The sequence below is a fragment of the Zalophus californianus genome, chromosome 2, assembly GCF_009762305.2.
Source record: "Zalophus californianus isolate mZalCal1 chromosome 2, mZalCal1.pri.v2, whole genome shotgun sequence".
Classification (NCBI taxonomy): domain Eukaryota; kingdom Metazoa; phylum Chordata; class Mammalia; order Carnivora; family Otariidae; genus Zalophus; species Zalophus californianus.
In genome coordinates this window covers 91,350,218-91,422,306 of record NC_045596.1, presented here as the reverse complement: position 1 = coordinate 91,422,306, position 72,089 = coordinate 91,350,218, and the positions used below count along the sequence as shown (strand labels likewise).

The 72,089-nt window shown below is 36.3% G+C and overlaps 1 pseudogene; it reads left to right on the top strand.

Annotated features, from left to right (window-relative positions):
- The first annotated feature begins 30,673 nt into the window (after positions 1–30,673).
- Positions 30,674–48,735, top strand: LOC113925518 (annotated as a pseudogene).
- Positions 48,736–72,089: the final 23,354 nt, after the last annotated feature.

The window sequence follows — 72,089 nt, the reverse complement described above, 5'->3', positions numbered from 1 at the left end:
GGTAAATACCCAGTAGTGCAATTGCTGGATCGTATGGTAGCTCTATTTTCAACTGTTTGAAGAACCTCCATACTGTTTTCCAGAGGGGTTGCACCAGCTTGCATTCCCACCAACAGTGTAGGAAGGTTCCCCTTTCTCCGCATCCCCGCCAACATCTGTCGTTTCCTGACTTGTTATTTTTAGCCATTCTGACTGGTGTAAGGAGGCATCTCATTGAGGTTTTGATTTGGATTTCCCTGATACCGAGCGATGTTGAGGACTTTTTCATGTGTCTGTTGGCCATTTGGATGTCTTCTCTGGAAAAATGTCTGTTCATGTCTTCTGCCCATTTCTTGATTGGATTATTTGTTCTTTGGGTGTTGAGTTTGATAAGTTCTTTATAGATTTTGGATACTAGCCCTTTCTCTGATATGTCATTTGCAAATATTTTCTCCCATTCTGTCGGTTGTCTTTTGGTTTTTGTGGACTCTTTCTTTTGTTGTGCAAAAGCTTTTTATCTTGATGAAATCCCAATAGTTCATTTTTCCCCTTGCTTCCCTTGCCTTTGGTGATGTTTCTAGGAAGAAGTTGCTGTGGCTGAGGTCGAAGAGGTTGCTACCTGTGTTCTCCTTTAGGATTTTGATGGACTCCTGTCTCACGTTTAGGTCTTTCAACCATTTGGAGTCTATTTCTGTGTGTGGTGTAAGGAAATGGTCCAGTTTCATTCTTCTGCATGTGGCTGTCCAATTTTCCCAACACCATTTGTTGAAGAGACTGTCTTTTTTCCACTGGACATTCTTTCCTGCTTTGTCAAAGATGAGTTGACCATAGAGTTGAGGGTCCATTTCTGGGCTCTCGATTCTATTCCATTGAGCCATGTGTCTGTTTTTGTGCCAGTACCATACTGTCTTGATGATGACGGCTTTGTAATAGAGCTGGAAGTCTGGAATTGTGATGCCGCCAGCTTTGCTTTTCTCTTTCAACATTCCTCTGGCTATTCAGGGTCTCTTCTGGTTCCATACAAATTTTAGGATTATTTGTTCCATTTCTTTAAAAAAAGCGGTTGGTATTTTGATGGGGATTGCATTGAATGTGTAGATTGCTCTAGGTAGCATTGACACCTTCACAATGTTTGTTCTTCCAATCCATGAGCATGGAACGTTTTTCCATTTCTTTGTGTCTTCCTCAATTTCTTTCATGAGTATTTTATAATTTTCTGAGTACAGATCCTTTGCCTCTTTGGTTAGATTTATTCCTAGGTATCTTATGGTTTTGTGTGCAATTGTAAACGGGATCGACTCCTTGATTTGTCTCTCTTCTGTCTTGTTGTTGGTGTATAGGAATGCCACTGATTTCTATGCATTGATTTTATATACTGCCACTTTACTGAAATCCTGTATGAGTTCTAGCAGTTTTGGGGTGGAGTCTTTTGGGGTTACCACATACAGTATCATATCATCTGCAAAGAGTGAGAGTTTGACTTCCTCTTTGCCGATTTGGATGCCTTTGATTTCTTTTTGTTGTCTGATTGCTGTGGTTAGGCCTTCTAATACTACGTTGAATAGCAGTGGTGATAGTCGACATCCCTGCCGCGTTTCTGACCGTAGGGGAAAAGCCCTCAGCTTTTCCCCATTGAGAATGATATTCGCTGTAGGTTTTTCATAGATGGCTTTAATGATATTGAGGTATGTACCCTCTATCCCTATACTCTGAAGAGTTTTAATCAAGAAAGGATGCTGTACTTTGTCAAATGCTTTTTCTGCCTCTATTGAGAGGATCATATGATTCTTGTTCTTTCTTTTGTTAATGAATTGTATCACGTTGATTAATTTGTGGTTGTTGAAACAACCTTGCAGCCCAGGGATAAATCCCACTTGGTCGGGGTGAATAATCCTTTTAATGTACTGTTGGATCCTATTGGCTAGTATTTTGGTGAGAATTTTGCATCTGTGTTCATCAAGGATATTGGTCTGTAATTCTCCCTTTTGATGGGGTCTTTGTCTGGTTTGGGGCAAAGGTAATGCTGGCCTCATAAAATGAGTTTGGAAGTTTTCCTTCCATTTCTATTTTTTGGAACAGTTTCAGGAGAATAGGTATTAATTCTTCTTTGAATGTCTGATAGAATTCCCCTGGGAACCCATCTGGCCCTGGGCTTTTGTTTGTTGGGAGATTTTTGATGCCTGCTTCAATTTCCTTAGTGGTTATAGGTCTGTTCAGGTTTTCTATTTCTTCCTGGTTCAATTTTGGTTGTTGATACATCTCTAGGAATGCACCCATTTCTTCCAGGTTATCTAATTTGCTGGCATAGAGGTGCTCATAACATGTTCTTATAATTGTTTGTATTTCTTTGGTATTGGTTGTGATCTCTCCTCTTTCATTCATGATTTTGTTGATTTGGGTCATTTCTCTTTTCTGTTTGATAAGTCTGGCCAGGGGTTTATCAAACTTGTTAATTCTTTCAAAGAACCAGTTCCTAGTTTCGTTGATCTGTTCTACTGTTCTTTTGGTTTCTAGTTCATTGATTTCTGCTCTGATCTTTATGATTTCTCTTCTCCTGCTGGGTTTAGGCTTTATTTGCTGTTCTTTCTCCAGCTCCTTTAGGTGTAGGGTTAGGTTGTGTATTTGAGACCTTTCTTGTTTCTTGAGAAAGGCTGGTATTGCTTTATACTTTCCTCTCAGGACTGCCTTTGCTGTATCCCAAAGATTTTGAATGGTTGTGTTTTCATTTTCATTTCATTTAATTGGTAGTTGATACCAATGAATGGACATCACTGAATTTTTTAAATTCTTCTTTAATTTCCTGGTTGACCCCCTCATTCTTTAGTAGGATGCTCTTTAGCTTCCATGTATTTGAGTTCTTTCCGACTTTCCTCTTGTGATTGAGTTCTAGTTTCAAAGCATGTGGTCTAAAAATATGCAGGGAATGATCCCAATCTTTTGGTACCGGTTGAGACCTGATTTGTGACCTAGGATGTGATCAATTCTGGAGAATGTTCCACGGACACTAGAGAAGAATGTGTATTCCGTTGCTTTGGGATGGAATGTTCTGAATATGTCTGTGAAGTCCATTTGGTCCAGTGTGTCATTTAAAGTCTTTATTTCCTTGTTGATCTTTTGCTTAGATGATCTGTCCATTTCAGCCAGGGGGGTGTCTTTCAATCTGGGGGTGTCTTTGGGTCTAAAATGAGTCTCTTGCAGACAGCATATTGATGGGTCTTATTTTTTAATCCAATCTGATAGCCTGTGTCTTTTGATTGGGGCATTTAGACCATTTACATTCAGGGTAACTATTGAAAGGTATGAATTTAGTGCCATTGTATTGCCTGTAAGGTGACTGTTACTGTATATTGTCTGTGTTCCTTTCTGGTCTATGCTGCTTTTAGGCTCTCTCTTTGCTTAGAGGACCCCTTTCAATATTTCTTGGAGGGCTGGTTTCGTGTTTGCAAATTCCTTTAGTTTTTGTTTGTCCTGGAAGCTTTTTATCTCTCCTTCTATTTTCAGTGACAGCCTAGCTGGATATAGTATTCTTGGCTGCATATTTTTCTCGTTTAGTGCTCTGAAGATATCTTGCCAGTCCTTTCTGGCCCACCAGGTCTCTGTGGATAGGTCTGTTGCCAATCTAATATTTCTACCATTGTAGGTTACATATCTCTTCTCCCAAGCTGCTTTCAGGATTTTCTCTTTGTCTCTGAGACTCGTAAGTTTTACTATTAGATGTCGGGGTGTTGACCTATTATTATTGATTTTGAGAGGGGTTCTCTGTGCCTCCTGGATTTTGATGACTGTTTCCTTCCTCACATTAGGGAAGTTCTCTGCTATTATTTGCTCCAATATACCTTCTGCCCCTCTCTCTTTTTTCTTCTTCTTCTGGGATCCCAATTATTTTAATGTTGTTTCATCTTATCTTATCACTTATCTCTCGAATTCTGCCCTTGTGATCCTGTAGTTGTTTATCTCTCTTTTGCTCAGCCTCTTTATTTTCCATCATTTGGTCTTGTATATCGCTGATTCTCTCTTCTGCCTCATTTATCCTAGCAGTTAGTGCCCCCATTTTTGATTGCACCTCATTAATAGACCTTTTGATTTCCACTTGGTTAGATTTTAGTTCTTTTATTTCCCCAGAAAGTGTTTCTCTAATAACTTCCACGCTTTTTTCAAGCCCAGCTAGTATCTTTAAAGTCATGATTCTGAACTCTAGGTCCGACATCGTACTAATGTCCGTATTGAGTAGGTCCCTGGCTGACGGTACTACCTCTTGTTCTTTTTGCTGAGGTGATTTCTTTCGTCTTGTCATTTTGTCCAGAGGACAATAGATGAATGAGAGAACAAAATGCTAACAGGGTAACAACGTCCCCAGCAAATATACTCTATACAAATCGGAAAAGACCTGAAACCAGGGGAAAAGAAAGGGAAAGAAAGAAAAAAGAAAGAGGAAAAAAAAAAGAAAAACATAAAAACAGAAACAGAACAATACAAAAGAAGCAAGATATGATCAAATATGATCAGGCTAGCGCATAGATCAGTGCCACACACTAGATTTTGGGTGTATTTTGGTCTGTTAGAAAAAAGTGCCTCCTAAAATTTTAAAGAAGGAAAGACATATATGTACAAAATAAGGGTTGATACAATGAAGGGATGGAAGATGATTGTAAAGATGAAAATTATAAAAGATTTTATAAAAGGAATTGATAAGAAGTTATTTGAAAAAAGAAAGAAGAAGATTTAAAAAAAGAAAGAAAGAAAAAAAAAGGAGTGAATGTAATCAGGCAGGAGACTAGAACAAAGCCATACACTTGTGATTTAGGGTATATTTTGATCTGTTAGAAGAAACTGTATCTCAAAATTTTAAAGAGAGAACAACTTATATATATATATATATGCCAAAAATAAGGGTAACTACTATGAAGGGATAAAATATGACTCTAAAAATGAAAAATAAAAAATGTTTTTTTTAAAAAAGGATTGATAAGATGTTGGTTGAAAAAGGGAAAAAGAAAAATTAAAAAAAAAACAGTTCAAAAATTAACTTTGATGAACTAATGAATCATGGTAAAAAAAAAAAAGCCATGAATTCTATGTGCAGTATTGCCCTAGCGCTGGAGTTCTCCCGTTCTCCTTGATCGGTAAACTTGGTCTTGGCTTGCTGGCTGTTCGTGCTGATCTTCTGGGGGAGGGGCCTGTTGCCATGGTTTCCAAATGTCTTTCCCGGAGGCTGAATTGCCCCGCCCTTGTTGGTCCGGGCTAAGCAAGCTGCTCGGGTTTGCTCTCAGGAGCTTTTGTTCCCTGCAAGCTCTGATACAGCTTTGGAGGACCAGGGTGAAAATGGTGGCCTCCCAATCTCCACCCGGAGGAGCTGAGAACCCAGGGCCCCGCTCCTCAGTGCGCCCCCAGAGAAAAGCATTCACTCCCGTCTCCCTGGTCTCCGGCCGCACTCCGTGCTTACTCGGCCTGTGATGAAGCATTTCTATCTCTGGCACCCGACCCCGTGTGAAGTCTCCAAACCCAGCAGATCCCTGTGGTGCGCTCCCGCGCTGCTCCTCCCGGGGGAGGAAGGGGAGTCTCCCCGGCTCTGCCGCTTGTTGGGTCCCTGCTGGAGGAGCAGTGGCCCGACTGGGCCGTGGATCACAGTTTATGGCCACCCCGAGCTGAGAGCCTGCACCTCGGCTCCGTCTCTGCAGCCGGCTTCCCTGCTCCGATACCTGGGAGCTCTGCGGCACTCAGGCACCCCCGGTCTTTCTGTGACCCCAAGGGTCCTGAGACCACACTGTCCCGGGAGGATTCCACCCCATGCTTAGCCACTGGAGCGACGTCCTTCAGCAGAGCCAACTTCTAAAAGGTCCGATTTTGTGCTCCGCGGCTCTAGCACTTGCCAGAAGCGGCCGACGGAGGCCCCCTCCCCCGCCGTCTATCCTCCCGAATATCGCCTCGGATTCACTTCTCCACACGTCCTACCTTCCAGTAAGTGGTCGCTTCTCTGTTCAGAGAGTTGTTGCTACTCTCCTCTTCGATCTCCTGTTGAGTTCATAGGTGTTCAGAATGGTTTGATCCCTATTGAGCTGAATTCCTGAGACCAGACGAAATCCAGGTCTCCTACTCCTCCGCCATCTTGTTCTGCCCCCCATGAAAGGTGTTTTTAATTTTCATGTCTCAAACTACTAATTTTAAGAACTGGGGTTTCTTCCTTTCACATTTATGCCAAGAAAGACCTTCTTAACACTATGATTAGATAAAAGTCATCTCTATTTTTTTTCTGGTTCTTTTATTTCTTCCTTTACATTTTAACCCTTTATCTACCTGCAATTTATTTTAGGATATAGTATGAGGCATCTTTAGTTTTCTAGCTATGTAGTTAGCTAAATAATCTAGGATCATTTATTTAATTATCCATGTTACCTTGGTGCTTGGAAATACCAATTTATCAATATTAGTGATTTTATATGTTTTGGCTATACTATTTTAACTGTGTGATAAGATCTAGCCGAGCAAGTCACCCACTCATCTGTTTTCAAATGTTTTTGTCACCTGTTTATTTTCCCATATAAACTTCACAAATGTTTTGGAATGTTAGAAAAACACTCAAGATTTGAGGGAGGGGAGTGCGTTATGGTTATAAATACATTTGAGGGAAAATATCTGTTTCCATGACCAAATATTGACCTTAATGACAAAGCAAGTCATAACTTAGTTATTTTTGTTTGTTCTTTTATGGTTTTGTTGTGAATAGTCAAATCCTTTAGAAGGCTAAATAAATATTATTTTCTATTTCACTTTGTTGTCTTATCTACTGCCCAAATAAAAAATGTATGAGTTTAGGCAGAATTGATTTCTTATTTAATAGGTCTCTCTGCTTTTCACAAAAATATTGTTTTTCATGCATTTAATAATTTTACATCTTAATATATACTTTAGTAGTTTTTACAAGTATGACAATGATATATTAAGGATTACCTGTGGATTCTTTCATATAAATAGACATTACAGTTTTTTATTCACTCAAATTGTTATTAGAACCCTACTTTGTCTTAAACACAATGTTTGTTCAGAGATCTAAAAAAAATGAATAATTATAATATCCAGCATTAACTGACTGAATAATAAATGCCATACATTGTGACATTGTTCTAAGAGTTTTATTATTTAATCCATTAAATAGCTCAGTTAACAAAGTACATATTATTATTAGCCCCAGTTTACAGATGAGTATTTATTTGTTCATGTTCATATGACTAGTACGTGGTAAAGCTCTGGGATTTTAACCCATTGTGACACCAGAGCCCTAACTCTCTTAACCTCTATGCTGCCTCTGATATCTGGAGCTTCACAATTCAGCATAAAAGGCTAAAATGCAAAGCCACAATTCCATTTAACAACAAGTACCAGGTATGATAAACTTATGATAGATATAGAAAGGAAGTGCTTAACTACCTGGGAAAGTCAGAAATGACTTGATGGATGAAGTAATTATGGACTGAGTTTTGAAGGATGAGTAGAAGTTCACCAGGAGCAGAGGGAAAATGGAACGTTTTAGGCAGAGCAAACAATATGTGTAAAGGTAGGAAGTAAGAAGGAGCACAGCTCATTTAGGGATAACGAGCACAGAGGGCTTGTTATAGAGCAGCAGGAGATGGAACCAGAAACTGGGACAGCAGAGTTGCTCCCTGACCCTTGAACCCTTTTAGGAAATCTGGTTGGGTGTGAGTAAGGCCTGAATGTATATTCACTTTGTCACCCTGTTGAAGAATGTCCTACAGAGTAGTTACCATTACTTAACTACTAAATTTTATTTCTCTAGAAATAATTATATTATTTTTATAATGAGGCAGTGGCAAATATGGTCAAATGGAAAAAGAATGAGTACTATCTCTATAAATTTTTCATCTTAATAATTCTGTAGTTGTCAAGACAGTTGAAATAATAGCACTGCTTACCAAGTACATTCACGCATACCACATAATTTCATTCTTACTATAGTCCTGAGAGTGATGAGTCACAGTTACCCCCATTTCAAGAGTAAAGAAATTGTGACTTGAAAATGATGACAGGATTACTCAAACTAGAAAGTTACCTAAATTAGACTAGAACTTACATCAACCTGTAAACTAGATTAGCCTGTATGCAAAATAACACCAACTCTTAGGGTGATGTGGAAAACAAGGAGCAAAGAAAATACAGCTTAGGGTAGCTGGCCCTCATATCTCTCAGGATTCAACACCATAGTGAACACAGGCACTATAACCACACTATGGAAAACCAATACTGTCTGAAAAGTCCTAAAAGCATTTGTTGAATTAAAGTGTCAAGTCAAGAAGAAATGGAGACATTTCTCCAAAGAAGACATACAAATGGCCAACAGACACATGAAAAAGTGCTCAACATTGCTCAACATCAGGGAAATCCAAATCAAAACCTCAATGAGATACCACCTCACACCAGTCAGAATGGCTAAAATTAGAAGTCAGGAAATGACAGATGTTTGGCAGGGATGCAGAGAAAGGGGAACCCTCCTACACTGTTGGTGGGAATGCACGCTGGTGCAGCCACTCTGGAAAACAGTATGGAGGTTCCTCAAACAGTTGAAAATAGCTATCCTGCGACCCAGCAATTGCACTACCGGGTATTTACCCCAAAGATACAAATATAGTGTGATCCAAAGGGTCCCCACACCACAATGTTTACAGCAGCAATGTCCACAACAACCACACTATGGAAAGAGCCCAGATGTCCACCAACTGATGAATGGATAAAGAAGATGTGGTATATATATATACAATGGAATACTACTCAGCCATCACAAAGAATGAAATCTTGCCATTTGCAATGATGTGGATGGAACTAGAGGGTATTAAGCTAAGTGAAATAAGGCAATCAGAGAGAGACAATTATTATATGATCTCACTCATATGTGGAATTTAAGAAACAAGACAGAGGATCATAGGGGAAGAGAGGAAAAAATAAAACAAGACAAAATCAGAGAAGGAGACAAACCATAAGAGACTCTTAATCATAGGAAACAAACTGAGGGTTGCTGGAGGGGAAGGGGGTTGGGGGGCTGGGTAGCTGGGTGATGGACATTAAGGAGGGCATGCGATATAAAGAGCAATGGGTATTATGTAAGACTGTTGAATCACTGACCTCTACCTCTGAAACTAATACATTATATTTTAATTAATTGAATTTAAATTAAATTTTTTTAAAAAGTGTCAAGTCTTTTAACTAATACGTCTTTCATTTCTAAAAATGTTGGTACTCTACATTTCAATCTGTATAGAAATTATAGATTTCATCTAAAACAACACTGAACCTCCACCTAGGTTTATTCTGTCCTCTAGGAGATACAGAAAGAAACTTGCATTTATAGTTTTAGCAATTCCTCTCTGAAAGTGACCATTCAAACCCTTTCCAACTTTCCACTGCTTTTTAGAAATATTTCTATATCTTGTATCTTTCATCTTATATGTTTATTAGGATAAATACTTGAATACTTTCTAAAATATTTATAAATAAATTACTTTATACATACCTGAAGTGTTGGGAAAAAAAGTTTAAGTTAGATAAATTTGCTGGATACCTCCCGAGTTATTTTTAGGTATTTAAATCTTTATAGAAAAGGCTGCATTCCACTATAATTCCAATGGGGGAGAAAAAGAAGTTAATGCATTATTTACTGAAAGTTTTAGTTTGTTTGTATGGTCCTTCACTGCTCTGTAAGTTAACTAAGGTGTTGCTGTTTTGCGGATAGTGGGTCTGGAGGGTCAGCGGAAGAATCAAGAAGCTAAATGTCAAGCTATGAATGTATCAACAACAGCAACATACAGTAATACTTAGCACTTACTGTGAGCCAGGTTTTGGTCTAAGTGCTTTCCTTAGAAGAGAACATTTAATCCTTATAATAAGCTAATGAGGTAGTTACTGTCATTTTACAAAAAAAGAGGCAGAGAGGTTAAATGATTCCCTGAAGGTCTTTTTCAGCTACAGTTCTGATGGAACTATGGTACAAACTCTCAAATAACATTCTACCTTGCCTTCAGATCAGTGATATGAATAATGTAAATATTAAAGTGAAACTTAAAATACTAGTTTGTAAAAGTTCAGGACATCTTTTCAGGCTAGATCATTGACTAAACTGTTCTGTAAACGAGGCTGCAAATATTAATTCATAAACTAGACCCAAACAATATTTGGGAAACCTAAAGAAAAAATCTCCTAATGGATGGAAATGATATTCTCACGAGCCATTTAATTACCAACCAAGAAAATTGTCCATCGCAAAAGTGTATAAGAAGCCAAGGTTACTCTACCGCTGAAAGCATTTATGACACACAGAAGGATTTTATTGAAATTCCTACTGATACATTTTCAAAACTTAAAACAAAAAAATACTACTGGTGAGGGAGTTCTTCTAGGCAAGACATAGGGTATTTCAAACTAATTTCATGTCATGGTTCAATTACTAATGAATTTGCTCTTTTGAAAGTTTGATTACAAAGATCACACCTATCTAATTTCATTGGGAGTGTTAGTCATTCAGTTAGTTAATTAAGAATATTATAAAATCGATTCAAATTTTCTTGTTAGTTTCAGTGTGCAAATAAGTCTTTTTAGTCTTCATAAGCTCTTCCCCCTTCTTCAAAAATGTTTTTGGGTAAGGACAAACCAAATTTAAGAACAATAATATGTTTAGGTTCTGATTCTAGACTCAACTTTATAATAATCATTTATTATTATTTATCATTTCTCTGAGGATCAATGTCCTCATAATTATATCTATGTTATCTACCTAACTGAGTTGTTGGGGGGGGTCAATTCAGATAACATAAGAAAGTCTTTTTAAAACTAAGTACTGTGAGTAATAAATACTGTTATTATTTTAGAGATTAGGTGTGGGTTTTTTCTCACATACATGAGTATATATAAAAATTCATTTTTTATTTTTTAGATACAAAAATTTCTAACACTAAGTTTTAAGAATACTAAGAAAATATACTTTTGACGTATTCCTTCAGTTTTAGAATTATCTTCATTTCTCTAACAAACTGAAATACAAAACGTTCCACGTTGTTACTTCACAGACAAGAAGAGATGGTAGCTACTGGGCAACTTCAAATGTTTTCTGATTTTTTCATCTTAAGAGTGAGTTCAATTTTTGTCATAAAAGTGATATTTTAGTGAAGATGCTTCAACACATGCTAAGATGTTTTTGTTATTGAATGCCATCTTTTTTTTTCCTTTTGTATATGAAAAAGCCAACTTTTCTACAGGCAAAGAAAAAAGGGCATATATAGCCGCCTAACTAAGAAATGAATCACTACCTAAGTAAATTGTTCTGAAGCTGACTATCATGGAACCTGAAAATGCTGAGATGACTTTAGAAAATTCATATTATAAATTTTAGGAATTCACACTAAATTATTAATATAATAAGAGTTAACAATTTGAGGAAATATTTTTTATCTTAGGTAAAATACTTTATCTTAATTTTTTCTCTTATTTTACCACAAGGATGTAAACATAAGGAATATTGCCACCTCTCTTTCAGACTAATAAAACATGTCCCTATTTGCCAAAAATTTATTTACCACATATCTCCTTTGCAAAGAAAATTAGGATGAAATTGGAAAATTAGGCTCCAAGCAATCTTGATGGAGTATAAACAAATTAGGTTTATAAGCCTTTGTGATATTTAGTTGAATATTAAAAAAATCTCCAATAAGATGAAACAAATTATATTATGAAAACAAATTTCTGAAGATCAACTCTATCAATTCAGGTTGCACTTCTCTTGACACAAGTTCAAACTTGCATTAGTCTGGATTCACCAGAGAAACAGAACCAATAGAAGACAGAGAGAGCGAGAGAGATTAGGCTAAGATATACTTATATAGATATAGATGTAGGTAGATATCCAAATATAAATACACACACACACAAATAAACATTTATTATAAAAACTTGGCTCACAACGTTATAGAGGCTGAGAAATCCCAAGATCTGTGGTTGGCAAACTGGAGACTCAGGAGGGCAAATAGTATAGTTCCTGTCCAAGTCTGAAAGCTTGAGCACCAGAAGAGCCTACCCAAGTCCAAGTTTGAAGACGGAAGACTGAAGTCCTAGCTCAAAGATCGGCATAAAAGGTGAATTCTCTTTTACTCAGCCTTTTTGTTCTATTTAGGCCTTTAACAGATTGGATAGGCCCACCCGCATGGGGCAGGACCAGTGGCTTTACTCAGTCTGCTAATTCAAATGTTAATTTCCACCAGAAACACCTTCACAGACACACTCAGAATAAGGTTTAACCAAATAACTGGGCATTCACTCAGTGGCCCAGTCAAACTGATACATAAAATCAACCATCACAGAGCTTATGCTTACAAGGAAATGTGCATTTAATGACACACAATTAAAAGTATATCACATTTACTCTTTTAGTTTGTGTAATGGTATATAGAGAGAGTAAAAGGAACTCAAGTATGTCCGTTAGGTCTTTGCTTCTAAGTGCATTGAGGTGGTGTTTTAGCCAGAGAGGAATGAGTCATCTACAGATAGGTTCTGGTCAAAATTAGGGTGCTGATGCCACTGGTCATGTTTGCAAATCTCTCATGCAGATTAAAAAAATATATATATATGTATCACTGAACCACATTTAGTCACAAAATACTAACCGAAATAACTAATTGGTGTTCTGTAGGAATATGCAAAGAATCTTAAATTTATTACTCTTTTTTAACTAAAATATGTTTTCTGAATGCCTACCATATGTTAAGCACTTCTTTGAAAGGCTAAAGATTAAAAAGTGTGACCACCAGTAAGAGATTTGAAGTAGAACCTGTTAAACTGAAGCTCTTCTTTGTGAAGAAGTTGAGATGAAAGACTGGTGGGGAAAGGAAGGTCTAATCATCACTGACTTGTTTCTTCTATATTTTTATTTGAAAAGTTACAATTATATAGCAAAGGTGAACGAAGGGAAACACTCATCTGCTCACCACCTTGATTCTATTATTAAAACTCAGTCACCGCAGAGGTTTTATTCGCTTGTTTGTTTGTTTTGATACTGAATTACACTGATATTTTTCTGTTTCTTCATAGGTTGAGTCATTTGGGGTTGTTTTCCAGACACTGTGAATGTTATATTGTGAATCTGCATATTTGATTAGAGTCCTCCAAAAAATACTGTTGTTTTTGTCTCAGCAAGCAATTAATTTGGTTGGACTCCAACTGCAACTCCATCTCAGGGCAGCAGCTCCAGTCTCATTTCAATTCAAACGTTAGTTGGGCTTCTTGAAATCTGCTCTGTGCAGGTGGAGTTCTGGAGTCAGCCAGAGACTTAGGGAGAGTTTATACACAGAACGTGAGGCATTCCATGCTCACTTTCCACCCGCATGGGGTGACTTGTTTTTGCCCCAAACACTATCCTCTTCTTTACATCACAAGAGCTGTCGGGTTTCTTTAGGAGTGTTAGCTACCCTAACTGGTGCCAATCTTAACCTATCCTCAAGAAAAAAATCATAAAAATGGGAAACAGCCCACGCTGATCCCTTCTACCAAGTTTCATACCTGCTACAGAAGCTGCCTATTTTCATTCACTCTCTAGGGTCTTCTGGTCATATTTTTGTTTTTTTTGTATTTTTTTTTAAGATTTTATTTATTTATTTGACAGAGAGAGACACAGCGAGAGAGGGAACACAAGCAGGGGGAGTGGGGGAGGGAGAAACAGGCTCTCCGCTGAGCCCAGAGTCCGATGTGGGGCTCAATCCCAGGACCCTGGGATCGTGACCTGAACTGAAGGCAGACACTTAATGACTGAGCCACCCAGGCGCCCCATGCTTTTTGTATTTTGTTCAGAGTGTCTAGGTTGTTATTTGCAAGGACATTTGGAAGTATCAGGCACTTATGGGACCACACTGGAAGGGGAAATCACATTCATAAGCTCTTGATCAAAGCATACACCCTTGGAAATGGTTAGAAAGTATGTATTGCCCACAGACAGACATGAGAGATAGAAAGACAAGATTCAAAGCTCTTACAACAGAAGGTCTTGAAGAAAATATGGGTCATACCACCACTGTAACAGTGGGGAAGTGGACCTTCTCAATGTCATAATAGAAAGGAAAACATAACATGCCTCAAGAATACATTAGATCTGGCTACTTAAACATAAATCATTGTAAACAAAGTTGGAGGTTCTAGCAATTCTGGTTTTCCTGAAGAATTGCTATGGATTTGAGGTCTGGTATAACAACCTTTGTCTCTTGGGCAAACTAATACACCTCTATTACCTCGAGTTACATGACTCTGAAGTTGTGTGACTGTGGGGATTGATCTATTTCATTCACCTCTGTGTTCCAATACGTACAATGGCATGGCTGGTTCTCAATAAATAGTTGTTTGTTCACTCAAGAAGTGATAGCATAATGAATAAGTAAAGCATAATGGAAAAAGCACAGTATTGGAAGTGGAAAAGTTTACATATGAATCCTAGTTCCACCAGTTACAGTTTGTGCTGACATTTTCGTTAAACTATGAATTAGTTGTATTATCTGTGAAATAAGGATAATAAGACTCAGGACCCTAATTATGCTTATATGAGTAGATTGCAGATCAAATTATCTAACTCAGCAGCATAAACATGGACCTTTATTTTTACTATAAAGCAAACATTTCTACTAGAGATACCTTAAGCATAAAACCTGCATTATATAGGAACATATTATCAAGTGAATAGCTTGCGGATAAAAAGTCACGGCTTGTTTTGTTTAGAATCCTCATGAGTAAACCATTAGTTTTACCAGTCACTAAGACACTGGTTTCAGAACAATGCAATCTCTTTAGAAGTAGTCAACATAGATAACACACTGAATTCTAGACCACTGAAGAAACATCCTTCCAGACTCTGGGAAAACATTTGTCTGATCTGATCCAAAAAAACATGAAAACAAATAATTCTTACTTTGCCTCAGCTACATGAGTAGAAACTCAGGAGTAATGTGAGTAATACCAGTCTTGATATAAAATACCTATGGAAGCTTATCTATTGAGTAGATATCTGTTAGGGTTATTATCTAATTTAATCTTTACAAGAGAAAGAAGCATGAAATAATTATTGTTGAGAAAACTGAAGATGAGGCAAAGTTTTTTTGCCCAAGATCATAGGCTACATTAATCAGAAGAACTGTGATTTGAATTCAGGAGTGTTTGCTTCTAAATCACACCTTTCTCCACTAGGACAGTCTCATTCAAAGGAAGATAGGAAAAAAAAATTTTTTTTTTTTTTTTTTTTTTTTTAGACCTCAGAGTAATTATATTTGTGGTTTGAGAAAGTACAAGGATTGTCAGAGGAACTTCTTTCTCTCTTTGAGAGTAGCCCACCTGGCAGATAAAGGGACACTCACCCAGAGTGGGGCTTTCCGTTCCCGTGCAGTATGAGAAACAGTAATCATGTCCCCTTGCTTCCTCCCCGCCACATCCCTGATATCTGTTATTCTCACACCAGTTCTGTGGCCCGATGTTGTTCTTTTAGGGACATTGCTCCAGGGATGTTGTTCTTTTAGGGACATTGCTCCAGGGTGGAAACTGTTTGTTGTGTGTCCTCTGGCGGGTTCATGAGGCAAAATTTAAGTTGCTACTGAATATGAGCAAGAAAACCCTGCACTTTATTCATTGTTTTAGCATCTTTCCAATGGCATATAACATAATGAATATTTGAAATATAATCATATCAGGGTACTTTAGTGGCCCAAATGGTTAAATTTGGGTTAATCAATGGTTAAATTGATGTACTTCTAAATATATAAACTCTACAAAATGTCTTTAGGTTAGTGGTTTTCATTTAGTATAGTATCGTGTTATTGTGTTTCAGAATTCTGTTATTGAGCGTGATTCACCAAAAAGTGTTTATTTTTGGTGTACCTTCTCACTTCTAAATTTAAAGAAAGATTTTTCACAAAGTTATAGGACTCAGACAACTGCCTGAACAGCTCATTTTTAAGTGGCCTGCTCAACTAAGATCTTTATTCTTTGCCTTCAGCAAAAGTTGTAATTTATCAATTCCTAACTTTACATGCGTGAAAATACTATGCAAGAATATGTTACCCGATATACTTGAAAATAATGTATTTTTAATTTATAACTTTCAAAGCTATAAAGTTAGAAAAGAGAAAATTTTGTTACTCCAAAATTTTCAAGAAATTAAGGGTAAAAAATGTCAAAATTATTTTTCAATCATCTGCAAAAGAATTCATACTATATGTCTGTCTTGCTGGATTTCTTTGTTCTGCAGTTGATTTATCAAGATCTTATTTTTTTAAAGAAATGTTGGAAACTTGAATATGAAATTCTTCAAATCCCACTAAGCTTTTACTTGAGTATTAACTATAACTCTTAAAATTAAGTTAGATTCAATTTGACAATCTATTGTGGCAGCACCTATTCAGGGAAATAGGCTTATAATATCATTTCACTGATTTTCTACATATAATTTTAAAAGAGTCAGAGTCCTGGAAAATGTACAGTATTTCTAACTTAAATTATTGTAGCATTATTATATACGTGAACTTTTACATGTTATAAAAGAGTTACATCAATCCTGTCTTGAATAATAAAAACATCAAAAATGTTAACACGGGGTACACATGACTAATAAAATTGGCTTTTCTGAAATATTGTAAGTGTTCCTAAAAATACCAAATCCAATAGACAAGGAGGTCACTAAAACATCACAAAGACTAGCTCAAAAGCCAAGTTCTATTACCACCAACACTAACAGATACTCACCTGTGGATCAGATTATTAAGATAAAGGCATCTTATTCCAAAATTGAAACATAAATTTCTTACTTTCAAATTTATATGCAACTTAAAATTTCAAAGCAATTATAATGATTCTTTAAAGAAAAACAAGTTTATCTTCAAATTTCAGGAGAATTAGTTAAATATTCTGCATTGCCTTATAATTTTATATTCCAATTCCTAAGACTAAAAGTAAAATTAAAGATAGGTGTAAATATTTTTATTTTTAATCTTACATAAAAATTTCAAATTCTCCTCTATGTGCACTCTTGAAGCAGCTTATGCCTACATTTTTTAGACTCAACAGCAGAACCAGTTTACGCTGTTTAAGTAATAAATCAGTCAAAGATTTTATCAAAGTGCCCAGAATATTCAGTAGAAAATGAATATTTTCTACAGGGGAGCCTGGGTGGCTCAGTCACTTAAGCATCTGCCTTCGGCTCAGGTCATGATGCCAGGGTCCTGGAATCGAGTCCCGTGTCAGGCTCTCTGCTCAGTGGGGAGTCTGCTTCTCCCTCTCCCACTCCCCCTGCTTCTGTGTTCCCTCTCTTGCTGTGTCTCTGTCAAATAAATAAATAAAATCTTTCTTAAAAAATGATGATTACAAAACAAGTGTGGAATATGTACAGAATTAGATACAAAGCTAGGTAGAAATAAAATGTGTAAATATGTCTATATATAGGCATTTATCTGTCTTTAGATCTATTTGCAGATTAAAGAATTTCAGAAGGAAATATCATTGGAATTAACAGTGGTTAAATTTGGTTGGTGAGATTAGGTCTGTATTTTATTTTCTATATATTCTAATTTTTCTGTAACCCATATACACTCTTTTTTCATAGGAAAACATAATTTTAAAAATTTATCTTATTATGATATTGCAGCAGTGAATACTCTCTTAATATTTGCAATCATATCCCCTTGTGTCTGCAGCATGAGTAATGAAGTAAATCAAATGTCATGGCTAAAATCACAATGAAAAAGTCTTCTGTAAATAATTCCCTCACCTTTTTTAATATAACTGGAAAAAGTAGAAAGAAAAGGCATTTATTCAACAATGACCAAAAAATGAAAGACTATATTACAGAAGAAAGAAAAATTGAGAGAAGAAGAGAACCATTGATTGGGTGTTATGTGTCACTCTGCAGTGATTGTAGTGAACATTCTGTCAACACTCAAACAAAGTCGAAGGATTGGCAGGGTAGTGGGAATTTCATGTTAGTTCAACTGGAGAATTCTAACAAGTCATTTATCTCACAAAGGCTAATCTAACAAACTCTATTGCTCCATTGGGTAAATAGAGTCATTTAATACATATGGTGCAGATTTTAGTACTGGAAGCTGAGAAACTAAGGGAATTCCTTCTGTTCTTCACACTCCCTAAAATGGCACCCTTTAAAAATGAGCAGTAGTAAGATAGAAAATTCTTGTAACCAGATACTGGCTTAACTGTTTTTCTACATTCCAGTTTTCCCACAGCTGAGACCATTCTTCATCCTTCAGGATCTAAGATGTGGTTCAACTTCTAAGATGCTGCTTATAAAAACTGGTTTCTTTGCTCCTGTCATCTTTCAGTGCCATAACTTGAAGATACTACATCAAGCATCAAAGCAGCAGGTAGCCGAAAAACTAAAACACATATAATTGAAATACTACAATGCATAGATGGTTTTCTGAGAGTCAAAATTACTACATGGACTATTATGGAGTGCAGTAACATCTTTATTAAAATTAATCTGGGTTTTCACCAAAAATGTTAGCAAATGTTAGGTCTATGAAAAGCATGATGATTTGACTAATATTTACCATATATTAACCACTCAGTGTACCCCTAATATAATCACTGTCCTAAACTAAACATTTATCACTCAGAAATTTCTTTATTTTTTACTAGAGCTATATGATCCCTAAGGAGCAGTGCCTTCATTGTCTATCTATGACGTTTATATAAATAGTTTCATAAGTATTCTCCTACTACCTGATTTTTAATTTAATCTCTGACTATTAATTAATTAATTTAGTCTATCTGTATTTGTGGAATTATTTCTACTATTTCAGCGTGTGCTTTCTAAATATCCTGTTTCTGCATGCTTTTTTAAATTCCTTTAGATTAATTTTCAAATTCCATTATCCAATTCATTTAGAAATTATATACTGTTTTAATTCTCTAGTGGTTATCCTTAATTTTTATGATGCATACTTATAACACAAGGATCTTAAAACATTAGAAAACCAATTACACTCTATATTCTTACATATTATTTTACATTATTGAATGCAGTCTTTCATTATCCTCCTCCATATTACTCATTATCACTGTATTATGCAGTCAATGTTTTTCAAAGTTGCCTAATGTTTACTACTTTCTTTCCTTGCTATTTCTTTTTGCATCTCAGTACTTCTTTCAGAAATCTTTTTCCCCCTGAAGAATATACTTCAAACATTTTTTTTTAGAATGGTTGGATGGGTGATAAACTTTCCATTTTCAATATGTCCATAATTACATTTTTTCTCTTTCGTAAGTGGTGATTTAGCTATATTGACTTATTTTATCTCAAAATAGCTAACATATTATCTTGTAGTTTTGTTTACTATTGTTGCTGTAAGAATTCTGCTCTAAATATCTAAAAGTCCAACCTGTGAACTTGATAAGATCAAATGCATTACAATCCCCAAACTTTATAACTTGTATGACATTTTATTATATTAAAAAGTAAGATTTAAAAAAAAAAAGGCCGCCGAGTCTTCTGATTTCCAGATCCAACTTGAAGTTGCCACTCCACTCTAACAAGGAAAAATACTGAACAGACTGAAAAATGAACATCTTCTTAGATCTGTAAGAGAGGGGAGAACACAGAGAAAAAATGTGCCCCCCAAACTGGAGAAACAGACCAGTGAATACAAGGAGTCCTGGCTTACTGCATCAGACTGGCGAGTGGAAACTGGCATAGGTACCAATGACAGGATAGGAAAACCTGAACTGTAATTGAGAAATTGTTGAAAGCTTAGTATAAACAACTATGAGAGTTAAAAAATAGAGGGACACCCAGTTTTGGAGGGGCTCTCACAATATTGTGAGATTTACCTAGAGGAGCTCAATCAAGTTCCCAGAGTAAATATAAGAGAAAAATCCCCTCATGCTTTTGGCAAGGGAGGAGGATAAAGAAGCATCTTGAAATATGCCAGAGCCCTCTGTTCTTAGCAAGACCTGCCCTTAGGTAAAACTAGTTAATTAAAGCCTAACCTGCTGGAGTATTATCAGAGCCTAACTAACCTGAGGGAAGGAAAATACCCAGCTGAATAACAACTGGAACCTTTCAAAACAGAAAGTACAAGACCAGTGGAGTTCACTGGTGGATTCTACCAAACACTTAAGGAAAAATTTATACCAGTTCTCTACAATCTCTTTCAAAGAGGATTGAAGCAAAGCGAATGCTTCCTAACTTATTCTGTGAGGTGAGCATTACCCAAATACCAAACCCAGAAAAAGATATTACAAGCAAAGAAAACTACAGACCAATATAACTCCTGAACATGGATGCAAAAATTCTTAATCAAGCATTAGCAAATCTACTCCAATGAGGTATACAAAGAACTATACACTCTGATCAATTTTATGATCTATGCCAGTGATGAATAGTGATTTATACCAGTATGCAAGGCTAGTTCAACACTGGAAAATTAATATAATCTATCATATCAACAAGCTAAAGAAGAAAAATCATATGATCATATCAATTCATCTGTTCTCTATAAGAGAAGCCTACTCTCTAGGGTTAAAGACTTTCCCAGAGCCCCATCCCATCTGGGGAAGGGCATTTCTTCTAGCTCCAGCTCCCCTTATTCTTCTTGTCTCACCTAGAGGTGAGGACTGGGAAATAAATACTTGTGAATGTTATAACTTAGAGACATAGGCTCACTAAAAGACTGAGATGAAATCATAAGATTATAGAATGCTTCCCTTCTACCACACTTTACTATCACCAACAGGAATCTATTGTAATATCAGTGAATTATAACAGAAAAAGGTGCCAGGCTCGGACTCTGACTAAGGAGGAGTTCTCAGGGAAACGCAAAGACAATGGGGGAGACACCAACAAGGACACTAGAGGGATTTGAAACTTCTGGCACATAAATATTAGACATAGCAAACATTAAACACAACCAAACTCCTAGTCAAGTCAACATAAATCCTCACACTAATAATGTCTTATGACCTTAGTTCTTATTCCTCAATAAGACAAATCTGGCTTTCAAGTGAAAGCTATAAACCATGCCAAAAAGCAATTAAAAAAGGAGATCAAGCAAGCGTCAGAGCCAGACTCGGGTATAAAATTAATATGGATTTAACAGACAGGGAATTTTAAATGACTGTAACTAATGTGTCAAGGACTCTAAAAACTAGACAACATGCAAGGACAGACGGGTAATGTAAGTAGAACATAGAAACCATAAGAAAGAATCTCTGTGACTCAGGATTTGGCATGGCTCCATAGATATGACACCAAAAGTTCAGGTACCCATCAACAGATGAATGGATTGACAAATTGTGACATACACATAAAATATAATATCATTCAGCCATAAAAATGAATGAAGAACTGATACATGCGACAACTTGGATGAACCTCAAAAATAATATGCTAAGTGAAAGAAGCCAGGCATGAAAATCGTATATTCTATTGTATCTTTGATATGCTATATCCGGAATATGCAAATCTATAAAGAAGGAAAGCAGATTGGTGGCCATGGGGGGGGGGGGGGGGATAAGGGCAAGGGGAAATAGGGAGTGATTGCTTAACTGATATGGGGTATTTTTCTGGGGTGATGAAAACGTTTGAAACTAGAGTGAGCCGGTGGTTGCACAGCATCGTAAATATTTTAAATACCACTGGGTTGTCCGCTTGAAAATAAATTGTATGCCATATGAATTTCAGACTTTCTATTTCCTCCTGATTCAGTCCTGGAAGATTGTATTTCTAGGAATGTATTCATTTCTTCTAGGTTGTCCAATTTGTTGGTATAGAATTGTTTATAGTCGTCTATTAGTCTTACCTGCATGCAAAAGGAAATGATAGAAATCAAAAGCACTAAAAAGAAATGAAGAATACCTGTGATGCACGTATCAGGAGGCTAGACAAAATTGAGGTGAACAAGATAGGCCAATAACTACTAAACTGAAAATGAGGAGAAAAAAAAAAAGAAAAAATTGGGGGAAAAAAAACAAAACAGAACATCCAGTGGGAACAATTTCAAAGATACAGCATATATGTAATTTAAATATTAGAAAGAGAATAAAGACTAGAAGAGAAAAAATACTAAAAATAATAATAGCTAAAAATTTTCCAAAATGAATAGCAGACACCAAATCATAGATCTAGAAAGCCCAAGAATACCAAATCAAAAAAATCAAAAAATCTACACCTAGGCATATGATATCAAAAGTGCAGAAAACTAAAGACAAAAAATGCATCTTGAAAGAATCTATGAGGAAGGGGTAATCATCTTACATAGGAAGGAACAAGGATAAACTTTACAGAGGACTTCTCATTAGAACCATGCAAGTAAGAGGAGAATAAATTAAAATGTTTAAAAAATTGAAAGATAAAATTCACCCACCTATAATTCTCTATCCAGTGAAATTACTTTTCAGAAGTGAGGAAGAAACAAAGAATTTCTCACACAAACAAAAATTTAGGGAATTCACTGCCACTAGACCAGCCCTACAAGAAATGTTAAAGAAGTTCCTCAGGTATAAAAGCAGTAAGATAGATCATAAATGGTCTACCTAAAAAAGAAAAAGCATTAGGGAAGAAATACATGAAGGTAAAATAAGATATTTTAATTTTTGTTACTAATTGATTTAAAAGATAACAATTTGCAGTAAAACAAAAACAATGTGTTTGGTGATTATAGCAAGTGTTTAAGTTAAATGAATTATAGTTACATCATAAAAGGGCAGGAGAGAAGAACTGGAAACATTCTGTTATAAAGCCATGTACTATATATGGCTATAAAGAACAGGACATCACAACTTAAGGAGAAACCAACTATTTTCTGCACCTCAATGAATAGCAACAGTCCTGGGCTTTACCTTTTTGTTCCTTATTCAAATGTCATCTTGGTTCCTGAAATATCTCTGAATGACACAAAATCTTAATTTGAGGACAGAAGATTTTAGCAAGTCTAACAAGAGCAAAACTTTGGAAAGAGAAAGCGAGTTCCGAGTGATTGGAAGAACAAAATCCTATTTCCAATTTCTAGGCAAAGTTACTAGTAACCTCTTCTTCTATCGAAATTTATTAAGGAGCTAGCAAGTTTGTAGCACTGTTTTTGCTGAAAGAGAGAAGTAAAAGAAGAAATAGCAAAGAAAGAAAAAAGAAGAAGAAGAAGAAGAATACTGTATAGCATATGGTGCTTGCTTTTGAAGAATTTAGGATTTAGACAGGGAAACAAATGTGCCATGTAAGAACTCTGTCAAGAAGTGGGGTTGCTGTAGGGAACAAAGTGGCTGAGTGTTTAGCTGTCCTCATACTTTGTACATAGAATGGAGTGGCATTGGGAAGGATTCAGCATTCTTGTCAAGTGCAGCTGAGCTAGAAAACTGTTAGATGCCCTGCCAGACTGATTTGTTTGAAGGAAGACCCTTCCTCCAAGAGAGGGAAAGGCAGCTTTCTCCTGCCCTTCAGACTAAAATACGGAGGAGCTTACAGATGGAAATTGGGGGTTTCTAATCTACAGTGAAAAGTGGGATGGAAGACAGGAAAATTGCTCTCCAAAACTTATAAGGGAAAGGCTGTTATTTTGCTTCTTTCTAAAGAGCCTCCTAGCTCTTTATGATTGCTGCAGACACCCTCTTATCCAGCTCCCTGGAGGCCAGGTGCTGGTCAGTTAATCACAAAAATGCTGCGGCAGAGGAAAATAATTACAAAATAAAAAAGAAATACAAACGTTAAACACGTTCCTCTAACAAAAGGCTTTATGTTACATATTCAGTCCCTACTTCATTTTTTAAGTACCTTGATTAGAGTTTTATACAGGTTTTCCAGCATCAATCATACCCATGATGCATATATTACAATTTCTAGTTTTTATTCTTTGAAGTTTCATAAACCTAAATGCACTTACAAAGCAACCCAACTGTAAAACCTAACTGGGGTCTTTTAGTCCTCTCCCCTCTCCGCCTTTGAGTAGGCTTGCTAATATCTAATTCTGTAGTAATCTTTAAATGTGATTCATATTAATGTCAGTCCACAACTTTTAACTTGTTTGGGGTGCATGTGTGTGCATGTGCATGTCTGTGTGTGCTTCCATGGGCACGATTTCTGTTTTTTGTTTGTTTGTTTTTGTTTTACTGGTATAGAGACAATAAAATTCAATGCCTCCTTGTAATCAGTAAATTCAGAAAGATGGGAAAAGACATAAAATCTATAAAACTAGAATAGAATACTATACAAAAAATAACTTTCAGGGAACCATACAAATTACTGAATTTCAAAAGTAAAAGGAACTACTGGTAGAGAAATAGATTTGAGGAAATCTTACAGAAAAAAAAAAAATAGAAAGACCAAAAGTGAGTTAGAAAGTTATAAGAAATGGTATAGAAAATTAGAGTTAATCCAAAAGATATCATATGTGACTAATTTTTGCCTAACAGTTCCTTAAGAATAAAACACATACACACACACAGACGTGACAGCCTTGTGAATATGAACAGAGCTTGTGAAATAGTGCACGTCATGGTAGGAGGACCAAGTGAACATTCGGACATTTCCCAGCGGCATCCTGAATGTCTTCACGTGAAATTTCTTTTAAGGCTGTCAGTTTCTATAGAAAATATATTCAGTCTTCTTTCTGGAGGGTATAAACATGCTGTAAGCCCAGCAGTGGGAAAGGGACCGGGCTATCACCATCATGTGGGTACACTTAAATTCTCCCTTCAGCTCTCCCACAGCAGTGTCTGTCATTCCTGAGTAAGAGCAGGTCTGGTTTGTTATCTCTGTACTGCAAACCTCCAGTCTTCCATCTCCTCAGGAAAAAGGATGTGCAATGGACGAAGAAAAGGATCCACGGTTGTACTCTTCCTTGCACAGACGCTCAACCGGTCCTTCTGTTCTTAACTCCACCTCCTCACCCTTGCTCCCAGAATTCTCTGGTATCTAAAATTTTGAACTTTTGTACAATTCTGTGCTACAAATTGCTTTCTTATTGGTTCCTTTTATGATGGCTTTCTCTGACCTTGTAAGTTAGTCACCATATGTCCATCTATGTGATTTCTTATTTGTTATTGTCTCCTTTCACGTTCTCTTTTTCATTTGGGCTTATAACTTTTAGTCCTTTCCCATCTTGGGATTGTAGGAAAAAGCATAGATAAGCACATGTTTTCAATTATTCCTATTTATTGGGTAGAATTCAACTTAACTCTTATGGAAGCAAATGTATTTATTCAAATTTTCTTGGTTTATTTCATGCTTAAATAATGGTATAAGAATAACAATCAGCATAAAGGTATTTGGTGAACAAAAACGCATTTGGGGATGTATAGCTCACTCCATGGGAGTAGAATATATGCAGCCACTGTTCTTTATAAAAGGGAGGGAGAAAAACATTCCATGCTCATGGAGCAGAAGAATAAACATTGTTAAAATGTTTATGCTACCCAGAGCAATCTATACCTTCAATGCCATCCCGATCAAAATTCCAATGACATTTTTCAAAGTGCTGGAACAAACAATCCTAAAATTTGTGTGGAATCAGAAAAGACCCTGAATCGCCAAGGAAACGTTGAAAAAGAAAAAAAAAAAAAAAAAGCTGGGAGCATCACGTTGCCTGATTTCAAGCTATATTACAAAGCAGTGATCACCAAGACAGCATGGTACTGGCACAAAAACAGACATATAGACCAATGGAACAGAATAGAGAGCCCAGATATGGACCCTCAACTCTGTGGTCAAATAATCTTTGACAAAGCAGGAAAAAATATGCAATGGAAAAAAGTCTCTTCAATAAATGGTGCTGCGAAAATTGGACAGCTATATACAGAAGAATGAAACTCAACCATTCTCTAACACCATTCACAAAGATAAACTCAAAATGGATGAAAGACCTCAGTGTGAGACAGGAATCCATCAAAATCCTAGAGGAGAACATAGGCAATAACCTCTTTGACATTGGCCACAGGAACTTCTCTCAAAATACATCTCCAAAGGCTAGTGAAATAAAAGCAAAAATGAACTTTTGGGACTTCATCAAGATAAAAAGCTTCTGCACAGCAAAGGAAACAGTCAACAAAACAAAGAGGCAACCCACAAAATGGGAGAAGATATTTGCAAGTGACACTACAGATAAAGGGCTGGTATTCAAGATCTATAGAGAACTTCTCAAATTCAACACCCAAAAAACAAATAATGCATTCAAAAAATGAGCAGAAGACATGAATAGACACTCTCCAAAGAAGACATACAAATGGCTAACAGACACATGAAAAAATGTTCATCGTCAGTAGCCATCAGGGAAATTCAAATCAAAACCACACTGAGATACCACCTTACACCAGTTAGAATGGCCAAAATTGACAAGGCAAGAAACAACAAATGTTGGAGAGGTTGTGGAGAAAGGGGAACCCTCTTACACTGTTGGTGGGAATGCAAGCTGGTACAGCCACTTTGGAAAACAGTGTGGAGGTTCCTCAAAAAATTAAAAATAGAGCTACCCTATGACCCAGCAATTGCACTCCTGGGTATTTACCCCAAAGACACAGATGTAGTGAAAAGAAGGGCCATATGCACCCCAATGTTCATAGCAGCAATGTCTGCAATAGCCAAACTGTGGAAAGAGCCAAGATGCCCTTCAACAGATGAATGGATAAAGAAGATGTGGTCCATATATACAATGGAATATTACTCAGCCATCAGAAAGGATGAAGACCCAACTTTTACATCAACATGGATGGGACTGGAGGAGAATATGCTAAGTGAAAGAAGTCAAGCAGAGAAAGTCAATTATCATATGGTTTCACTTATTTGTGGAACATGAAGAATAGCATGGAGGATGTTAGGAGAAGGAAGGGAAAAATGAAGGGGGAGAAGTGGAGGGAGAGACAAACCATGGGAGACTATGGACTCTGAGAAACAAACTTGGGGTTCTAGAGGGGAGGGGGGTGGGAGGATGGGTTAGTCCGGTGATGGGTACTAAGGAGGGCACGTACTGCATGGAGCACTGGGTGTTATACGAAAACAACGGATCGTGGATCACCACGTCAAAAACTAATGATGTACTGTATGGTAACTAACATAGCATAATAAAATAAAATTTAAAAAATAAAATAAAATAAAAAATAAATCTAAATCAAAAGGTAAAAAATAAATAAATAAATAAATAAAAAGGAGGGAGAGCCCTGGTTAATCCAGAAAAGAGATTAAGAGGTTAATTAAGAAAATAGGTAGTTTAAATAGACATTTACCTATACTTAAAAAGCTCCAGTGAGGGGTGCCTGGGTGGCTCAGTCAGTTTAGCGTCTGATTTTGGCACAGGGCATGATCTGGTGGGGGGAGGGGAAGTCTTGTGTCAGGCTTCCTGCTCAGCAGGAAGTTGGCTTCTCCCTCTCCCTCTGCCCCCCCAATAAATAAAAATAAAGTCTTTAAAAAAAAAAGCTCCAGTGACACCATATTTGAAGAGATGTTTCTAAGACCACAAGGACAAAAAGAAGTTTTGATTCATTTTGTAAGATAATAGTAAAAGACATTGGATATTTATTTGCAGTCCCAACTAGTGTACTAAGTTAATGCTCCTGGGTAGGAAAGCTAAGCACTCCTAACCAGTATACCAATTTACTAGATTACCAATGTATTTCAAGGAATATTGAAATTTAGAGGTAATTAACAAACAAACCATTAATTTCTTTCTTCCATGACCATTTAAGAAATAATCTAAGCACATGTGACCTAGTTTACGGGATGTCAAGTTATGTTCACAAGAGCTTATTGAGACAATTCTGTTTAGAGAATTTTCTCTGACAATTTCAAATCCTAAAGCCAATTTAGGACCAGGCCAAACTCATCAATTTCCTCCCTCCCTGTTGTACAGAAAGATAATCTTTTTCTTTGTATTCTCTACTTGCTCCACTTGCTATTTTCACTTGATCTTTCCCTTTTCTCAGTCATATAATAAACATATTGTTCTCCTTTTCTTCATACTAAAACGGATCATCAAAAATATGGTAGTAGAACCCACTAAAAAAATAAGATGATATCTATACTGAATATAAATCTTGATTCAGATTCTTTATATCTCACCATATTCCATAAAGGAATTCTTTAATTCCACAAAGGTTGCTCCAAAAGAACAGACTATGTATATTTCTATTTCTATATATAAAGAGATTATTATAAATAATAGGCTTATGCTATTATGGAGGCTGAGAAGTCCCATGATGTGTTGTCTGCAAGCAGGAAAGGTGGGGGTGTAGTCCTGAGAACAGGAGGATCAATGGTATGAATCTTAGCCTGAAAGTTTAGAAAAAGACTGATGTCTTAGTTCAACAGTCAGGCACAGAAAGCGAATTTCCCCTTCATCTGCCTTTTTATTCTATTTGGACCCTCAACGGATTGGGTGATGCTCACCCACATTAAGGAGAGCAATTTGCTTTTCTCACTCTACCAATTCAAATACTAATCTCATCTAGAAACACCCTCAAAGACACACCCAGATATCAAGTTTAATCTGGGCACTCCATGTCTCAGTCAAGTCGACACATAAAATTTAGCATCACAGATATGTATCTGAATGGCTGTGTGTGCATACACATAAGCAGTTGTGTGTGCATATACACATACACTCACAAACATGCACACACAAACATAAAAAATACAGTTTTCCAAACATAAAATGGATGAATGGAATGGGTAGAACACTAAAATGTCTTGGTTAGGTTTTTTTTAATTTTGAAAATTAGTTTTTAATATAATCTTTAAAAAAAACACATGGATTATAAAACAAAACAAATCTTTAGAAAATGCAAAGTTAAGGTTTGCAATTTTCTTCTAAATACTATTAAGAGAAATTGCATTACATTTTTCTTTCACATAAGATATGTAACCTTTTGTAGTATTGTGGGTGGTTTTTAGTGAGAAGATCAGAACATTTCATTTGTCAGCTGAAACAACTATCAAATAACATATTTTAAAACGAATATCAAATAACATATCTTAAAATCTTTTAAAATCTTTTAAAAGATCACAACTAAAAGAACATAATTTCTTCTTAAAGAACTATATTGGAATATGCATTCATTATAAATCCAATTATTAGTAAAGATGTAATTACCTATTAAGTTTATTAAGTTGTTGGAACTCATTCTGTGGGTTCCAATAGATAACAAATGGAAGTTTCATGAAATTACGCATTTTAAAAGCTGATGGTAGTTTCTATTGTCAGGAATATATTGAAAAAATGTTATGTCCTATCTAGAAATATTACAAAATATGGCATTATCATTTGTTATTACTGAGCAGAGAAGTTCACTTATTAATGCATATTTCAGATGCATTAATAAGTGAACATTTTCTATGGCCATGATTTAAATAACATATAACATGGTAGACTTGGTAATTTTTCTTAACACTGTGAGAATATATTATTGTAAATGAAATAACAAAGCATTGCATAGTTATTATGTTAAGCAGTTAAACACAAAAGCTAAAGGTGAAGTTGCAAGGTAATCAAAATAGAAGTATAAAGTTAAATATATATACTTACACATATATATCCATATGCGTTTCTATATATGTGTGGGGGGGGAGGTGTCTGTCTATATGTAGCTGTGTGAATCATTGCATAGTGGTACTCAACTCTTAGCCCACAATCCTATATAATGCCTAAATACTTCTAATACTTTCTTTTGTTGTTCTGTCAATTGAATTAAATTATATTTACCAATACAGAAGCAAGTTTTAAATGTTTTAGCTTAAAAATTATTTGGTTATTATTTTATATTATTTTTCAAATAAGTATAGTTTAAATAAAAGGCTTGAGTTAGAACTCTTTTTTATTATATTTTGGAACCATAGTCTATATTTTGAATTTAAAAAAAAATGGTCTCTATTACATACATCAACAAATGACAATAAATTATTTACATAAATTATTAATGATTTTTACTATCTATCCAATAAGTCAAAACATTCTCTTGCTTCATTTAACACCATGCTTTTGGTTTTTCTAAAGATATAAAGACTGAATTTTAATTCCAGATATATAACATACAAGCTTTCCTCTATTTCCTCATTAATTCAAAAAGTTATGAACTACACAATTTCCAAGTCTCTGACAACTCTTCAGTGCTATTATTCTATGAATTACATGTAGTGTCTTGGTTGAAATGACCACCAGAAACTTTGACAAGGGATCTTCTTTGTCAAGGGAGACTCTGGTCCTCCAAGATAAGGACAATATTGAGAGGTATCAGAGCATTTGTGATTTCTTTTTTTTAATTATGTTATGTTAATCACCATACATTACATCATTAGTTTTTGATGTAGTGTTCCATGATTCATTGTTTGCGTATAATACCCAGTGCTCCATGCAAAACGTGCCGCATTTGTGATTTCTAGTTTATATTGAGGCAGACTGAATAATCCACCTACATACCACTCACACACATACACACACACACATGTCGTAGCCTAATTCCTGGAACCTCTGAATATCAATTTACAATGCCGAAAAGGGACTTTGTAGATATGTTTAAGTTAAAGATTTTGACACGGGAGATCATGCTGGATATCTAGATGGGTCGGATGTAATCACAAACGTCCTTATAAAGGGGATGCAGGAAGAGTCCAGATTAGAGGACATGTGATAACAAGCAAGAGATTGGAGTAATGTGCCGCTATGCCTGAGAAGGAGTTTGAGCCATGTCTACAAGCCAGAAGAGGCAATACAACAAATCCTCACCCAGAGCCTCCAGCCCTGCCAATACCTTGACTTTAGCACCTAAGACTCACTTTGGACTTCTGACCTCCGAACTGTAAGAAAATAAATCTGTGTTGCATTAAGCCACAGAGTTTGTGGTAATCTTTTGTAACAGTATTAGGAAACTAGTATATATGCCAAATGGAAGAAGAAATAAAGCTATTTGCATTGCTTCAAACAGTCGAAATCTCATAAAACTTCTTAAATAGAAATACTTCATAAAAATAAAGAATTTGCGTTAAAAATTGCTGTTTAACTTTTTTACCTTATAGTTAAATAATAGAATTTAAAAATGAAAGTAACAAAGTTTAACCTCTAACTCAATTTTAACCATGATCTTTTATGATTTGTTTAGCTGATTTCTTGTTTTCATCTCTTTATTCCCATGTCGATATTAACAAGTCAAATATTGGAAAACTCCAGATAAAGGGTACTGTTGTCACATTGCCAAGAGATTATGACTGAAAGAGTCATATATAAAATCAACAAGCCCACAAAATATTTCACCAACCTAACCACAAACACCAAGTCACCTTCCAACCCCCACATTCTGCCATTCTCCATCTCCATAGGAAAAGAAAACATGACCACAGCCACACACATTCCTAATTTAACTACACATAATGATTCCCATAAGATCCCCCAAAAAGTATCAGGAAAGAGCACTACCTACTAAAATTCCAACTGGCCCACCTGATTATGTTTTCTTTTAATCAAAAGGGCAATTTGAAAAATCCATATGTACTTAAATTTACTTGGCCAAGCAGTTAGCTAATCTAAAGATATAATTTTTTTATAAATATTTTCACTAAAGTAACTGTTTTAGACCTAGACAAATAGATTCACATGAATTCACCCAAAATATCACTGCATTTGTTGTCTATTGTAACTAATTACTACAAATCTAATGACTTAAAACAACAGAATTTTTTATCTTGCAATTCAGTAGGTCAGAAGTTCAACGCAGATCTCACAGGGCTAGCATCAAGGTGTTGGCAGGGCTGTGTTCCTTTTAGAAGCTTTAGGGGAAGACTGGTTTCTTTGACCCTTTCTGACTTCCAGAGGCCTCCTGCATTCATTGGCTCGAGGCTTCCTTCTTCCATCTCCAAAGACAGCAAAGACACAGCTCTCTGATCCTTTCTTCCATTGTCACATCTCTCTATAACCACAGCCAGATAGTGTCTCCACTTTTAAAGGATTTGCGTGATCAGATTGGCCCACCAGATATCCAGGAAAATCTCCCCATCTCAAAGTCTGTATCTTAATCATGTCTGCAAGTCTTCTTTGCCATATGAGGTAACATATTCACAAGTTCAAGGAATTAGGATATGGACACTCTTGGGAGTCACTATTCTGTCTGCCACACTCAAATGCCCCCCCCACACACACACGCACACACAAATTGAACTCCATGGGAAATTACTGTACATAGAAACATAATGACCTTGGACTCTGAAAAACAAATTGACAGTCCTAGAGGGGAGGGTGGTGGGGGGATGGGTCAGCCTGGTGATGGGTATTAAAGAGGGCACGTATTGCGTGGAGCACTGGGTGTTATACGCAAACAATGAATCATGGATCGCTACACCAAAAACTAATGATGTAATGTATGGTGATTAACATAACATAATAATTAAAAAAAAGAAACATAATGACCAAAAAACCAACCCATTTAACAAAATTACTGAAAAAGGCAGATATACCCATTATTTTGTGTTACTTGATTAAATAACACCAACAAGTCTCCCCCCAGAATTTGTTATTCTTTAGTTTGTTATTTAGACAATTATCTTTCTTTCTTGGTATTTTGTTGGGGGTAAGGGTGTGCAAAAGTGGAGACTTTGGGAAAAGGAGTGTTATCAAAACAAGAAGACCATCATTATGGATTCTAAAATTTCCTGTGTTGGTGATGATAGAAACAAGACAGAAACAAAGTAAAATGTCCTAGACATGTTACTACAAACAAACTCAAGTACCTAGAGCTTTATTATTCCTTTGTTCATTCATTCATTCAGTTAATAAAGAAATACTATGTCTCTGCTAAGCTCCAGGTTTCCAATAGGAGGTATTGGAAATAGATGAGTAGGACCAATAACATCCCTGCCCTCATGTTTCTCACAGTCTAGCAGGAAAGGCTGATGTTAAAGAAATTATTTTCACAGGATTATGTAATGGGCTGGATTTAATTATAGGTGAGTGAAATCTCTAAGTGGACATCTAAAACCATGAAAGTAAAAAATAAGCATGTTCCTGATTGATCTCTTTGTTTCAAATGCTTACCTACTCTAATTTCAAACACATTATGGTGGTTTGGAAAAATACTAACTGTGGATGGTGGTGAGATTTAACTTTTTGAAAGCAGATTTATACGAGATTCTGTAAAAGAAGCATAAGTAAAACAGTGACTTTAGCTAAAAAGCATCAGATGATGTTAAATGTATGCCAACATGAAATTACTTTTAAAGTATAGCATTTGTTATCATCACATAGTATTTTAGCCAAGACCAATACTGGGCCTTGAGGTATGGAAACTGCTCCCAGTTCTGTGGTACACCATAGTTTTGGTTCTGTCCATCATGTGGCATACCACCAATTAAAATGACTGGACATACTGTTGCCAACACAGCTAATCATGTCTTTACATTAAATCATAACCCTCTACTTTGCATTGGCAGGAGAAAATTAAGGAGCAAAAGAAAATGTTGGGAAAGTTCCTTTTTGTACACATAGACATTTTTATAAACCAAAACTGTCTTTAAAAGTTTCACTCCTAAGTCTTCTAATCTTCTTACCAAAGATATATAATGGTAATAATTGTATTTATATCTCTGTATCTCTTTCTCTGTTCCTTTCTCTCTCTCTCTCTCTCTATATATATATATAGTATATATATATGTATATATTTAATATATACGTATATATATATTTAAAAGCAATATTTCAGTATAATCAAAATCATACTACACAGTAGTTTGCATTTTTTGTTTAAACATTTTAAGGCTTTCTAATGTTAATGCCTTTTCTAATGTGAAATATACTTTGGAAACATAATAAAGTGACTAAAATATTCTACTATCCAGATTTCACTATAAATCATTTCATCTTTCCTTTCTTTGTAAAAGTTAGTTTACTACTTTGTTATTATAAATGAGGTTCTGATGTACATTCCTTTATACAAGTCTTTGTGTGTGTCTCTTCTTTTGTCTTTATGATAAATTTCTACAAATATAATTATGGGTCCAAGAGTATGAACATGTTATTGCTTTTTAGATAAAAATTATCCCAAAAGTTTACATCAATGTATTATTCTTACCAGACTATATTTCTCCTCACCCTTTTCAACACCAGATTTTTACGAGTTGATTTTTTTTAAGTGTTTATTTTTCATCTTTGCTGTTTAATGGGAGGTGTGAATGCTCAGACTCTAAAATAGCCCCCGTGATCCCTGCCCTTGGGTATTCATACCTTTGTGTGATTCCCTCCCCTTGAGTTGGGCTGGATTCCTGATTTAGTTCTATTCAAAAGCATATTGAAGAAGCAATGGGATATCACTTCCAAAATTAGGTTATAAAAAGAAGATAGCTTCGTCTTGGGCTCCCACATCCTCCCTCCTCCTCCCCACTCTGAACCCCCTTCTTCTGCCTCTCTCATGTTCCTTGTTCTGCTGAAAGCTGCCAGTTGTGAGTAGTCCTATGAAAAGACGTGTAAGGCAAAGGAACTAATATCTCTGGCCAATAGCCAGCGAGAATCAGAGGTCTGCCAACAGTCGCGTGAGTGATATTAAGATCAGATAGTCTCCTAGCTGAATCATGAAATGACTCCTGTCCCTCCAACTAACACCTCCAAGGCAACTTTGTAAGAGATTCTGAGATAAAGGTACTGCCACCCCTGGATTCTTCACCCACAGAAAACATAAGGTAATAAATATTTGTTGGGATGCCTAGGTGGCTCAGTCGGTTAAGCATCTGCCTTTGGCTGGGGTCATGATCTCAAGGTCCTGGGACGGAGTCCAGCATGGGGCTCCTTGCTCAGTGGGGAGCCTGCTTCTCCCTCTATCTGCCTCTCTCTCTCTCTGACAAATAAATAAATAAAATCTTAAAAAAATAAAATAAATGTTTGTTCAAGCCACTAAATTTGGGGATAATTAATTGCACAGGAATAGATAATTAACACAGAAGAGAAGTGGTACTTTATAGTTATTTTAATTTTAATATCAATGAGAGGGAGATTTTTCTTTTTCATGAATTAGTGTTGGTTGTGTTTTCGTGATTTATCTCTTTATATTTTTGCCATTTTCCAATGCAGGCCATTACCTTCAATTTGTAAGAGTTCTTTGTATTTAAGAATTCTATTTCTCAGTCTGTCATGTATGTTGCTAATGTTTTTTTCAGGTTAACTTTTGTCCTTTTATTATGCTTTGGGTGTTTTAACATAAACAGTGTTTAAAACTATGGTCAAAACTATCTTTTTATATTTCAAGAGTAGCATCATTTCTTTGCTTAGAAAGCAAGCAATAAAGCTGCAATTGGTTATTAATATTACATATTTATCTTATATCCTGCCACTTAATGAATGTCCTTACTAGTTCCAATAGTTTATCAGCTGACCCTCTTGGATTTTTCTAGAAATACAATTATGTACTCTGTTAATAATGATGGATTTTTATTCTTCCTGATAGTCACAGCTTTTATATCTGTTCTTGTGTTATTTTTTGTCAAGAAACTTCAGAATTTAAATGATTAAGAGTAATAATGAATACTTTCATCTTTTGTTTCTTAAAGGACTGAGCAAAGTAGATCACCTTCAAGTAAACTGAATTTATTTAGTCACACCTGAAATACAAACAATTGTAAAATGCACTTTAGAACTGACAAAATACAATTGATGATATTTTTATATTCATTAAGTTGCTTTGCTTTCTATTTCTAATGTATTAATAATTTTTATTTGTTTACATATTGACTCAATTGAGGTGATCATGTGGTATCTTCCCTTTGTCTTTGTGAAAGGTCCTGCTAAGTTACGTGGCTTCTACTAAAGCCAAACTTTCTGTGTTTATGTTCAACCCTGGTGGTTGTTTTATCTAAATGTCTATTGCCTGTACTTACGAGGTTCAATGACAATCTTCTCTCCTTCTGCAAGTGAGGGAGGATTTAACTCTTTCATGAAGACAAGTAATTATTGCTAAATGAATTATTAAAAATCACAATTTTGCATTTTAATTTACTCCCATGGACTGATAACTCTTTCATCCCATCCCAAGGGACAAGGAAAGGGACTTTAGTGCCAATACAAGTGTCAGGGCCATTTCTACCCCCAAGTATGTTTGATTGGTTGCCATCCAATACATGACAGTATTGTTTTCATTCCACCCATGTGATCCCATTCTCACTAGTCGACATCTGCGAGAGCTGCTGCTGGCGATTCTAGAGCCCAGACTTCCCACCCACCACCCTACTCCCACCTCCAAAGAATTACCCCAGAGGCTGTCACCTGGTCTCCCAGCTGGCCCTGCTTTGGTATCTTTCCAACAGCCATCATCTCGGTACAGTCTCCTTTCTTAAAGAGCCTCAAGACTCTGGGTTAAAAAGTGAAGGCGTAGAAGCAGGGAAAACCATGTAGCATTCAACAGGACTCTGGGCTTATGGCAACTGAGGCTCAAGAATGATTATGGTACAGAGACCTCAGAATTTGGGGCTCAGGGCTATTATGGTTCAGCTCTATTATGACTCTAACTATTCATTATAACTTTTTTTTTCTTATGAGAAAATAGAAGCTTACTGACCATTTAAACATTGTCTGTTCATAAGTTCGGGACTGTCTGTGCCAGTTAGAAGCCATTTGCTGCTCTGATGCACTAGACTGGGAGTACTTCTGGCTCTGCTGAGATGCTGTGTATGAACCTGGCCAAAGCCTGCCTCTTCCCTTCTGGACCTCTGCGTTCTCATCCAACCTGAACTTTGCAACTATGCCTTATTCTCTCTTTTCTATGAGGAAGTCCGTTGGCTGGATTTTGTCCTAGAAGCCCTCGTTCTAAAGCTGTAAAGAGATAAATGTTTTTAGTGACATCAATCTCCTCTTTCTGTAAGTATTCTTCTTTCAGTTTATCCCTTACCTTCCTCTTTTTGTCAAGGAACTTAGTAATTTCATGTCTATTCTCTTTTCTTCCTTAGCAGATTCTTTTCTGCAGTGATTATCTGGAAAATATGTTTACATTAAAAAATAAACAAATAACACAAAAAGTAAAGGGCAAATTCTCTTCGGGATATAGGCAATGAAATAGTGTTTTGAAAATTAGGAAAAAATAAGAGTTCTAGTGTCAACAAGTCAGGTGAGCAAAATATCTACATCTCCTGGTCAATATGCCTGTTAAGTCATCTCATTCACAAGGCAAAGTCTGGTGTAAGACTTATATCTATAGAAGGTAGAACACACAATGACAACAGAATTCCTGGGGCCTGTAGCGCTCACACACAATTGACTAAGCACCAAGAGACATTCTTCTTTCTTGCTGTTATTCTTTCATACAAGAATACAAGTGCATTTTCTTGATGGCTGATAGCTATATGTTTTTCATCGTCATCTGGAAGATAAAGACACACTGTTTTCCCAAAATCAAGCACAAAATATGTTTACAAATATTTTAGAACCACAAGCTATTGAAGATTGTTCAATCTGAATAATTTTTTAAAATATAGAAAAGAATCTGGTACTCTGGCAAAACTTATCAGTAAATTCTGAAATGATAACTATGTTTGAATGCCTGATGAAAATCTGCCTGGTAACTTGTTCTATTTACCAAAAAAGAGTAATTATCTGGAAGCCAGTGCCTTCTTAGCCAAGAGCACCACTTGACCTAGTCTCTCATACTCTTTAGGTCTTTTCACAAGTCCTTCTCCATGAAGCCATCCCTAATATTTCCATGTAAATAGTGATCTGCCATGCCCCATTCTCAAACCCCTAACCATACATTTTTTCTTCATTGCATTTACCACTTTTTTCCATATTATGTATTTACTTTTTATATTACTTCCTCTCTTTGCTCACAAAGCTGTAAGCCTCATGAGGACAGAGACTCAGTTTTGTTCAGTGCTGTAGTCACCATCCCTAACCACTGTTTGGCACGTAAGAGGCCCTTGGTAAAACATCAGTTGCATAAATGTATCAATTTGTGAAATAATTTCAGAAATTATTAAATAATTTGTAAAAATATGGAACAAATGCCTTAATGTGGGTAGTAAATGCCCAACAAATATTTATTGCCTTTGAAAAACAAATTTTGAAAAGCAAAGTTCACACATATGAAAGTCGTTAATGTAACTAGAAAACACGTCTGGTACATTCATGGCACACAATGTTATATATTTATCAAAGGACAACATGTATCAGATGAAAACTTGGATTTTAATGAAGGTTAAATATATTGATATATCAGAGTGATATTTATTAAAATATAATACTTTAATACCTTACTAAAATATTCAAACTAATCATTTAGAACTTTATTCCACGTCAAGCTAAATGTATTTTTAAAATTCACATTATTTTTTTTAAGGATTTTATTTATTTATTTGAGAGAGAGAGAGCGAGTACAAGCACGGAGGAGGGACAGAAAGAGAGGGAGAAGCGGATTCCCCACTGAGCAGGGAGCCCGATGCGGGGCTCCATCCCAGGACCTGGAGATCATGACCTGAGCCGAAGGCAGGTGCTTAACTGACCGAGTCACCCAGGTGCCCCCAAAATTCACATTATTATCTTTTACATTGCATTAGTTATTTTCTTAACTATTTAGCAACAATAAATGTGGCACAACACAATTTTATTGGGGAGAGGAATAAACAACTATTATAAATCATTAAATGTTCAAACACTATTTAAAATTCATTTGTCATAAAATAGAATGCATTTCAATTTGGCAATAAGATTTCACATAATAATACTTTTTATTCCATTTTCTGTATGAAAGCAAACCAACTTAGCCACTCAGAAATTGATTGTATTAAATTTCTGAGATTTATTGAGAAAAATAGATGAAAGTCCAAATACTTTTTTTCCCTTGCAATTAAAAAAAAGGCTGGATTTTGCATCATGCCTTTTAAAGGCTCTTGGATCTCATTGCCAGTACTCCAAAAAAAAAAAAAAAAAAATTAACTCCCCAGAAATATTTAGAAAAGCCTAGCTTTATTTTCAAAATACTTGATAGATAACTAGTTCTACAAATATTGCGAATTACCTTAAAAGAGTCATACTTACAATAGACTTTTTATGTTGAAACAGAGCAAAAATAAGGACAATTAAAATATGCCTTCTAACTGTGTAAGTTAATAAATGGCTGCATACTTTATAGTGGAGTTTTAGCAGCTTTCCAGTCCATGCTTATGACAACCAAGAAGAGATGCCACAAAGGTCACAGGAAATATTTGTGCCACGCAGACCATTGGAAGGCATATTATTGTGAAGCCCAGATACTGTGAAAGGGTGATTCTGCCAACGTGCAGCGTGAGCCCAGGAGCGCCTGTCAGTTGTGGCAGGCTGCAGTCGTGCACAAGAGCTCCCAGCCGCAGTGACATGGTGCTAAGCGTGTTTTCAGACTAGTCCCAGTCGAGCGGCATCTTATCCAACCAGAAACAATCCCACAATCCAGCTCTTTTTAAGTGATCATCCTTGTATCATAACAGATTAAGGTTGCAGCTACTTTGGATTATGTTTAATCTAACCTTTATCCATTCACATCTTCACCTGAAACTTACAAGGACCAAGAGTCAATTGCCGGGGCATAATTCACAATGACACTGATCTTGCCTTCCTCACTCTAATTATCTGGATTAAGAATAACACTTTTGAGTAATTATTTTCACATTGGATAAACATTAAGCTTTCCTGGCTTTATCTGAGCTTTTTCCTAACATGAAATAGATCCAACCAGGCTTATAAGAACATAACTGACAGCAGGGACAGCTTAATCAAGGCAGCCCTAAACACCTAAAACAATAAGGAAATGTTTATTTCTCATGTTTAGAATATTCAGGAATCAGAAACTTGACAAATTTAGTGGCAAAAAAGAATCCTAGATATTCAAGTGCAGCACTCTAACTTTTTTCTTTCCTTGTCATGATTCAGTAATCCTTGGTAAAGTTCAAACTCTGAAATACTGAGAACTATGATGATGATATAAAATTGGCTATGCTGCTACCCATCATGAAAACTAAATATCTTTATTTTCATAGCCAACGCAATTTCCTAAAAAGAAAGAAAACATTACATTAAAATCAATGGGCTGATTATAATTAAAATGAATCAAGTACTTGCTGTATCACTTCTGATGGCTATTTTTGATCATTCTGAATTGTCCATCCAAGATTGCACACGATCCCTAAAATTGCTATCACAAACAGGCTAGAAAAATCTTCCAAGCTTGTCTTTCAAACTATCTAAGATCATATACAATTACACACTAAAATCACATCACAAAACCCAATTATACTTTGGCTTTGCAGATCCACAGATAACCTCTTAAAGAGCAAACTCCCTCACTGTGTCGACCTCTGACCTCAAGCTCTTTTTCCAATCTTCAGCAGGCCGTGCTCTATGTTTCTTAGCCAGGCTGAGAAGCCCAAACTCCCCATGGTCAAAAAAGCCTGCAGGACTTCTGAAGGGTGCCAAGTGTTCCATCTATCACTAGTTTAAGATGAAAGTTCATATTGCTAAATATTTTATTCTTGCTCTTTAATATATGTTTTATACTCTTCTGTCACTTATGTATAACCAAACATTTTAAATGGAGAAATTTTTAATTATGCTTGCCTTCATTTTAATGGTTTAATGATCACAACATTAATTAGCTTCAGAAGAAAGAAAGAAGAAAGAAGAAAGAAAGAAAAAGAAAGAAAGAAAGAAAGAGAAAAAAGAAGAAAGGAAGAAAGAAGAAGAAAGAAAGAAAGAAAGAAAGAGAGAGAGAGAAAGAAAGAAAGAGAGAAAGAAAGAAAAAGTAAGAAAGTCACTGATTATTTTAATGGAACTGAAGAAGCACTGCAGAAAACAAACTAATTACAAACAAGCTTTTGCAACGAGAAGAAGAAAAGAAGTGAGCTGGCTTTTACAGCAACATCTCTCCAAAGTCCACGATTACATGTTTGTCGATCCAAGTTTGGAGCATCATAATCATCGACTACATGATTTTCCATAGAACAAAGAAGGACTCTAATTTCATACGAACTCTTCTCCACAGTTACTGAAGGAAATCACCCAAAAGCAAAATATGGACCAGCTGTTTATGGTATTTTCTATAAGTGAATAAATAACACTTAAAATACTATATAAAAAGAGGTAAATACATCATCTAATTCTAAATGTGAAGGAACTCAAAATCATTTCTGGTTCTTTTTCAGATTTGGGCTTGTGATGGCTTTAGTTATTTGTTCAGTGTGCTTTTAAGCTTGCTTACCTACGTAGTAACAATCATATGTCATCACATGGCAAAACTGCAATGGCATTTGGAAGTCATCTGCTCTAACTTCTTAAGCTTTATCCTCTGTAAAGTGTGTTGATGACTGGTAAATGCACATTAAAATGACCATCTATACTATCTCGAGTAATAATAACAAGTATGTGTGAGTAGCTAGGTCAAAGATCCACCTTTGCAATTATCTTCCTCTCAAATGAACTATTTTGGTTTTGTAAGATCTCTCTCATAAGATGAGAACAAAATAAAATTGTCCTAACACATAACTCAGGGCATCTTCAAAACAGGCCATTTTATAATTAATTCCTTGAAGAATTGCCTTAACACATAGGATATCCCTCTGCTCATTTCCTCAAAGGATCTAGAATGAGTCAGGAAAATAATTACGCCTTAAAAATGCATTGTGGGCAAAAGTCACTGAGAATTTTGAAAAATATTTGAGTAGAGGTACAATATGCTAGAGAACAAAAGATGACACAGAATTAACATCATAAAGATTAATGAACATTCTTAGATGATTACAGATCTTATGAATGAGTGCAAACATTTGAGTCCATATTTGAATGACAGAAGAGAGGGGAAAAAAAAACCTTTGAAATTAAAGTCCTATTTTTCCCCTAGAATCTTTTCCATTTTTGAGAACTTTCCTTTAAATTAGGATGAATGGATGCTCATTCATCTATCACATCAGATTAGCTGGTAAATTTTATGAAGTCTGAAGCTATAGTCTTCATGCTTAGTTGACACATTTATAGTGATCAGTCGAATGAATGAAACTATGAGAGCACTCAAAATACATGAATTAAATTGAGCTACAAGACTGTAATTACTAATAACCAAAATACAATTTCTATAATCTAAAATCATTGCGGATTTTCTCCATAGCCCTCCATCTCCCTTACATAATAAAGAAAGAAAAGATCTCTAATGATTTTGCATTTTTAAAGATCTGTGATGGATGAAAGAGAAGAAACTAGAAACATAGGTAAGATTATTAAAATCTGAAAAAAAAGAGCAAAATTTATTCTAGTCCCTGCAAATGTTCTGACATTAAAAATGTAATATAAAAATTTTTTTAAGAAAAAAACAAATTAGGTGTTTGGTGGAAGAAGGTGTGAAATCTCTGACTGCTAACTGTGCTTTATAAACATTTACATTATCCTAGAGCTATTCATACTTACAGACTTCCTGAACACTACATAATTTTACCCATTGTTGTAGAAGTTGCCTTCTTCATACAAGTGTTGTACAAGTGGTATAAGGCATGTGTTCTTGACAATCTGGACAACTCCTTCTTGACTGTGCCTAGAGGCTGAGTCTATTATGACAGGCCCAGATGGTTTTTAAGTGAAGGTTAAAAAAAAAATGATATAATTGATTTGGTGCCAGTTGAGATGCCCTAAATGTCCAGTTTTAACTTTTACCTAATCAATCTATTCTACCTTTTTTATTTCTATTTTTTTAATTAAAAAAAAAAAACTAAAAACAAACAAACAAACAACCCCACCAGGGGCTGGGGGTATTTGTCTTGTATTCTAAAAATGTCTCAGAAGTTTTACTAGGGAAATAACTCCTTCAGAATTTTCTCTACCATTAAATTGCTAAGACTGTTTAAAATAGATGTTTAGAGTTAGTCTCTAGAAATATCTATTGATATATTCACCAGGTTCCTAGGTAACCACTCTAAGTAACCTTCCTTGAGTTGCTCTGGGTAAACACCCAGGGCTGTTTCCAAAAATACAGAAAATCATTCCCAAAGAAAATTTTCAAATTAGTGTTCAAAAGTTCATACATTGATGTGTCTGTTACCCATTTGTATGTCTTCTTCAGAGAAGTGTCTTTTCATATCTTCTGCCCATTTTTTGACTTGATTATTTATTTTTTGGGTGTTGAGTTTGAGAAGTTCTTTATAAATCTTGGATACCAGCTCTTTATCTGTAGTGTCATTTGCAAACATCTTCTCCCATTCTGTGGGTTGCCTCTTTGTTTTGTTGACTGTTTCCTTTGCTGTGCAGACACTTTTTATCTTGATGAACTCCTGGGTATTTACCCCAAAGACACGGATGTAGTGAAAAGAAGGGCCATATGCACCCCAATATTCATAGCAGCAATGTCTGCAATAGCCAAACTGTGGAAAGAGCCAAGATGCCCTTCAACAGATGAATGGATAAAAGAAGATGTGGTCCATATATAGAATGGAATATTACTCAGCCATCAGAAAGGATGAATACCCAACTTTTGCATCAACATGGATGGGACTGGAGGAGATTATGCTAAGTGAAATAGTCAAGCAGAGAAACTCAATTATCATATGGTTTCACTTATTTATGGAACATAAGGAATAGCATGGAGGACATTAGGAGAAGGAAGGGAAAAATGGGGGGGGAATCAGAGGGAGAGACGAACCATGAGAGACTATGGACTCTGAGAAACAAATAGGGTTTTAGAGGGGAGGGGGGATTGGTTAGCCCAGTGATGGGTATTAAGGAGGGCACGTACTGCATGGAGGACTGGGTGTTATACGCAAACAATGGATCCTGGATCACCACATCAAAAACTAATGATGTATTTTGTATGGTGACTAACATAACATAATAAAATTAAAAAAAAACCTAGAAATAAAAATAGTTTTTTCAAAAAAAAAAACAAGTTCATACATTCAGAGATACGGGAATAGGAATAATGTCCATAAACAGTTCATCAATGTAAGCACAGGAATTCAGGGCTATAAGACTTGTTATGTATGAGTTTAGTTTGATTTCATTTGTATATAATATGACTTAATTTGGTTTGATTTGGCTTAGCTTGGTTTGGTTTTGTTAGTATCATTGGTTTTGGAGAGGTAAGCTGAGGATGCTGGGAAGGGGGCCTTGACCTGAGTAGAACAGTCAATGTCTTGAGGATCTACCGGACTCAATGGGTAATAAATTTTAAAAAAAAAGTAATATCCACACAGTTCTTTAAGACTCTTCAAACTAAAAAAAAAAAAAAAAAGAAGAAGTATTTAAAAAGGATGATGAATATATAGGCCTTTCTTGTCTTATTGTACTTTATTGTATTTTGCAGATATTGTGTTTTTTACAGACTGAAGGTTTGGGTAACTCTGTGTTAAGCAAATATTGGCACCGTTTTTCCAACAGCATTTTCTCGCTTCATGTCTTGGTGTGACATTTTGATAATTCCAGCAATATTTCAAACTTTTTTCATTATTATTACATTTGTTATGGTGATCTGTGATCAGTAATTTTTAATATTACTATTATAATTGTTCATGGGAACCACAAACCACATCCATATAGGATAACAAGCTTAATTGATAAATGTGGTATGTGTTGTGACTGCTCCACCAATCTGCTGTCCCTCTGTCTCTCTCCCTCTCCTCAGGCCTCTCTAATCCCTGAGACACAATAATATTGAAGTTAGGCCAATTAATAACCCTACAATCACCTCTAAATGTTCAAATGAAAGGAAAAGTCACACATCTCTCACTTCCAATCAAAGGCTAGAAATGATTAAGGTTAGTGAGGAAGGCATGTCAAAAGCTGAGCTAGGCAGAAAGTTAGGTCTTTCACACCAAATCATTAGCCAAGTTGTGAATGCAAAGTAAAAGTTCTTGAAGGAAATTAAAAATGCTACTCTAGTAAATGTACAAATGATAAGAAAGCAAAACAACCTTATCACTGATATGGACAAAGTTTCAGTGGTCTGGATAGATCATACCAGTTACAACATTTTCTTAAGCCAAAGCCTAATCCAGAGCAAGGCCCTAGCTTTCTTCAATTCTGTGAAGGCTGAGAAAGGTGAGGAAGCTACAGATGAAAAATTTGAAGCTAGTAGAGGTTGGTTCATGAGTTTGAAGACAAGAAGTCATCTCCATAACCTACAAGTGCAAGGTGAAGCAGCAAATGCTGATGTAGAAGCTGCAGCAAGTTATCTAGAAGATCTGACTAAGATCATCAATGGAGTTGGTTTCATTGAACAACAGATTTTCAATATAGATAAAACAGTCTTCTATCTTTTTGGAAAAAGATGCCATCTAGGTCTTTCATAGCTAGAGAGGAGAAGTCGGTGCCTGGCTTCCAAAGCTTCAGAGGACAGGCTGACTCTCTCATTAGAGGCTGATGCATCTGGGTGATCTTAAGTTGAAGCCATTGCTCATTTAACATTCCAAAAATCCTAAGACCCTTAAGAACTATGCTAAATCTATTCTGCTTGTACTCTATAAATGGAAGAAGGAAGCCTGTATGACAGCACATCTGTTTACAACATGGTTTACTGAATGTTTTAAGCTCATTGTTGAGAACCACTGCTCAGAAAGAAATATTCCTTTCAAAATGTTACTGCTCATTGACAATGCTCCTGGTCAGCCAAGAGCTCTGATGGAGATGGACAATGAGATTGATGTTGTTTTCATGCCTGCTAACACAACATCCATTCTACAGCCCATGGATCAAGACTTTCGAGGCTTATGATTTAAAAAATACATTTCATAAGGCTATAGCTGCCATAGATAGTGAATCCTCTGATGGATCTAGGCAAATAAATTGAAAACTCTCTGGAAAGAATTTACCATTCTAGATGCCAGTAAGAACATTTGTGATTGAGGGGGAATGATGAAAGTATCAACAGAAACAGGAGTCTGGAAGAAGTTGATTCCAACCCTCATGGATGACTGTGAGGGGCTTAAGATTTCAGTTGAGGAAGTTAACCACACATGGGGTGGAAATAGCAAGAGAACTAGAATTAAATGTGAAGCCTGAAGATGTGACTGAATTGGTGCAATCTCAGGATCAAACTTGAGTGGATGAGGAGTTGATTCTTATGGATGAGCAAAGAACATGGTTTCTTGAGATGGAAACTACTCCTGGTGGAAACGCTATGAAAATTGTTGCAATGACAACAAAGGACTTAGAATATTATGTAAACTTAGTTGATAAGGCAGTTGCAGGGTTTAAGAGGATTGACTCCAATTATGAAAAAGTTTTACTATGGGTAAAATGCTATCAAATACCTTCACATGCTTCAGAGAAAACACTCATGAAAGGAAGAGTCCATCAATGTGGCAAACTTCATTGTCAGCTTATTTTAAGAAATTGCCACAGCCTCCCTGACCTTCAGCAAGCCCCACCATAATCAATCAGCAGCCATCAACATCTAGGCAAGACCCTCCACCAGAAAAAGATTAGGATTCACTGAAAGCTCAGGTGATGGTTAGCACTTTTTTATCAATAAAGTATTTTAATTAAGGGATGTACATTGTTTTTTAGACGATGGTATTGCACACTTAATAAACTATAGTACTGTGTAAACATCTCTGAGGTGTGCCTATAGACAATCAACACTGTAGTTCAGTAGAGCAAGAAAAGATTAGAGTGGTCAGTGTAAATTTCTTACTTAACTATGAAATGGTTGGAATCGTACCTAATGATGCACTGGTTAAAAGTTCATCATTGAGCATACTATGTAAGTACTCTTTTTATGATATGAAGTATATAAAAATTGGTACCAATCACAATAGGGAGATAAAATGTGTAAACAAATACCCACAAGCCATACGATGTCATTAAAAATATCAATAAGGGGAGCTTGGGTGGCTTCGTCAGTTAAGCGTCTGCCTTCAGCTCAGGACATGATCCCAGAGTCCTGGGATCGAACCCTGCATGGGGCTTCTTGCTCAGAGGGGAGCCTGCTTCTCCTTCTCCCCCTGCTTGTGCTCTCTCTCTCTCTCTTTCTCAAATAAGTAAATAAAATCCTTTTTAAAAAGTATCATTAAATGATACAAACTAAGGATTAAGGGAGTTGAATGAGAGAGAATGATCATTCTCAGTTTATGATAGAGAAGAGACAAAATTTTTTGAGCTGGCTCTTTACTTCTTTACGTTCTCTCATTCGGTCCCCACTCTACCGCATTCTGGCCCATGCCTCCATCAAACTAACATTCCGGCAAACAGCTCATATAAGTACTAACTGCCAAATCAAACCGATAATTCTTTGTTCCATCTGCTATTGCATTCCATAGCATTTGACTCTATTGACTGGTCCCTCCTCATAGGCTTTCTTCTTTCAATGTATGATACAAAATAACTTAGCTTGCTCCAACATCTCTGATAATAGTCTTTCTTTGTTCCCTTTCCTGCCTCCTCTCCCTCTGCTTACCCCTTAAGTATAGAAATTTTCAGGGAGCTCATGCTCATTATCTCCTCCCCTCATTGTGTTGAATCATCTGCGGGACTCAACACTCTCAGATCTACCTATCTCTTCCTTATCTCCATCATTTAAAGACCTCTTTGCTTCTTCTTATGGTGTCCCCTCAGCTTATAATTGTTGCTTCTCTTCTTCCCACTTGAATTCTGTTCACCTTTGAAAGCTCAGATCAAATGCCATCTTCTCTGTGAAGTCAGATCTGTTTGTTTTAGTCATAATTGTTTTCATCTCCACATTTACTTACAAATTCATTTGTATTTTCTACTATAGCACTGTTCTTTCAGATTAGTATAATGGCTGTCTCACTAAAAATGGTTCTTACATAAAATAAATTGCATTATTGTCAAAGCCCAGGATATTTTTAAGGGATTCTGACATTGTATGTAAAATATGCATTCATTATGCTTAATTCTAACCACATTCTCATATGAGATAAACATTCCTAAGCCTAACAGGAACACGGGAGACACTGAGTTTCGTATGTTAATTTGACTGCTGGTCTTTGCCCCAAATGGTTTCCATCGATTTTAAAAAGCATATACTGGCTCTCTGCTCCTCCCCATTTGACAGACAGCTACATCTTCTGGTGCAATGCCAGCTGCATCCCAAGACATGATGTGAAGGTCAGAGTAAACGGGTTTGGCTGTATTGTGTTTCAGGTCACCATCTCTGGCAAAGTGGATATTGTCACCATCAATCACCCTTTCATTGACCTCAACTACATGGTCTACATGTTCTAGTATGATTGCACCCATGGCAAATTCAACAGCACAGTCAAGGCTGAGAACAGGAAACTTGTCATCAGTGGAAAGCCCATCTTTATCTTCCAGGAGCGAGATCCTGCCAGCATCAAATGGGGTGATGCTGATGCTGAGTATGCTGTGGAGTCCACTGGGGCCTTCATCACCATGGGGAGGGCTAGGGCTCTCACTTGAAGGGTGGGGCCAAGAGGGTCATCATCTCTGCCTCTTCTGCTGATGCCCCCGTGTTTGTGATGGGCATAAACCATGAGAAGTATGACAACTCCCTGAAGATTATCAGCAATGTCTCCTGTACCACCAACTGCTTGGCCCCTCTGGCCAAGGTCATCCATGACAACTTTGGCATCCTGGAGGGACTCAGGCTCACAGTCCATGCCATCGCTGCCACCAGAGGACCCTAGATGGCCCCTCTGGGAAGCTGTGGTATGATGGCCAAAGGGCTGCCCAGAACATCATTCCTGCTTCCACTGGTCCTGCCAAGGCTATAGACAAGGTCATCTCTGAGCTGAATGGGAAGGAAGCTCACTGGCATGGCTTTCCATGTCTCCACTCCCAGAGTGTCAGCTGTGGCCTCTAACCTGCCACCTGTGATGTGTAAGAGTGAGGTTCTTGTCTCATGGAGTCAAAGAATGAATCTCACAAAGGAGAGTGAGTAAAGTGATAGAAGTTTATTAAGTGAGGATACAGAAAAAGCTCTCGGGGGTGAGAGAGGTCCCGACAGTGTTGCCACTGAGGCTTTTAGGGATGGTCTTTTCTAGAAAGCTAACCAGGGGACTTAAATCCTTTTAACATCTATATTGATATCACCATACAGCAAGGACTAGTGATAACACCTTCCTTTTTAGGGCCTGCTAATTTTCTTGGCCACAAGTAGTTGTTACAACAAAACCCCACCTCTGACCCCTCAGACAGGACGGTCTGGTTGGTTCCCTTATCTCTGGTTTCCTTTCATCTTCCACAGTTTTGAATTTTGTGAGCCTGATCGCATGGCCCCCTATCTATCTCTCCCTACATAGACCCACCTGTCCCTCACTCACCTGGAGAAAGCTGTCAAATACAACGACATCAAGAAAGCGGTGATGCAGGCATCAAAAGGCTCCCTCAAGAGAATGCCGGGTTACACTGAGGATCAGGTTATCTACAACTTTAACAGGACACCCACTCTTCCACTTTTGATGCTGGGGCTTGCATTGCTCTCAATGACCACCTTGTAAAGCTCATTACCTGGTAGGACAATGAATTTGGCTACATCAACCGGGTGGTAGACGTTATGGTCCAGATGGCCTCCAAGGAGTAAGAGCCCCTTGGACCATGAGCCCCAGAGAGAACAAGAAGACAGAGACCCTCAGCAGCTGGAGGAGTCATTGCCCCAACTCATCCCCCAATACACTGAGAATCTCTTGATCTCTACACAGTTCCTATCCCAGACTCCCTGAAGAAGAGGAGGGTATTGGGGAGCCCTACCTTGTCATGTACCATCAATAAGTTATACTGTACCAACCCAAAATGAAAAATAAAAAGCAAATATATTTCAGCTATAATTTAGAGGGAGAAATGTTGTGTGAGAATTGTGAACTGATGTTGTCCTCTATTGGATAGAGTAGATAGATAGAGATCTCTACCTAGCTGATGTTGTCCTCTACAGGGATAGAGATAGATAGAACTGATGTTGTCCTCTAATTCTTCCTGCTGAATAGGGGTGTAGAGATGTTCCTACCTATGGGTCAACATTGGACATTTGGGGAATTTATATATAGGAGTTACCAGAGGCAGAGGCAGCCAATCCAAGTAGACAACATATACGAACCTCCTTGAGTAGAAAGGATCATCTGTCAACTGGAAGTTAGGGCAGTGAAGGAGTCTTGACACCAGGCAGGGAGACACCAGAAAAAGACAACAAGAGAAGGTTATTATACTAAGAAAGAGAAGCCTGAATAAAAAGACCTTTGGAAGTTAACTAAAATTTTCTCCAGGGTTTTATTGATGTTTGAAGAGAAATGGGTCTTCCACTGGTTCACAGGAATAAGAAGGCACGTTAGTTTGCTCATTGGTTTCCTGTGAGGGAGTTACAGGTTTTATTCTAGATATATGAGCCCATGAAGAGTGCTCCTCTAATTTTACTGTAGTGGGAGTACATACTATGACCCGGTAGGGGTCTTTCCATTTTGGAGTTAAATCCCCTGCTGTATTAGACTTCCAATCCTTTAAATAAACCCTGACTCCAGGGTTTATATGGGGTGGATTGCTAGTGACTGTCAGACCAGGTTTAGGGAGGATATGGTTTGCATATTCATTTAGAGATTTATGAATTAACCGGCATCAAGTTAATAATTTAACAGAGCATTAGAGTCTCCATCAATTGATAGTCTCCAGCGAGGAAAAGTGTTCCATATAGTAACTCAAAAGGGATAATAACCAATGACTCTGTTGGTTGTTTGGGGGCAATCCTCATTCAAAGAAGCCCTACCGGTAAAAGAACAATCCAGTAATCCAGTTTTCTTGAGTCTCAATGCCAAGAATCTAATATCTACAAACAAGTGTTATTGAAACATTCTCTTTCTGTAATAACCCTCATTTTTAATCAGAAATAACCAAATCAGGGCTAATTCATTTGTAAAACAAGTCCAATTTTAACAAACTTCGCCTTCTGATTTACATAAGTTCAGCAAGAATAGTGATTGATTATAGATCTTTTAGAATCTGCTTCGCTGGAACTTTTTATAAGGAATCTCTAGGTTGAACTTTTAGTATTCTCTCCAGGCCAGAAGGCAAGCCAAGTGCTTGCTATCAGACATGCCTGAAATACCTGTAGATTTGGGCGGATTCCTCTTCTCGAGATCCCCAAAGTATCCTGAGGTTCCTGCACCTTCCAGGAAGTGACATTCTTTACTCACCTGGTAAGGCTGCTGGGAATTCTAAGCAAGGTATCAGGCCAACATATCCAAGGGGCTTTATTGGTTTCATGTTTCTTAAAGTCAACCTTAGTTCCTTAAAACAGTTCTTCCAGAGTAGCTTAACATACCAAATAAAAAGGCCCAATGAATCAGAGACTTTATTTACAATTTAAATCTTGGAAAGTTTGTTAAAACCTTAGGAAGTTTTTAAGTACATGCCTAAATAGGATTATAGAGCATTAAAAAAGTTATTTTTTATTTAACCAAGGTTACATTAAGAGATTCAAAAGGCAAATATGTAGGGTTATATAGTTGTTAGCAAAACTTAGCTCCTTTAATACTGAGAAGTTTTAACCAAGTAATCAAAGACTTGATAAAGTCAAAACATAGAAATTCATTTTCTGGGCAGACAAAAGAAAAAAAATCTTTGTTTATATTTTATCAAGAGCAGACCAATAATTCAAGAAAACCTTGTATTTTTAACTGAGAGAAAGCAGACTTTCAATCCTATGCCCAATACTTTTAAAATCCATTCATTTCAATCTTAGTCCGTCCTGACCACAACTAAATTTCCTTCCAAAGGTTTCCCTACAACAAACCTACAACTTTCCTTTGCATTCAGATTTTGTCCTAAGCCATTTCTTTCCAAACAACCAGTCTCATTTAGGACAAAATTACCTTTTACCTTGAACAAAAATGCATTCCCGTTCTTTGCAACTTTCTTACATATCTCCTAACTTTCCACATACAGAGTTGCTTACCTTATTTGCATCAGTCTTAATTACACTTAGCAGAATTTTGCACTCTTAGAAACCTTAGTCTCCAGTGAAAACTAAGTAGTAACCGATTGTGAACTGTCACACCAGAATTCTTTAGAGGGCAAATTTATGAATCTATTAAGCACAAAGCAGGTATACCAAGACCCAAATATCCTTAGTTTCTTTGCAATAAGCAGTCAAAAGCTCAAACCTACATCCAGTAATCAATGCTTTACCACTTTATCTCATTTGGAAAAGACCTAGAATGTCCAACAAATTCAATCCCATTTGTCATCCAAGCAAAACTTTCAAGTTTCAGGTTACCAAAGACTGTGAAAGTTATCTTAACAATTACCCATGAAAACTTTGAGACAGAAAATTAACCATCACATAAGTCATCTTTTTGCTAACAAATTGCAACAGACATAACACAAGCTTATATGACCTTCAGTAAATCTTGGTAGAATAAAAGCTTCACATTTAATGCTGATAACTCTAAAGACAGGTCTATATTAATTAAACCAACAAACTTGAATTAGTTTAAATGCCAAACTATGTTTCACCTGGATACACCTTTAAAAGTCAGTTTGTTCCACATTGTCATTTTTACCTGGGACACTGGTGGGGAAATCTGAAGTAGGTGGTGTTAAATCCAGGGTGTGCTCTTCTTCACTCCTTGATAGCGAGGGTAGGAGGAGGAACCACTGGTACTAAAGGCACTGAAGATGATACAGAAGGCAGTTATGTAGGCTGCACCCAAGGTGGTGCAGAAACAGGAGGAGGGGGAAAAGAAGGCAGAAGAGTCAAAGTGCTGCCAGAAGGCAGAGAAAGGGTTCCCAGATCTAGAGCTCATCAGCTCCAACAGAGGAGCAGACACCATGTTTTTCTGCCAACAAAGGGGAATAGGCAGTCCATGTCAGGCCAGAGAAGACAGGGAATTTTCCCCAAACAAATGGAGTTTCCCAAGCAACTGCTTGGGAATATTTCCTAAAGTCCCCATCCTGAGGTAGACTAACCAGGGACAGTTGGTTACAATTATAACCATTAACCCAGGAACTGAGTGAGGGAGAAGCCTTCAGGTACTGCTAGAGTAACCTGGGTCTATTAAGTGGACCAGTTGAGAGAGAAAGAGTCAGAATCTCCTTTGCTAGGGATAGCCTATATTTCCTCCAGTAACTTGGGTTTATTCAGAAAAGGCCTATTTAGTTAATTACATTCCAATACATCAGGAGGAAGTTTACTGGTCTGATTATGACCAAACATGTTCTGCAAGAGGCCCATAGGTCCGGGTCCTGATTTAGAGCCCTGAAAGTCTGGGATGGACCTAGGATACCTCTGTCTATTTACTCTGTTTCTTGCAGAAGAGCTCTAACTGATAGATCTGACTGAGACCATGCAGTACCTTTCTTAAATTTTGCAATCCTAATTATTTCCAGTGGGTTAAAGAGGCATGCCAAAGGAGAGTCCTTGGGAACTTGAAGAGAGAAGGTCCATTACCAAGAAAATCCACTCAGACTCCCAGGTGGCCTCCCATGCTCAGGATATGTCAGAGGTTCCTGATGTTAAAGCAACCTGAGGAGTCCCTCAAAAGAAATCCCTATGATCAGCAGCTGCCATAAAGGCCCTGTAGGAAGGAGTCCTGCCCTCCCCCACTTTCCCATCATATTGTAGACTACAGTGGGTGCCGTCTTTTGAACCAAGTATACCTTGTCTTGAAGGCCCTGCTGTGAAGACCACATCCACCTTGACTTGCCTTGAAGGCCCCACAATGAAGGCCACATGCACCTTGACTTGCCTTGAAAGCCACACAGAACTGCCATTTTAAACCTATGGAATACACTAGAGAACTTTTACAAGAGGAAAGTACCCAATGTTGTAACTTAAGTAGTTGGTAGAGGACATTGACAGAAAACAGTAAAGATAGAAATCCATCATGATCTAAGTGACATTCCAGCACATGCAGTCTTTACAGCCAACTTCTCTAGGAAACGGTCCCCGGTTGGGTTTTAATTCAGTTGGGTACTGGTTTTGGCCAGCTCCCAGTGGAGGTCCCACAGCCAGAAGCAGCTAGACCAGGGATGTGGAGGGGATCACATTAGATCAATCAAGAGGAAACCTCACACAAAAATCTTAAGATCGGCAGCCGTCCCAGTGACTTATGTGGCTGTCCTGTGCCAAGGACAGACAACTTTGTATGAGGACAGGAATAAAGAGAGAGCATCAAGTTTCTGAGTCTTATTACCATTCCAGCCAGGTAATAATTTCTAGCCAAAAGGCAGGCTTTCTCTTCCTCATAGAGTAGCCACGGGCTAGAGGATTGTGGCCTGAGCAATTGGCATGAAAGTGTTCCAGTAAGACCATACTCCTTGAAGAGCCCCTGGAATGAGAATAAAGGGAGTACTTACCAAGTTTGCACCAAAGAGAATATAGAGGAAATGACTCAAAGGCCCCACGTCGGGTGCCAAATAATGTAGTTTTTGGAATATATAGGTGAGGTTTGGTGGGGTCCAGAGCTGATGGCCAAGAAAGAATTCTTGACACGTCTTTGGTGCAAAATGGTGGTTTTATTAAAGCATGGGGACAGGACCCATGGGCAGAAAGAGCTGCTGTGAGGGGCAACTGATTATATACTTTGGGGTTGGGGGAAGAAAAGATAATGGAAGTTTCAAAAGGATCTTCCTACGCTAAAGAAGACACAGGATACTGGAGGCTTTGCTATTTTCAAACCAAGGTTATTTTTCCCTCTAGGAAGGCATTAACATTAAGACAGTCAAGAGCTTCCTGGAGGAACACTATATTCTGCCTGCCTCAAGTATTTGTCAATGGGCTGCAGGTTCTTTGGACATTTAATTTTATCTACATTTCCTTCTGCCTTTGTTTCCCACATCACTAGGAGAGTAATTTAGGAAAATCAATCTGTATCCTGTGTCCAATTAGAATAAATTGGAAAAGAGGCAGATAAGAAAAAGCCTACTTAGTTTTGGAGAGGTAAGGACCTGAATAATGGTGACAGACTTGAGAATTAAAATAAGAACAATTAATTTTGGAGATTTGAGTCAGGTGTCAAAAAAAAGCTAAAAATATTTTGGGAAAGGGTAAAAAATTCAAAATGAATAACAGTGGTGAAACCAAAACGGCGATTACAAGGTGTGTGTTTAGGGGACAGCTTGCAAACATGTAAATAAGGATACATTTAATAAATTGGTGCCACATGTTAGCAAGAATTTCTGCCTTGCCTAATATTCAATTAATGCCTTTGAATATATTGGCTAATTTTTTTATTGAAATGTAGCTTACATACAGAAAAATGCACAAATTTTAAATGTACACATTCATGAATATTCACAAAGAAGAAATTCACTAATCGCCAACAAGGTTAAAAAGTAGATTAGTGGCATCACAAGAGTCTCCCCACCTTCCCTTCCAGCCAATACTCCCTAAAATGTAACCACAAATCTAACATCTAACCAATATGTTACTTTTACATGTTTTTGAACTCTTACAAATGGAATTACATGATATGTATTATTTTGTGTCTGTTTCATTCATTCAACATTATATTTATTTTTTATTATGTTCAATTAGCCAACATATAATACATCATTAGTTTTTGATGTAGTATTCAACGATTCATTAGTTGCATATAACACCCAGTGCTCATCACAACACATGCCCTCCTTAATACCCATCACCCTGTTACTCCATCCCCCACCCACTCCCTTCAGTATCCCTCAGTTTGTTTCCCAGAGTCCAGAGTCTTTCATGGTTTTCAACATTATATTTGTGTGATTCATCCATGTGGCTGCATGTAGCACGATATGGTTCCTTCTTATTGAGGTATAATATTCCATTGTATGAATGTGCAACTCTATTAATAGACATTTGATTTGTTTCCTTTCAATGGTTAGTGTTGCACATTCTTGTATGTGTCTTGGCCAACATGAGCAGAATTGCTAGATCATAGGGTATGCAGAGATCAACTGTATAGATGGTATCAAACAGCTTTCTAACGTAGTTGATCAAATTTATGCTCTTACCAGAAGTATATGGGTGTTCCTTTTGTTCCATATCCCCACCAAAATTTGGTATTGTCTGCAGTTTTTATCTTAGCAATTCGAGTGTATGTGTATAGTTGTATCACATAGTGGTTTTACTGACTGGATATTCACTTTGATGATGTGCTGTTGAAGTCCTTTGCCTACTTTTCTTTGGTACATTATGATTTTTTTTTTCTTACTCATTTGTAGAATTTCTTTAGGAACTCTGTTTATGGGTCTTTTATTGGACATAAATTGTATAAATATCTTTTCTCACTCGTGGGCTTACATTTTCACTTTCTTAATGGTACTACATAATAAACTGAAGTTCGTAATTTTAATATAGTTCAGCCTATTAATATTATCTTTTTTTAACTGAATACTTGTTTATGCTTTTTTTTTTAAAGGTTTTATTTACTTATTTGAGAGAGAGAGAGGACGAATGGGGGGAAGGGCAGAGGGAGAAGCAGACTCCCTGCAGAGCAGAGAGCCCGATTCGGGACTCAATCCCAGGACCCTGGGATCATGACCTGAGCTGAAGGCAGATGCTTAATTGACTGAGCCACCCAGGCACCCATAATTTTATCTTTATGGTTAATTTTGTGTCAGTGTCCTGCCTAGAAAAACTTTGCTTCAATTTCATGAAAATATTCTCTTTTGTTTACTTTCTTAAAGCTTTATTGTTTTACTTTGTACTTTAGGTTTACGATCCATCTGGATTTAATTTCTGTGTATAATGAGACATAGACATTCAAGAATTTTTTTTTTTGCATATGACTATTCAATTGACCCAGCACCATTTATTAAAAAGGTCATTATTTCCCCACTATACTGTGTTGTCATATTCATCATAAGTGAAGGTTAAGTGTATATGTGGGGTCTATTCATAGACTCTCTATTCAGTTCCACTGTTATATTTGTGTTCTAATTCTTAATTACTGTACCTTTATATTAAATCGTAATATGTGGTAGTGTTAATCCTCCAACTCTGGTTTTCATCAAGATTGTCTTGGCTGTTTGTGTCTTTGATAAACATATTTTAGAATCATCTTGTCAATTTCTACAAAAAAAATCAGGTAAAATTTTAACTGGGGTTGCACTAAATTTATAGATCTAATAAGGTAGAATTCATGTAATGAATTGAGTCTTCAAAATCAGGAATATATATTTCTTCAGATATAATGTTTTCTTTTAAATTCTCTCAGAAATATTTAGTAGAACTGTCTGTGCATGGGTCTTGTACAACTTTTGTTAGATTTATTCCTAAGTACTTGATGCACTTGATGCTATTGTTGATGGTATCTTTTATTTTAATTTCATTTCCCAATTGTCACTACTTTGTGGAAAGAAAATCATTTTTAATATTGAACTATTTCTTCATTGTATGTATTCTCCTTCCTTTATCTTACCTAAATTTCACTAAATACAATATCCAGCTCTATCTTGAGTAGAATTCTTTCAATAATTCACCATTAACTATGATACTAACTATATATAGATATAGATATAGATGATATAGATAGATGTAGATGTAGATAGATCAGTTTAAAGCAGTTCCCTTCTGTTTCTAGAATGCTAAAAGTTATTATTTAAAAGTTTTTAATTTTATCAAATTCTTTTTCTTAGATCTATTGAGGTGATTGTATAATTTTCTCCTTTTTTTCTATTTATGTAGTGAGTGACATCTGTTGATTTTTAATGTTAAAGAATCTTTACATTCTTATAGTAAATCCTAAGTGGTTATGATGTATTAGTATTTTCATATATTACTTACTTCTATTTACCAATTCTTTAGCATGCTTTAAGATTATTGTGAATCACTGTTCAGAGTCAGTGCCTTATTTGCACGGAACATTATTTTTTTAAAAAGAATAGAAAGAGGGGTGCCCGGGTGGCTCAGTTGATTAAGCACTGGACTCCTGATTTCAGCTCAGGACATGATCTCAGGGTCCTGCAATCAAGCTCCGCATTGGGCTCTGCCTTGAGCCTGGAGCCTGCTTGAGATTCTCTCGCTCTCTCTGTCTCTCTCCCTCTGCCCCTTCTCCCATTCGTTCACTCTCTCAAAAAACTTTTTTTAAAAAAGTTTAAAAAGACTAGAGAGAAAATTAACAGATTAAATATGCAATATATCCCTCTCTCTTCAGACCTACATACCATTCTTTTTTCCTTTTTCTGTTCATTGCACTATAAACGTCATAATTATTTAAGTCTACATCAAAATGTTTTTGACATAAACTACTTCTTCTAGTATAGTTTTAGATTTACAGAAACATTGTGAAGATAGTACAGAGAATTCCCATATATGCCACGTACAGTTTCCCCACTGTTGACATCTTTACTAGCATGGTATATTTGTCTCAACTAATGAACCATTTTGATACATTATTATTAACTAAAGTTTACACTTATTTTTAAAGACTTATTTATTTATTTTAGAGGGAGAGAGAAGATGGGATGAGCAGAGGGAGGGGGAGAGAGAGAGTCCTCAAGCAGATTCCCTGCTGAGCCTGGAGCCTGATGGGGGACTCAATCTCAGGACTCTGAGATCATGCACCAAGCCAAAATCAAGAGTTGGCTGCTTAACTGACTGAACCACACAGGTATACCTGAAGTTTACATCTTATTCAGATTTGCTTTGTTTTTACTCATTGTTCTTTTTATTTCTTTACTTTTAATTATTTATGTACAATTCCTTTTGTCTTTAGTCTTAATCTCTATCATTCTCAAAATTACTTAGGCCAGCACATTTTCTCCCCACAATCTCCAGTAAGGATATTTCATTCACTGATAATATACTCAGATATTTTTATCACAGTCTGCATTCAACCCTAGGATCTGATTGTCTAAATATACTTATTTAATTTGCATACATTGGGGTTCACTATGCTGCAAAGTTCTTTGAATTTTAACAAACTCATGGCACCATGTATCCATTACAATGTCATACAAAATAAATTCACCACCCTTGAAAATCCCCTTTGCTTTATCTATTCAAGAACCCAAACCATTGTAATCACTAGCCTGATAACATTTCTATAGTTTCATATTTTCCAGAATATCAATTAAATGGAATCATATAGTATGTAGCTGGCTTCTTTCATCTGTTCAATTTTATATAGCAATATATATTTAAGAATCATTCATGTGCTTGTGTGACTGAGAGTTCATTCCTTTTTATCACTGAATGTATTCCACTGTATGAATGAATGTACTATAGTTTGTATATCAATTTACCTACTGAAAGACATCTTGGTTGCTTACAGTGTTTGACAATTATGAATAAAACTGCTGTAAACATTAGCATGAAGTTTTTGTGTAGTCATAAATTTTCAGATCAGTTGGATAAATAGCTAGGAGCATGACTGCTAGATCATAAGGCAAGATTATTTTTAGCTTTGTAAGAAATTACAAAAATACCTTACAAGTAGCTATACCATTTTGCATTCTTACAAGCAATGAATGAGAATTGCTATTGTTCTAAATCCTAACCAGCAATTGGTATTAGTAGGGGACTTTAACACCCCACTCACAGCAGTGGACAGATCATCTAAACAGAAGATCAACAAGGAAACAAGGGCTTTGAATGACACACTGGACCAGATGGACTTCACAGAAACATTCAAAACATTTCATCCTAAAGCAACAGAATAACACATTCTTATGGAGTGCGCATGGAACATTCTCCAGAATAAATCACATACTTGTTCACAAATCAGGTCACAACAAGTACCAAAAGATTGGGATCATTCTCTGCATATTCTCAGACCACAATGCTTTAAAACTTGAACTTAATTCCAAGAGAAAATTTGGAAAGAACACAAATACATAGAGGTTAAAGAGCATCCTACTAGAGAATTAATGGCTCAACTGGGAAATTAAAGAAGAATTTGAAAAATTTATGGATACAAATGAAAATGAAAACACAACAGTTCAGAACATTTGGGATGAGGCAAAGGTTGTCCTAAGAGGGAAGTATATAGCAATACAGGACTTTTTCAAGAAACAAGAAAAGTCTCAAATACATAAAATAACCTTACACCTAAAGGAGCTATAGCAAGAACAGCAAATAAAGCCTAAACCCAGCAGGAGAAGAGAAATAATAATGATTAGAGCAGAAATCAATGAAATAGAAACCAAAAGAACAGTAGAACAGATCAGCATAACTAGGAGCCGGTTCTTTGAAAGAATTAATAAGATCAATAAACCCTTAGCCAGACTTATCAAAAAGAAAAGGAAAAGGACCCAAATAAATAAAATCATGAATGAAAAAGGAGAGATCACAACCAACACCAAAGAAATACAATTAAAGAACATATTCTGACCAACTATATGCCAACAAATTAGGCAATCTGGAAGAAATGGATGCATTCCTAGAAACATATAAACTACCAAAACTGAAAAAGGAAGAAATAGAAAACCTGAACAGACCCATAACCAGCAAGGAAGTTGAAGCAGTAATAAAAAATCTTCAAACGAACAAGATGCCAGTGCTGGATCGCTTCCCAGAGGAATTCTACCAAACCTTTGCTGATTTTTTTTTTCAAAGAGAAGGGTTTAGTTGTTTTTTTTTTTTTTTTAAGATTTTTATTTATTTTTTTGACAGAGAGAGAGAAAGAGAGAGAGAGCATGAACAGCGGGAGTGGCAGGCAGAGGCAGGGGGAGAAGCAGGCCCACCACAGAGCAGGGAGTCCAATGCAGGGCTTGATCCCAGGACCCTGGGATCATAACCTGAACTGAAAGCAGATGTTTAACCAACTCAGCCACCCAGGTACCACCCTACCAAACATTTAAAGAAAAATTAATACCTATTCTTTTGAAGCTGTTTCAAAAAATAGAAATGGAAGGAAAATTTCCAAACTCATTTTTTGAGGCCAGCATTACCTTGATCTCAAAACCAGACAAAGACCCACCAAAAAGGAGAATTACAGACGAATATCCCTGATGAACATGGATGCCAAAATTCTCACCAAGATACTAGCCAATATGATCCAACAGTACATTAAAAGGATTATTCACCACGACCAAGTGGGATTTATTCCTGGGCTGCAAGAGTGGTTCAACATCCACAAATCAATCAGCATGATACATCATATTAATAAAAGATAGGACAAGAACCACATGATCCTCTCAAGTGATGCAGAAAAAACATTTGACAAAATATAGCACTCTTTCTTGATTAAAACTCTCTGCAGTGTAGGGATAGAGGGTACATACCTCAATATCATTAAAGCCATATATGAAAATCCCACAGCAAATATCATTCTCATTGGGGAAAAACAGAACTTTACCCCTACGGTCAGGAGCACAACAGGGATGTCCACTCTCACCACTGTTGTTCAACATAGTACTAGAAGTCCTAGCCTCAAGAGACAACAAAAAGAAATAAAAGGGATCCAAACTGGCAAAGAAATCAAACTCTCACTCTTCACAGATGACAGGATACTCTATGTGGAAAACCCAAAAGATTCCACCCAAAAATTGCTAGATTTCATACAAGAATTCAGCGCAGTGGCAGGATATAAAATCAATGCACAGAAATCGGTTGCATTTCTATACACTAACAATGAGACAGAAGAAAGAAAAATTAAGCAACAAACCCCATTTACAATTGCAGCAAAAACAATACGATACCTAGGAATAAACCTAACCAAAGAAGTAAAGAATCTGTACTCGGAAAACTCTAGAACTCTTATGAAAGAAATTTAGGAAGACACAAAGAAATGGAAAAACGTTCCATGCTCATGGATTAGAAGAACAAATACTGTGAAAATGTCTATGATACCTAGAGCAATCTACACATTTAATGCAATCCCTATCAAAATACCATCAACTTTTTCCCACAGAACTGGAACAAATAATCCTAAAATTTGTATGGAACCAGAAAAGACCCTGAATAGCCAAAGGAATGTTGAAAAAGAAAACCAAAACTGGTGGCATCACAATCCCGGACTTCCAGCTCTATTACAAAGCTGTAATCATCAAGACAGTATGGTACTGGCACAAAAAACAGACACATAGATCAATGGAACAGAATAGAGAACTCAGGAATGGACTCACAACTCTATGGTCAACTAATCTTCGACAAAGCAGGAAAGAATATCCAGTGGGGAAAAGATAGTCTCTTCAACAAATGGTGTTGGGAAAATTGGACAGCCACATGCAGAAGAATGAACCTGGACCATTTTCTTACACCACAAACAAAAATAGACTCAAAATGGATGAAAGACCTCAATGTGAGACAGGAATCCATCAAAATCCTTGAGGAGAACACAGGCAGCAACCTCTTTGACCTCGGCCACAGCAACTTCTTCCTAGACACATCACCAAAGGTAAGGGAAGCAAGGGCAAAAATGAACTATTGGGACTTCATCAAGTTATAAACCTTTTGCACAGTCAACAAAACCAGAAGACAACCGACAGAATGGGAGAAGATATTTGCCTATGTCTTATCGATAAAGGGCTAGTATCCAATATCTATAAAGAACTTATCAAAATCAACACCTCAAAAAACCAAATAACCCAGTCAAGAAATGGGCAGAAGACATAAACAGACATTTCTCCAAAGAAGACATACAAATGGCCAACAGACATATGAAAAAATGCTCAACATCCCTCAGCATCAGGGAAAATACAAATCAAAACCACAATGCAATACACCTCACACCAGTCAGAATGGCTAAAATTAACAAGTCAGGAAGCAACAAATGTTGGCAAGGATGCAGAAAAAGGGGAACCCTCTTACACTGTTGATGAGAATTTAAACTCACACAGTCTGGAAAACAGTATGGAGTTTCCTCAAAAAGTTAAAAAATAGAGCTACCCTATGACCCAAAATTGCACTACTAGATCTTTACCCAAAGGATACAAATGTAGTGATCCGAAGGGGCACCTGCACGCAGATGTTTATAGCAGCAATGTCCACAATCGCCAAACTATGGAAAGAACCCAGATGTCCAGCAACAGGTGAATGGATAAAGAAGAGGTGGTATATATACAAAATGGAATATTACTCAGCCATAAAAAGGACGGAATCTTATAGTTTGCAATGACGTGGATGGAACTGGAGGGTATAATGTTAAGCAAAATAAGTCAATCGGAGAAAGACAATTATCATATGGTTTCACCCATATGTGGAATTTAAGAAACAAAACAGAGGATCATAGGGGAAGGGAGGGAAAAATAAAATAAGACAAAATCAGAGACGGAGACAAACCGTAAGAGACTTTTAACTCTAGGAAACAAACTGAGAGTTGCTGGAGGGGAGGTGGGGGGGATTGGGTAACTGGATGATGGGCGTTAAGGAAGGCAAGTGATGTAATGAGCACTGGGTGTTATATGCAATTGATAAATAACTGAACTCTACATCTGAAACTAATACACCATATGTTAATTGAATTTAAATAAAATAACAAAAAACAAAAAAAAATCATTTTAGCCATTCTAATAGGAATGCAGTGGTATCTTCTCACAGTTTTGTCTAATTTGTCTAGTATTCTCAATTCTCAATTTGTCAGACAAATGACACTGAGAATACTCTCATATGCTTATTTGCCATCTTTGTATCTTCTTTAGAAGCGTCTGTTCAGATCTTTAGCACATTGTTTTTTTCTTTTGCACGTTTTTAAGAGTTGGGTTTTTTTTTATTATTATGTTTTAAGTGTTCTTTTTACATTGTGGACACAAATTCTTTATCTGATATATGATTTGCAAATATTTTCTCCAAGTCCATAACTTATATTTCATTCTCTTAACATTTACTTTTGTAGAGAAAAAGTTTTTAATTAAAATAGTCCATTTTTTTCTTTCATGAATTGTGTTTTTATTGTTATATCTAAAAACTTCACCAAACTGAAGAACGTGTATATTTTTTCCTATATCTTCTAGGAGTTTTATAGTTTTGCCTTTTACATAGAGTTCTATGTTCTATTTTGAACTAATGTTTGTGTGGAGTGTTAAGTTCTGCGTCTAGGTCACTTTTTTGCATATGGACTTCTCTAGCACCATTTGTTGGAAAGACTTCTTTCTCCATTCAAATGCCCTTGTCAAAAATCAGTTGACTATATTTGGCTATTCCTGAAATCACTATTTTGTTCCGTTTATCTATGTGCCTATTTTTTCTCCACTACCAACTGGTCTTGAGTACTGTAACTTAAAATAGCCGGCTGAAGTTCTGATTAGGATTGTGTTGAATCTTTAGCTCCAATTGGGAAGGACTGACATCTTTGACCCATGTACTATTTAGAATTGTGTTGTTTGATTTTCAAATAATTGGTGATTTTCTAATTATCTTTCTATAATTGATTTCTAGTTATTTCCATTGGTCTGAAACATACTTTGTATACATATAGTTTTTATTTATTTTTTAATTTGTCATTGTTTTATGGTACAAGATCCAGTCTGCCTTTAGGAATGTTCCATGTGAGCTCAAGAAGAATGTATATTCTACCATTCTTTGATAGATTACTCTTTACTATCAATTAGTTCAAGTTAGCTGATAGTGCTGTTAAGGTCATGTTTATTCTTACTGATTTTGTCTGCTTAATGTATCAATTCAGCAAAAGGTGTATTAAAGTCTCCAACTATTGTAATGGCTTTGCCTATTTTTTTTCTGGAAGTTTTATCAGTTTTTCCTCACGTATGTTAGGTTCTGTTATTATGTCATAGAAGTTTAGGAATGTAGTGTCTTCTTGCAAAACTGATCCTTTAGTCATTATGCAATGCCCCTCTTTATCACTAATAATCTTCCTTTTTCTGAACTCTGCTTTGTCTGAAATTGATATAGTTATTCCAGTTTTCTTCTGTTTAGTATTAGCATGTTAGATTTTTCCCCATCCCTTACTTTTAACCAATTTGGGGGCTTATATTTAAAGTTTTTTTCCAATATAAGTAATATCTATAGTTGGATCTCTATAGTTGTGTCTTTTTTATTATTATTATTATTATTCCCTGTAACAATCTTGTCATTTACTTGGTATATTTGGACTACTACCATTTAAAGTAATTATTGATTTAGTTAGATTAATCCCTATAATCTTTGTAACTATGTTTTGTTTGTTGTAGTTGTTCTTTTTTTTTTTCCTCTCTTTTTCCTCCTTCTCTGGTTTTAATTGAAATTTTTATGTGATTCTTTTTTCCTTTTTTAGCATATTATTTATACTTCTTTTAATTTTTTTTTCCCACTGGTTGCCCCAGTGTTTATGATTTTCATTTTAAAATAATCTAAGTCCAAGAGTGCCTGGGTGGCTCAGTGGGTTAAGCAACTGCCTTCAGCTCAGATCATGATCTCAGGGTCCTGGGATGGAGTCCTGCAACCAGCTCCCTGCTCAGCAGGAGTCTGCTTCTACCTCTCCCTCCAACCCTCAACCCCCCCATGCTCTCTCTCTCAAATAAATAAATAAATAAATAAATAAATAAATAAATAAATAAAATCTTAAAAAAATAATCTAAGTCCACTATCAAATACCACTGTAACACTTCATATATAATGCAGGTACCTTAAAACCAAGTATTCCCAATTCCTCTTTCCCATCTCTTGTCACATTGCTGTAATGCATTTCACATAACCATATGCTATAATCATCCATTACATTGGCACTTTAAATTTTAAACTTCAAACAGTTACACTTTAGATCAATTAATAATAATGAAAATACTTTATTTTACTTCATTCATTCCTTTTTTAATGCTCTTCTCTCTTTATGTAGATCGGATATCTGATGTGTCATTTTTCTTCTACTTGAAAAACTTCTTTTAACATTTCTTGTAGGGCCAGACTTCTGGCAAATGAATTTCATCAATTTTTGTTTGCATGAAAGAGTATTTCTCTTTCACTTTTGACAGATAATTTCACTGTTCGTAGCATTCTCAGTTTGTGTGTTTCTTTTCCCATTAATTTTGGAAAGTCCTCAGTCCTTATTACTTCAATATTCTGCTCCATTCTGTCTTCTACTGGTACTCAAATTGCTCATAACTTACATCTTTTGAAATTGTGCCAGATTTTTTGAATGTACTCTTCTCTCCATGTTATTTTTTTTCCTTTGCATTTCAATTTGAGTAGTGTCTATTGGCTTATATTTAAGTTCACCGATTCTTTTCCCAGCTGTGTCCAGTCTACTGGTGAGCCCATCAAAAGTATTCTTGCATGCTCCCTACTTTTTTAGTTACTATTCTTAATATGTTAATTACAGTTACTTTAAATCCCTGTCTCATAATTTTAACATCTGTATCGTCCCTGAGTCTGGTTCTGATATTTGTCTCTTCAGAGTGTGTGTTGTTTTGTTTTTTCATACTTTTGGCATACTTGGTAGTTTTCTGCTTTGTTTGCTTGTTTGTGTGTTTGTTTTTGAAAACCAAACATATTGTATTGGGCAATGGGCATTAAGCAAATAAATCTTTAGTGAGAGAATATGGTAATCTGGTTAGGAGCTGCGTTGTATTTCATGCTTACTACTACAGTTATCAGATGCTTCAGATTCCTAGTGTGTCCTTATTTTATCTCTCTTGGGTTGACTTCAAGTTTCCTATGGACTCCCTTCTGAGATTGTCTGTATCTGGCAGATCTTTTAGCTATAATCACTATTACTGTATTTACAGCCTTGTTGGTATAGTGGTAGGCTTGGGGAATGGGGAGCAGTCTTAATCTTCCAATTAACTTTCAACTTTTAATAAGCCCATGCTTCCAGGCTGTAGCTTTTCTAAGTATTTCTGACTCTCCTACACAGAGCACCACCTACACCTTCTTTGGTTTCAGTGTCCCCAGTCTGTTTCTTTGAAGCCCTTTCCCCACTGACTCTACCTCCAATCACCACCCTTTGGTGAGACAGGAAAGCTGGAGGGGGCTGAATGGGAAGGAATTCCCTTTCCCCAGCTAGAATAAGGTCTCAGTATGGACCTCTGGTGACATCCCTTCCCCTGAATTGTAGGCCTTTGTAATAGAGAAGCCCTGAGTGTGTCTCACAATGGCTACTCTTCCCTTTCCCCACCAGAGTAATGGGGGAATTTGCTGGGATATTCACTGTGAGAACCTGGAATCTTTTTTGCATCTTTTAGAGAGAAGGTCCACAGCAGCAGGGGCCACTCCCAAGGACTGTGGCTTCCAGGAGTTTCTCAGTCTAGGGCCCAAGAATGGAGCTAATTAATATTCTTTCTTAAATTCTCTCTATGTTGATAATGTCTACCGAGAAGATACTTCCTCTCCATTTCCCACCCCAAAAGGTGACCTATCTCTTACTTAGAGAAGATACCTAATTATCCTCTGCCACTCATCATCAATCTTCATCCAGCATTCCCAAAAATGTTTTAAAACTTTTTCTTAAACTCAGTATACTACAGAATCAGCTACACTAGAGAATTAAACTAAAAACTACAAAAGATCTATGAAGTATATGACTGTGCCTGTCACAAAGATGGAAATAATAAAGATCCCAGTGCCTCCTCCTCTCCTTCCAGAATTGCCCACAAGCCTGCGCTGTTAGTTTACCTCCATCCAAAACTTCTCAGTGTAAATGGAAGCCCTGCCCAACAGTCCCCCTATCTCCCCAAAACTTATTACTGAAAAGGAGAAAGAAAAAGCAGGACTCAGAAAGGAAAGCTCTTACTCCAAATAAATAAAATTTCATAAAAATGCCCCTGATTGCTTACTCAAGTTACTAAACTACTTCCATACAAGGGTGTACAAAGATGTTTGTAATTTTAAGGCACTCAGGAGCCAAGGGAGTTGAGAGGTTCCCCTGGGGGACTGTGTAGTCTCTCTCTTCTCCTTGTATGTAGAATATTAATAGGGAAGACAGTGCCTTACTTTAAAATTTTGAATAAGTGGTTTTATTTCCAAAATTATATATGTAAAGGATGTGTATATTTTATATCCTTGTTACATAAATGCTAGTGTACTCTTCATACTGTTTTTTTTATACTATCACTGTATCATGGAGATTATTCCACAACATTATATATAGATCTGTGTTACTATGTGGGAGGGAGTACAATATCACAGTGTTCATTTGTAGCATGACTGATCTAATTTGTCCCCTACAAATGGACATTTAGGTGAGTTCTTATATTTTTGCTCTGGTAATTATTGCTGAAGAATATGCAAATACTGCATGTGAAAATATCTGTAGGACAATTGCTAAAAGTCAAATTCTCATTTATGTTTGTCCAATCTTTATACCTTCTTTGATTGCAGGCATCATCACTACAGAGGAAAAAAACTTGCTTTTAGAAAAACTCAACTATTATCATCATTAAAGAAGCCTTAGCATTTTAGGACCAAAGAAAGCCCTCATATGCTGAACAGCATTCAAAATTAAACTAGATACACAATAAATTGGTCTTTTAAAATAAAAACTGATTTTTGGAATCATGCTTGATTTTATTTGGGTCACAGTTTTTAAATTAAATTAAATTTTAGTTAATTATTTATTTTTTGATTCTCTAAAGTTATAAATTCTCTACTTAAAACTTTTCAAATAGATTGTACTTTACATGTGTTGGCTTTCGAAATCTTCTCTTGTCAACATTTGTCAGCGTCCTATCATTCTGATACCTGTATTAAATTGTTCCTTTGGTTTACACGAAAATGGCTTGGTCATCCAGAAAATTTACCTCAGGAAGTTGTAAAATCCTGATCATGTTTCAGTTATTAGGAATTCCAAATTGGAAATTAATCTTCCTCAGACTTTTAAGAAGTTCCTCCTATCATGAAAATAAATTTGAAATCAACCTTTTCTTCATGTCCACCTGCCATCTTTATAAAAGTCAAAACCATATGTGCTTAGTCTTTGAAGTACAATTTTGTCCTCTAATGATATCCTTCATATAACAGCATTATTCTACTAGATCTAACTTCCTGTTGCCCAACTAGAGCCAAATTCAGCAGAAGAATGACAAATGTATGTGCAGATGGGTGATGCCTGGGTAACAAATGACCACAGCCTATGAAGTTATGAACACGAAAAATGTCAACAGAAATTGCCCAGATAAAATGGCATACAAAATGAGCCAATATAGGCTGAATATTTAGAGAAATTTCTGGTTTGAATTACAAAATCAATTTTTCTTAGATGAAATGTTCCTTGGAACAGAGGATCTATTGTTTATTTGTTTAAAATATACGCCACAGCCTTTCACAAAGTAATTGTGATTAATGTGTGCAGATTCACTTATTTTGTACAGTAAATGAAACTTCATTTTTTCTAAGTAAAACATAGGCTTCTCTATTTTATCTTTTAACTGAACAAATACAAATTCTAATCATAACATTGCTAAAAACTCTGTGTTAAGTGAATTTTTATCTCATCTTAGCTCATGAATCAAAAGTAGAAAGCTTTTACTCTACTAGTATCAGATAATGGAATATTTGACACATGGAGTAGAGTCCCACAGAGCACAAGATGGGCTCCAGTTTTCAGAAAAAGGAAAAAATAAAAAAACTTGGTCAAATAAAAAGGAGGCCATTTTGAGGGATAAATGATATAGCTCTGGGATAGTTAAATGAAAAAAACAGATGGAAAAGAAAATCAAACGGAGAGCTCTTCCATTTTTCAATCACACATCACAAAGGTAAGCCCAGAATGCTTTAAAGCCTATCAGTTATGGTGCCTCATTTTCTGCATACCAACCATTATAATCTTGTCATTCCTGAATCTTAGAAACATTTTTGAAAAATTGAAATGTGCAATTTTCTCGTGTGTTCATTATTCACAGTGTGTCCAAAGTATTGCATCTGTCCTTATAACAAAGCTTCATATATAAAATATGCTTTTAACCAACTCCACCAAATATTCTCTGGGTCCAAAATGTCTTAAGCAGAGAGATTCTGTGAGAAAATTCCTTCTTGAAAACTTTTGAAAAAGCTATGTAATAAGCCTCAGGTGGAAAGAGTCTGATCTAACGCATCTCGGCCGGAGTGCCAAAGTGCTTTGATGTTGCACAGATAGGTAAAAGTTCTGCCCAAGAAGCTGCAGAGGAGCAGTATCTGGAAGAGATGGACCCTGAGCCAGCAGCCTCCACCCAGTAAAAAGATCCATCATTTAGGTCTCCTTGACAGGAACTTCAGTAGAATCGAGTCTGATGGTGCAGCACTATCTTGGCCCAGAGGGCAGAATGGAGAGTCACATTCACACTTGCTGCTCCACTGCAGTATATAGAGCATACCCAACAACATGTTCCTCCATGATGACATCTACTTTCAGCAGCCCAAGCAAGATGTGCTCCTGTGGAGCTGCTGGAGAAGTTTGTATTCCTGGCCTTTAACGGGAGCAGCCTGAAATCCAAAGAACAGCTGGTTGGAATGGGGAGTGGTGAGTGATGGAGAGGCTGAGCAAGAATCATGAGAAGAAACTCCATGCAAAATTTATCAAATATTTTTATGGTTGTCAAACAAGATCACTTTTCTAAGAAGACACAGGCATTCTGCAAATTAGAATTTCATCATATGGCATGAGTATGTGGGCTAGATTCAAAATTAATTCAAATTTTAAAATGTTCAACATTATAATTCATTAAGAAAATGCAAATTAAAGTCATAGTAAGGTGTTATTACACATTCACCAAAACAGCTAAAATTTTTAAAGACCGACAATATCAAGTGTTGTTAAGGATATGGAGCAACTTGATCTCTTATTCATGCTGGTGGAAATGTGAAATGGTACAGCCACTTTGGAAGACTGTTTGTTAGCTTCCCAAAAAGTTAAATCTATACCTATCATATAGGCAGATATCCCAGCATTACATATTTCTCTACTCAAGAGAAATGGAAACATATATCCACACAAAGACTTATACACAGGGACACCTGTGTGGCTCAGTCAGTTAAGCATCCAACCCTTGATTTCAGCTCAGGTCATGGTATCAGGGTCGTGAGATTGAGCCCGCATAGGGCTCTGTGCTGGGTGTGGAGCCTGCTTAAGATTTTCTCCCTCTCCCTCTCCCTCTGCCTCTCCCTCCCATCTTCGTGCACTTACTCTCTCTCTCTCTCTCTCTGTCCCTCAAAAAAACCCACAAAAAACAAAAACTTACACACAGATGTTCATAACAGCTTCATTCAGAAGAGCCCTAAAGTGAAGGCAAACCAAATGCCACTTACAGGGGAATACATAAAAAAAAAAAAATGTACACTACAATAAAATACTACTCAGTGATAAAAAGGAATAAACTATTGAAAAATGCAACAACATGAACGAATTTCAAAACAATATAGTACACTTAATAGGATTCATTGATGTAGAATGCAAATTAGTCTATAGTGACAAAATATAGATCAGTAGTTGCCTCTGGCCTGGAGCAAAGGACAAGATGAACTGAAAAGGGGCACAAGGAATCTTTGAGGATGATGGAAATGTGCCATATCTTTACCATGGGGAGGTCCATCGGTATGTACAACTGTCAAAATCCATAAAATGTTATACTTGAAACTGATGCAATTAATATACATATTATTCTTCAATAATAATTAGAAAAAATCATATTACACAAAATTTTTAACTTTGTGAATAAAATAAAAATGTTTGCTTATATATGATATAAATTGTTATACATTTTAATATGTATAATTACTTAAATTTTTATTCTATTCTTATTGGGAAAATACATATTTTATAGTTACTACTAAGAATTTGGAGATCACATAAAACATCTCTATTCAAAATTATAAATAATCATCTCAAACATAAAGCCAGATACAAAACAATTATGTAGATGAGAAATCTTATTTCTCATTTTAAAATTTGAAAATATTTTACTTAAATGTAGAGTACAAGTTCAATATTTGTTATGTCTGTTAATACTTCATATTTCTCTTTAAATTATATAATAAAAAGACAATATTTCTTTTCAATAAGCCTTTTAGAAATATCCTAATGTACCTCCTTTATAATTTTCATTTCTTATATGTGCCATGAAGGGACAACATTGTGATGCTCCCCTGCCCAAGTCTGGCAAATCAATCAGATACCACAGACTTGCCCTAACGTCCCAGGAGCTTGGAAAAGGAGTATGAATGGAATGGAGCCCATGTCTTCTATGTCTCAATATTTAAAAGTTATAAGTCATGCTAACAACCTATGATGTATCTTCCTCCTTTGACAGATACACTTTTAAACAAAATGAAAAATAGGTGTAAAGCTATGGTTTTTCATATGATTGAAAGTCACAAATATATCAGTGATGACTGAATTGTTATTACATATGTTTGGGATTTCTGTTGATGAGCAAGTGATGTCGATATATTATAAAAATAAAATC